Here is a 60,948-nt window from a genome sequence, read left to right as displayed (position 1 = left end):
GACCCTAAATCTCCCCCTTTTCCCCATGGCTTTTCTAATTTTAGGGAGAGAGATGTCAGCAGCAGCCAGTGAGCAGAGGGTAGCTTTGCCTGAAGGCCTGGTCTCAACTTTGTTGGTTTAAGAGAGACTTGGCGGCTCTCAGACCAACACCAATCTGCTTGAGGAGTCTGAGCTTGTCTGGATTGCCACCATGGCCTGTGCCCCTCTGCTCCTCACTCTGCTCACGCATGCCCAGGTGCTGCAAAGTGTTGTGCTTGCCCCTTTTGCTTCCTGCGGATCATGACACTCATAGATTTCAATCAACATTGTTATTTCATTGCTTTGTGCTCTGCTTCTGCTCCAGAGTCTCTTGTCCAGTATGAGATTCATAGATTCATAGAGTATAAGGCCAGAAGGGACTTCAGAAGTTCATCAGGTCCAGCCCTATGCACCAAGCAGGAAAGATAGGTGGACGCCAGGTGATCCCAGCAAGTTGACTGTCTAGTCTCCTCTTAAAGATTTCCAGGGTAGGTGATTGCACCACCTCTGGAGGGAGCTTATTCCATAGTCTGGACACCCTGACTGTGAAGTTTTTCCTAATGTTGAGCCTGAATCTGTCTTCCAGGAGTTTGTGGCCATTACTCCTTGTTTTCCCCTTGGGTGCACAGGTGAACACTTGCTCACCAAGCTCTTGATGTAATCCCCTAGTGTAGCAGTAAGCTGCTACCAGGTCCCCTCTTAGCCTGCTTTTCCTCAGGCTGAAGAGTCCCAGATCCTTCAGCCTGTCCTTGTATGGCTTGATTTTGAAGACTGATAATACAGGTGGCTCTTCTCTGGACTCTCTTAAGCTTGTCCACTTCCTCGTTAAAATGTGGTGCCCAGAACTGGACACAGTCCTCCAGCTGCGGTCTCACCAGTGCTGAGTAGAGCGGAAGAATCACCTCCTTGGTTTTGTTGCAGATGCGTCGATTGATGCATGCCAGAGTATTATTTGCCCGACAGGCTACAGCATCACACTGCTGGCTCATATTCATACTGTGGTCTATTATTATCCCCAGGTCCCTGTCATTCGTGGTGCTAATCAGTTTGGTTCTGCCAAGCCTGCAGGCGTGTTGGGGTTTCTCTTCCCGAGGTGGAGCACTTGACATTTTTTCTTGAAGTTGAATTTCGACAGATTCTGATCCGCCCAACTTGCTAACCTGTCTAGGTCCACATTCAGTGTTTCTCACTCCAGGGTAAAAATCCATAATCACCTGCACAGGAAGAAATATTGGGTAGCTACAATGTCAGCTGGTTACCTTTGCCATCCGTGGGACACAGGCCCAGGACAATGTTGATTATTACTATGCCCCTTTTGTGACAGCAATGCTATTCAGCGCGATAGATGTTGGCTTGAAAATGATATATAGAATTTTCCTTTTGGAAACTGGCTAATAGGTTTTATATGCACACACAATAATAATGGTTATAGCAACAAGGGTTAATTGATTGTTAAAAGACCTGGTTCTCATAACCGGGTATACCAGGCTTCAGAAAGAAACAGGGTGCCTAACCCAGCAAGGAAAACAGCATGGCCACACATCCTGGGGAACTGAAAACATCCACACTTTATTTTCATAATAGAGATAGATATAGGCCTGGCCCCCAGTAATCCTGTAAGGCTGCTGGCATTGGACACTCAAGCAAAGACCCTCAAGGTTGCATTAATGTACTGGCCGGATGGACTGCTCACCTTGTGTATATGCTGGAACTGGGAAATTTGGGTAATGTATGTCATACTTGCTTTGCCTGCATGGCTTTTATTTCCTGTCACTGTGGATGAATAAACTTACCTATTATCAAGCGTCAGGGGTTGTGGATGAGTTGAAGTTTGTGCTCACCCAGAGCAAAGGTAGTGGGGTTGGGTTGTGAATCCAATGCCAACAATACAAAGCAATGGGGAAGAGAGGCCCAAACCTGGTGTTATGAAGTGAATGAGTCACACTGTCTCTTTAGTGAGGACTACTGTCAGAAATGGGGGACATGTGAGAATTAAGATCCTGGGGATTTCTGGAGTTGCTTTCTTAGTGATCCCAGGGAGGTCTGGATAAGCAGGAAGGAGTCTGTGAAAAACTTTTGAAAGACAAGAGCTGGTCCAACATTGTGCAGAGCATCCAAAGATTTCAGCTGGACCCGAGGGGTCAGGCAGCTCCAGGAAAAGGAGGTTCCCCCTGGTGTGTTTTTCAGTTCATCATCAACATCCTGAAGTTCATCCTTTTTTCATCCTCCCCCACCAGCCTGCAGAAGACCCCTCTCCATTCAGAAAGAACATGCATGATAGAAAGGATGGTAAAATATGTTACCATTAGCAGAGAGAGATAATTTGCCATGTTAGTCTGGAGTTAGGCAGAAGGCAAGGCAAAGTTGCACCTTACCGACTAAGTCAGAGATGCATTAGCTTTTTAAACAACAGCTCGCTTGGGCAGATACTATAGAAGGACTATTCTGTTACTGCTCTAAATGCTCTAAACGAGGGTTTGGGAGGGCAGGGCCAGGTCCCAGGAACATAAAAGCTCCACAGTACAGCACCGGTGTTCATTGGAGCATGTGGTTTATCATCCAAACCTGTCGTCAGTCTACAGCTGTTGTTCTCAACCTTTTAGACACCAAGCATCTCTCAGAGAAAGCCAATGTTTAATCTTCTTGAAAACCTGAAGCCGTCAAAGGCAGTGGGTCTTCCGTGAGAGCACCCATTGCTTCAGGGAAAGCACACGAAATGCAATTGTAGTCCCCCAAAACACCTTCTGTGAAGTTCTGCAGCACAAGCACCCTCCCCACTGTCTCCGGGACATCTGCCTTCACAGAAGGGCTCCTATTGAGCATTTAGGACATGGGAAGGGAAGGTGGAAGGGCAACCTTTGACAATAGTGTGAACTCAAAATCAGTGTTTTCAAGCTTGGGAGGAAGAACTGTAGCCTCCTGCTGCCTGGGTCTGCATTAGTGCCACCAATCATGGCCTGCTCAGATATCCACTGTCTCCACATCACCCGTGGGAACTTGCGTGAAGACCTCTGCACACCATGGGGGAGCCAGCACCATGACGTTCCCTTATACCCAGCCAACCGAGCTGAAACCATGAAAACACCCACCTGAAACAAGTCCTCTTGGAGACACAGAGAGCAGATGGAGGCAATCTAAATAATTAGTAACACATCTCTCACAAGGGGAGAATTTACACCCAAAAAGGGGGAAAGTATCACAGACGTCCCTAAGACTTGAGCATTTCATCTGCTCGTCTGCCTGATGGTGGCCAGAGCACTCCTTGAACTCACACATGGGACTCCAAGGCCGAGTACAATGCGATAATGATGTCCTGGGATTTGCTTGAGAAGCATCTATGGATGCAAGCCAGCATTTTGCTCGAATTACTAGCCGCAGCATCACACTGAAGGCTCATGTTCATCTTGTTGTCAATCGTGACCCCTAAGTCCCTTTTACCCACTGTGCTAGCCAGCGTAGCACTGCCAAGCCTATAAGCATGCTGCAGGTCTTTCTTCCCAAGGTGGAGAACCTTGCATTTTTCGGTGTTAAACACCATCAGGTTCTCTTCCGCCCATTTCCTAAGCCTGTCAAGGTCAGCCTGGATCACCCTCCTGTCCTCAGGTGTGGATGCTTTACCTGAGAGTTTGGTGTCATTGGCGAACTTGGCCAGTCCACTTCTGATACCAATATCCACATCATTAATGAAGATGTTGAATAGTGTAGGCCCAAGGACAGTGCCTTGGGGGATGCCACTGGTCACAGCGCACCATGACAATTGACTTCCATCAACCACCACCCTCTGGGTCTTACCACGGAGCCAATTCCCCAGCCAGTGTATTGTGGTGTGGCCGAGTATTTCTATCCACACAATTTTTCTTTCTATTCCAGACTCACTTGCCCAGTACATGATGACTCAGTCTCCCTCTCTGTCCACGTCTCCAAGGGAAACTGCTAAACTCACCTGCACAGGAAGAAATATTGGTAGCAACTATCTGCAGTGGTATCAACAGAAACCTGGCAGTGTGCCTGTGCTGATTATAAGAGCAAGATACCCTGCAGCATTCCTGACCGAATCTCTGGCTCCACATCAGGGAGCCCAGACACCTTGACCATCACTGCAGCCCAAGCCCACAACAAGGCTGATTATTACTGCCAGGCTTATGATGATGACAGCAACTCTCCTCACAGTGACACAGAGCAATGGGGATGCTGCAGTGCCATTGCTCCCAAGCTTCTTTGGAGCCATCCATGGACAGGTCTGTGTCCATGAACAGGTTGGACAATTGCAGCCATGGGACTAATACCAGAATGTGCCTCAAGACATTCAACTCTCTTTTCTGTTCTGCCTTTCGTGCCCCCTCTGTTCCCTAGTGGAGAAGATGTCTTAGGTGCCCTTTGCAAGTGGAATATATTAGATCTGAACTTTGGATCTTTGGATGCGCTTTTCCCTTCAGGTCCCAGCATGTTCAGTCTTGTCCGAAGGGGGAGAAGATGCAGGTCTGGGTTCAACACACAGGTTGTATTTGAACTACGAGACCTTTGTTTGACTGTCTGTGCTGATGTTAGGAGGAGGGGAAAGGAGGTTTCATTTGGATTGGTGAAGCTGCCTGAGCTTTAAGGTAGGAGCAGGATTGGACCCAGACTCCTTTACCTATGTCTACATTCTTTCCAAATGGGCTAATAAATCACAAACTGATAAAAAGGCGTATTTAAATGGGGTGGTCTCACCTCTGCTAACCACACATGCAGCTTGATACAACCACCTCTGGTATTAATGAAACTTCATCTAATTGATCTGTAGGGGCCAGAAAATCCATCCTCGATTGCACAAATGCCCCCCAGGGTCTGTGTGCTCCAAGGAACGGAAACCCACACGCGCTGTGCGGGACCCCTGCGGGGTGGTGTAGTGTTCCAGAATTTCCCCATTCTCTACTAGCCCTGCTCTAATCTTGCTCTGAATTGTGCTAACACTCATGACCAAAGGGTGGTAACCTGGCTGTCCTTGTTCAGCGAGTGCATGGGGTCGTGTCTGCCCCAACAGAGGAGGAACGCAGAGCGTTCAGACATCCTGAAAAAGAATCGGGCTGTGTGAGTAGACAAGGGGCAAACAGCTGCAGACAGTGGAGCTACAGCAGTTGCAGCATAAATTCAATGGCTGTGTCCACACATTGTGTGGACGTGTGGTTCCCTGGAAACAACTAGCAGCAGCACACCTTGTGCCACCACTGGTTGTCCACGGGGAATGCCTGCACCATGCGTGCTCCATCAAGCTACCCTGTGAGCAGTAGGGGAGTCTGGGCCCATCAATGGGCTGGCCCCAGCAGTCTTACCCGGGGTCTTCCCAAGGAAGCAGCAGCAGCGATTCTGCTGCACAGAGCCTGGCTGGCAGTCACAGCACAGCTCTGGGTAGCTCAGCTCTGGTTTTGAGCAGCGCACTCAGCCTGTGCACAAACTGTTTTGCCTTTTTTCTCTGTGGATTTTTTGACCCCTTGATATAGTGGTCAAGAAATCCCTCTGTGTTGATCCCTTGCAGTGCAGAGTACAACTGAACGTACACAGTACAGTGCTACAACTGTGTAGCACCGCAGCCGTGGCTATATGGGGAAGTGAGACAAGAACCTCTGCTGCTTTCCCTGAGCCTGAGCTCTGCAGGGACTTGCGTGGCCTCAGAGCTGCAGCATAACACATCAAAGCAAAAGGAAACTCCACTCCCTGCTGCCATTTCTACCTATGTCCTCATGCTCATTCTGGGTGATGAGATAATTTTTTCAGTGTCCTGTTTAGGAAGGGGTTTCTACTCTCATTACTGGCTGCATGCAATGTGACCAATTCCCCACACACGAGACACTAGCATTTCTCTTCCTACAATGTTTAATGCTGTCCCTGGCTATTCTGCACAGTGTATGCTGTTGCTGGTATTTCCAGGGCCTGATTTTTCAGGGTAAAATTGTTCAGCTATCTTCACTGGAGACAGAAAAGGTCACTGTCATCTCCAGCAGTACCCACAATGTCTGCGGTATGGGTCACTGATTCAGCAAGCCCCACAGGGCTGGGCCCAGGCTGAATTTGAGCTACAGGAATATTAACCCTCATTTTGGAAAATTAACCCGCCTTTTACTGCCTGACATGATATTAAGAGAAGAGGAAAGTACTTTGGACCCCTCCTGCAGGGAGCTATATCACTGCGTAAGGAATGGTGCATCCATTTCATTTATTAAAGAAGTAAAGGGTGCTTTGATAGTTTTATCACTTATAACTATAGCAGAGAGGTCTGAAATGCTGCCCAACTACCCTTGGTCGGGGCAGGAGGGGTCATGGGAAAGTGTTGTTTGATCCTGAAGTATCAGGTATTTTCCCTTAGTATTTGGGGTTTGGTGCGAAATGAACTCCCCCAAATCTTCAAGTGAATCTGAGTCCAATCCCTCAGGCTTCCCCAGGTATTACCTGGAAGCTGGGAGCCCCTGGTGATTTCCTCTGGGGCCCATTACTTGGATCGAATTTGTCCTGGAGTTTCCACAGGTTTCTGCCGCACCACAGCATCTCTGGCAGCACTGGGAAAGTGGTGATTACCATCTGATTTGACTCTTAGATCCTTCTTAGCCTGAAGAACTGCAGCTGCACTTGCTCCTCTCCTACAGCCCCACACCTCTGCAGGACAGCTGCCCTGACCAGGCCACTAACACGCCAGCACACTTTGGTGTTGTATCAATTTGATGGGGAAAGGCACTCAGATACCTGGCTGATGGGCCATAGCATGAAAGCATAAGATCAGGTGTGATGCTCATTATACAGACAAACAGGACAGGGACTTGGGCCTAGCTCCAGACAGTGAGTCAGGGCTGGAGCTGGGAATCAAGCCATGCCTTCTGCCTCCCAGCACATAGGCTTCGACACACACACCAGGCTTCCTCTAACACAGTCTCCCTAGGACGTCCTGTGTCCATGTCTCTAAAGTGACCTACGATCTGTCCTTTCTTCTACGAGGCACTCGGGTCCACTGACACATGTAGAAAATCCTGTGGACTTAAATGGTTGCAGGGAGGCAAGTCTGTGAGGGGATTCAGGGCTCAAAATAAGGAACCAGGATATTATTTTGTGGATGACTGTGGTTGATTTGGTACGCCCAGGCAAGTCAGGGTGAGAGCTGGCTGTAAATGCAACACTTGCCATTTGGGGGAGCTCGTCACTCAGGATGCACAAGTAGATCCCTTGTAATGAAGCTAAAGGGCAATGTTACTGTGAGAAGATTGATATTGAGGCCTTTGGGCTCTGATTACAATAAGACATCTCTCCGTCCCCCCACAGCAGACAGAACTGCCATAGGCACAGTCATCATGCTCTTGACTGCCCCTGGGAGAACAGGCTGGGAACAGGAAGACAGGAAGTGTCGTGAGCTGTGGATCCTCTCGCCCCGGCGGAGACGCGCACACTTCCACGCACAGAAGATCCTCTCAGCTGGCGCATGGCAGGGGCTTCCTGGCAGGACCCATTCTCAGGGATCCCTAAGGTCATCCCCCCAGGTACTGCTCCTTGAATGATCAGTGCCTTGGGGCGGCAACTGTTTGTCTAGTCTGTGTCTACACAGCAGGGAGAACAGCGGGGTCATGTCCATGGTGGGGGTCCCTGAGATGTGGCAGTAATATAAATCAGGGCTGTCCAGCTGGCAGCCCCCCGGTCCCCACTGCCACTGCTCCCCTCATTGCTACACTTGCTGCTGCAGCTGAGGTCTCCGGGCTCTCCTCTTTGGGGGCAGCATGGTGTATTATAGTGTGATATGGAGCAGTCTGCAGGGCCAGGGGGGCTATGGCACAGTGCAATGTGGACCCACATCTGAGGAGGTGAGGGAGGCTGTGGCCCCAATGGAGCGGCCCCCGCTTTGCAGTTTGCACACCCCTGACACAAATAACACTACAAATGGCTCTTGATGAGCAGCCTCCATCTGGGGACCTGGTCTCAGAGAGAAAACCTGTTCAAACTGTGTCCTGAGCTGCCCCTTCTCCCTGCCCCGGCCATGCCACGAGTCCATGAGGCAGCGGCAAAGGTCACCGCTCACTGAGCAGGTCTGTCTCAAAGCATCAGTGCTTTATGTCTCCATCTCTCACTTCTGCCCCATGAGGTTTCTCCAGCAACTAGATCATTGCTCCAGCCTGTAAGGACGCCTGTACAGGAGCAGAGACTGCTCCATTTAGCTGTAATTCCAGCACCTCACATCAGACTTGATCAATAATTACTGCAGCTCATCAAGCACGCTTCAGATGAAACACCCCCACTGTCATATTGAAGCCTGGGGATGCTGATACGCAAGATGCTTTGGGTGCTTTAATCAGAGCAGCTCTTGGAGCCACTCTAATTAAAGCACCCCCGCCCCGCTCTTGGGGCACGTGTGTCAACACCCTAATCTCCCCGTAATCAGAGCAGGAGTTTCTGACTGGAAACACTTCCAGAGGCCTGTGCAAGGGCTCTGGGTGTGCAAATGGGCAGCAGGGGGGCCTGGCTGTGGGGTTTTTATAATATCTCCTTGTAAAAAAACCAGGGCAGTTTCCTTAGGTCCTCCTTCCTCACTTGAGTGACCACAATATGGGCTGACACCAGTGCACATGGGAGGAGCACGGGGCGCAGAGTCCCTCCCTTCTCCTCCGGGGTTTTCTCATCAGCAGGAATAAGGTGCCAGCAGCAGCCAGTGAGCAGAGGGCAGATTTACATGAAGGGGCCGATCTCAGCTTTGGGCATTTAAAGAGACTTGAATGGTCCCAGCCAGCGACTGGTTTCCTTGAGGAGGCAGAGCTGGTCTGGATTTCCGCCATGGCCTTGGCCCCGCTCCTCCTCGTATTGCTCATGTGCTGCTCAGGTGCTGAAATGGGGGTTTTGTGGCTGCCTGCAGGTCTCAATACGAGGGGTTATTTAATCCTGTGTGTTCTCTCTTGTTCCAGGTTGTCTTGCTCAGACCGCGCCAACTCAGCTGCCTTCGGTGTCCGTCTCTCCCGGACAAACTGCTACGATCACCTGTACAGGGAGTAGCATTGGTAGCTACGGAGCAAATTGGTACCAACAGAAACCTGGGAGTGGCCCCGTCCTCGTTATGGACTATGATAATGACAGACCCTCCGGTATCTCGGACCAGTTCTCTGGTTCCAAGTCCGGTAACACGGCCACATTGACCATCACTGGAGTCCAAGCCAAGGATGAGACTGATTATTACTGCAGCGCTTATGATAGTGGCAGTAGCTCTCCACACAGTGACACAGTGCAATGGGGAAGTGCGACACAAACCTCTTTTTACACAGGGAGCGGGTTGCACTGTTTCTTTAGTGATCGTTCCTGTCAGAAAGGGGACATGTGAGAAATGAGAGTGATTTCAATCAACCCTGAATCCTTTCCAGCCACCAAAGGATTTGTCTTCTCACTCACTTCCTTGGAGGTCTGGGTACACAGGATGATTGTCCAAGAAGATTATCCTGGAAGGAGGGGGAGAGAGGCTGGGAGAAGGGTGAAAGTTGAAAGAAGGAGGATTCACCTTCCTGCCTTCAAAACAGTTGTGAAAGAAAGCAATGTGATCCACTGTGGCCTGGTTCCACGTCACTACGGACACTGCTGCTTGTTCAGATGTTGACTTCCTCCCAGTGTGACCATCTTTTGAAAATGGAAAAGTGGGGGACATGCCTCCCCACAACCCGACACCTGGGAGCCAAACCATGTGGAGCCCGTGGGGTGTGAGAGAACATGTGGGCTGCCCCTGTGGGGCACTTTGGTCCCCTCTCTGTTGCACTCCTCTCAGCAGCCTCTCAGCCCAGTAGGTGAGACATGCCATGGACAGGCCAAGAGACTCAGCGGTGCCACCACTGCTGGAACCGCCACACGGGAACCGCCACGCCAGTAGGAACACGTGGCACAACTCCATGATGCCACCACCCCACTACTGCCAGTTAGAAAGGGGATACCTTGCCATGGTGGCACAGCTGGGGCAGGGCTCTGGTGGTGGTGAAAGTGGTGATGCTGGCACCGCGCCTGCCCACCTTGCTCAACTCTCCCATGCCAGGCCCCACCTGCTGGACCATGAAAACTTCAGGAGAGGGCAGGAGGATGGAGAGCCAACAGTGGTGCCATGCACAAACATTGGGGCGCATGCCTTCCCATGCCCCCCTTCCTGGGAGTGCATGCATCAGCAGGGAGCCAGCCCCCCCCCCCTCCCCCCCACAGTCCCCCAGATTAGCCACCCATGGCTCCATGCCTCTCTCTGGCCAGCCCTGCAGACACTCATCCCCCCCGCAGCATCTGAACATCCTCGGTGACTCCTGCATCACAGCTGGCACACAGACATGGTTGACATTTCCCTTTCTCTACATGGCTGTCGCATGGTTTTGTGGTTGTTCCCCTCGCACACGGACCTGCCTCCCTCCAAACCAGCCTTCGCTGGATTTCCCATCCCCACCTCTCCATTCTCAGCAATGATCCGTCCCTTTGCTCTTTTTCTTTCCTTGGAGCCGTGGCATTTCTAGCCACACCTCAGAAATGTCCCATGTTTTGCCCCGGAGGAGTGGGCTTTTTTGATTAAGTGGGCATCAGGGTGTCCTGGGCGGTGGGAGAGAAAACTAAAGGAAAACGCACCTAGTTCTTTTGCATTTTGCTACACAGAGAAACCTCTGGCCTGGCTCTCCCCGCACTAACTCCAGCTTCACACCAGTTTCCTTTCTTAACTAGAAAGGCCACAATCCTGGTTCACACCAGCAGGAGTAGGAGGAGAATAGGACCCTAAATCTCCCCCTTCTCCCCATGGCTTTTCTAATCTGAGGGAGGGAAATGTGAGCAGCAGCCAGTGAGCAGAGGGCAGTTTTGCCTGAAGGGGCTGGTCTCAACTCTGAGGGTATAAGGGAGTCTTGGAGGATCCCAGACCAACACCAATCTGCTTGAGGGGTCTGCACTTGTTTGGATTGCTGCCATGGCCTGGGCCCCTCTCCTCCTCACTCTGCTCACGTGTGCCCAAGTGCTGTGATGGGTTGTATTTTCCCCTTTGCTTCCTGCAGATCATGACGCTCATAGATTCGAATCAACATTGTCATTTCATTGCTTTGTGCTCTCCTCCTGCTCCAGGTTCTCTTGCCCAGTACGCGATGACTTAGCCACCTTCAGTGCCCCTCTCTCCAGGGCAAACATCCAAAATCTTCTGCACAGGAAGAAATGTTGGTAGCTACGATGTGAGCTGGTACCAACAGAAACCTGGCAGTGTCCCCCTGCTTATTATGCATCATAACAGCAACAGACCCTCTGGCATTTCAGACTGATTCTCAGGTCCCAAGCCTGGTAGCACAGCCACTTTGGCCATCAGTGGGATCCAAGCCCAGGACAAGGCTGATTATTACTGTGCTGTTTATGATTGTGACAGCAATGCTATTCACAGTGATACAGAGCAATGGGGATGAGAGGCCCAAACCTGCTGTTATAAAGGGAATGAGTCACACTGTCTCTTTAGTGAGGGCTGCCATCAGAAATTGAGAATTAAGATCCCCTGGGAGGAGGTGGTGGGAGCAGCTGGCTGGGGCTGGGCAGGGCTGGGTAGGGGCGCATGGCGAGCAGCTTCTGAGTATGTAACTCACTGAACAATTACAAATGACTCCTGCATTATTATTTTCAGAAAAATACTAGTGTTTTTGCCCTTCTCCTCCTGCCACTTGGACAGATACTCCCAGTTTCCATAGGAGAAATATCAACACTGAGGAATTAATACTGAATAAATGCCAAGAACTGCACATTATGCTTCAGCTGAGGCTGACCCAGCCCTGATGAGAACCCCACTCACATCTTCTTCCCTGTCTGATACTGATCCATTTTTAGTCCCAACAGTGCTGTTGTCCACCCAACTGTACATCCGCTCACAGTAATTGTACCCAACCCATGTGTCTCTAGGTAACTTAGACAAAGCCCTGTGGGACTGTATCAAAAGCTAAGATCCAAACACCATATTTTTGCACATACGCATGCCCCAAATATAATATACACCTTGTTTTTCAAAGGCATTATGAAAATGTTTACTGTCCCCAGAGTTATGGGAGGAGGGACAGAGCCTGATCTTCAGATGATTTACCCTCCCTTTCCTGCTTAACTAAAACCCTAGCTGCTCCCGAAGGCTCATCTCCATGCATAGACCCGTGATCCTGAAAAGAGCTAATGAGCTGTGAAATGAGAAAAGTCACTAGAAGACCTAGCAGACAGCAACATGCCCCTCACATAATTTATCTTCATTAGTGATCAGGCTAATCACACTGTGGTCCCCCAAATCCTCCTTTTCCCCATTTTTGGAGAGTGTATGTAGGTGAGCTCGTCTCCAGTTTTCTTCCATCACACCATACATGAGCGAGGGACTTCAACAGCACATTAGCAAGGGGTAGATCTGTATGAAGGGGCCAGTGTCAGGTCTCGGGCTTTGAGAGACTCAGACAGTCCTGGGTGAAGACTGAGATTTCTGAATGCACTGATGAGAGGTGTTTTTTGTTGAATATATTAATGAAAAATAATGCATAGCTTTGTTTTATGTTCATAATACTAATACATTCAGTGCTTGCCTACTAGCGACCTCCTCACTGTTCCCAGAGCAATCTGCCTACACAGCTGTCTGACTGCTTTGGGAGAAGTTATGGTGAGGTTCAGGACAGGAACCACAGGTGATTTTTGAAACACTCTCAGACCTTCATAACAGTGATGGGAATCTTGGTGCCCACCCTGCTGCTGTGCAACCCAACAGTTCACTTGTCTCCATTGCATAAAGTTCTCAAATGGGAATCAGCAGACAAGGTTCCTTGGGTGAATTTGATATCTTTTATTAGACCAACCCAAATAGTTGGAGAATATTTATTAAGCAAGCTTTTGGGTTCACAAACCCTTCGTCAGGCTAAGGAGGTTTCAGCAGTTGGTGTATGCTCTTCCTGGATGGGATGAAAAGTAAAGAAGCCAGAGGCTAGGCTGGGCTGGGCTGGGCTGGGCTGGGCTGGGCTGGGCTGGGGAGTCAGTTGCCAGGCAGATTGTAATGTATCAAAAATCCAATGTCTATGTTTAGTCCCTGATCTCTAGTATCTAGGAGGTTGATGAAATGGAGCTCATAGGCTCATCTCTGGGAAGTGTTGTGTAAGTTTCCCTTGAGGATCAGGACTGAGAGATTGGAGGGAGAGTGGCCACCCTGTGAGAAATGTGCCTCCACAGGTAATTGGGTATTTCTGTCTTTGATAGATTTCCGGTGTGCGTTCATTCTGGTGCGCAGTTGTTGTTTGGTCTCTCCTACATATCTTCCATCAGGGCATTTGGTGCATTGGATGAGGTATATAACATTTCTGGAGGTGCAGCTGTAAGATCCTGGGATGCTGATGGCTCTGTTGTGGGGTGTAGTAATTGTGGGGGTGGTGGAGATGTGTTGGCAGGTTTTGCATTTCTTGTCCTGGCACAGTCTGGATCCTTTCGGGTGTTCTGGGCTTGAGGAAGTTTGCTTCTGGTGATGAGGTTGGCGAGGTTCGGTGCTCGTTTGAAGGCTAGGATGGGTGGCTCTGGGATGATCTTTTTAAGAATAGGGTCTCTGTCTAGTACGGGTTGCAATTTTTTGAGGATTTTCCGTACAGGTTCAGGGGAGGGGTGATAGGTCATAACCAGCGGTATGAGATTTTCTTCTGTACTGCAACAGTTCTTCACGTGGTATCCAGGTGGCTCTTTCAAACGTGCGATCTCTTTCTCTGGATGAGTGTCCTTGCTGGGTGAAAGCCTTTTTAAGATTGATGAGATGGCAATCCCAGGTGTTCTCTTCAGTACAGATGCGGTGGTATCTGAGGGCTTGGCTGTATACCACAGCTTTTTTGGTGTGTTTAGGGTGATTGCTGGTTCTGTGCAGATATGTATGTTGGTCTGTGGGTTTCTTGTATACTGTGGTCTGTATTTTACCCTTCTGGATGCTGATCATTGTGTCTAAAAAGGGGATGTTGGTGCTGGAGTATTCTAGAGAAAGTCGGATGGAGGGATGGTGATTGTTGAATTTCTGGTGGAACTCAATCAGAGATTGCAGGTTCTCAGTCCAAATGATGAAGATGTCCTCGATGTATCTTAAGTATAGCAAGGGTTTGATGGTGCAGTTCTTGAGGAAGTCTTCTTCCAGGTGGCTCATAAAAAGGTTGGCATACTGTGGGGCCATTTTAGTGCCCATAGCTGTTCCCATCATCTGGAGGAAGTGTTGATTATTAAAAGTGAAATTGTTGTGTGTGAGGTTGAAGTGTATAAGGTCAGTAATATCTTTGGGCCTGTATTCTGAGTTGTAATCTTGTTCCTGTAGATATGTAAGGCAGGCATGGATGCCATCCTGGTGTGGGATGTTGGTACATAGGCTGGTAACGTCCATGGTAGCTAGGAGTGTGTTGCTGGGAAGGTGTTCTATGTTTTTTAAGTTTCCGTAGAAAGTCTGTAGTGTCTTGTACAAAACTTGCTCTGTGGGTGGCAAGCGGATTCAACAAAACCTGATATTAACTCAGTTAGGGTCCCATGGTTGGATATGATAGGTCTGCCAGGGTTCCCTTGTTTGTGGATTTTAGGAAGCATGTAAAAAGTCCCCAGGTTAGGTAGTGGGGGGATCAAGGTCTGTAGTTTTTCTTGTAGTCTTGATGGAAATGATTTGATGGTATTGTTGAGTTTTTTGGTGAAAAGGGGAGTAGGATCTTCTTGTAGTTCTTTGTAGTAGGTGGTGTCAGAGAGCTGTCTGTTGGCTTCCATTATGTAATCCTCACGGTTTAGGATGACTATGGCTCCTCCTTTATCTGCTGGTTTTATTACTATTTGGTGGTTGGATCTTAGAGATTCTATGGCCTTTTTCTCTGGTAGAGAGAGGTTGTGGTGGTGGCGTGTGTTGCTGATTATTTCATTGTTCATTCTTTCCCTGAAGCAGTCAATGTAACGGTCAAGGTTAGGGTGTCGTCCACTGCGAGGTGTCCAATCTGATGTTTTTTGGGGCTTTTTGGCATTGATCCTTTCCTGTATGTTGTCAGAGGATGAGTTGTTGTTGGGATTGGGTTCAGTTTGGTCGTGGAAATATTCTTTGAGGCGCAGGCATCAGAAGAATTCTTCTAGTTCTCCACATTGAAGTATTTTGTTAGGGTATTTTTTTGGACAGAAATTTAGGCCTTTAGAAAGGACAGATTTTTTCAGTTTTGGTAAGCGTGTGTGTGGAGAGATGGATAATATTTGTGGGTTGGTTGCTGCTTTCAGTTTCATCGAGTCTGAGGTTGGAATGCTGTAAGGTGTTGGTGTTGTTCCTCTGATGGTTGTTTTGTGGCTGGGGAGCTAGTTCTTGGAGTAATTTGTTCCATTTCTTCTTTTTATGTAGGATGAATGCTGTAGAAAGTTTTTCGTAGTCTCTTTGTATCCACTGTATATTGTCAGGGAACATGGGAATCAGCAGTTCACACCAGGCAGGAGCCTATTTCCCAAGAGAAGGCTCCAAATGTTTCTTGAAAGTGTCTGGAGTAAGTGCTTGCACCACCTGTGTGGGGAGTCTGTTCCAGGCCTTGGGAGCTTGGACAGTAAAGAAGTTATTCTTTATGTCCAGCCTAAAATAGTCTTCCAGGAGTTTGTGACTGTTGGACCTTATCATTCCCTGGGGTGCTCCCCAAGATCCTGATGCACACCCCTTATATACTTGTAGACTGCCACCGGGTCAACCCTGAGCCTGTGCTTTTCCAGGCTGAAGAGTCCCATAGCTTGCAGCCGCTCTTCATAAGGCCTGTTCTCTTGCCCTCTGATCATGCGCATGGCTCTCCTCTGGACTCTTTCAAGCTTCTCCACATCCTTCCTAAGTTGTGAAACCCAGAATTAGATGCAGTACTCCAGCTGCGGCCTCACCAATGCCAAGTGCAGCGGGAGGATGACATCCTGGGTCTTGGTCAAGATGCATCGGTAGATGCAAGCCAGAGTTTTGTTCACTTTGCCAGCTGCAGTATTACATTGGTGGCTCATATTCATCTTGTGGTCTATTGTGACCCCCAAGTCTCTTTCTGTCATGGTGCTAGTGAGTGTAGCTTTGCCAAGTCTGTAAGTGTAATGCGGGTTTTTACTCCCAAGGTGGAGCAACTTGCATTTCTCCCTATTGAATGCCATCAGGTTTTCAGCCACCCACCTTGCAAGCCTATTGAGGTCGGCCTGAATCACCAGCCTATCCTCAAGCGTGGACACTTTTCCCCAAAGTTTGGTGTCGTCATCGAACTTGGGCAGTCTGCTTTTGACACCAGTGTCCAGATAGTTTATAACGACATTAAGAGTACAGGTCCAAGAGCAGAGCTTTGGGGGACACCACTGGGGACTGAGCGCCATGGTGATTCAGTTCTATCAACTACCGCTCTCTGGGTCCGACCTCGGAGCCAGTTCCCCGGGCATCGGACTGTGGAGTAGTCGAGGCCGCAGTTGCCCAATTTTTCCATGAGGGCATCATGGGACACCAGGTCCCAGGCTTTTTTAAGGTCCAAATATGTGATGTTAACCTCTTGATATGTTACCTGGCCATAGAAAGAAATGGGATTGGTCAAACAAGACCTTCCCGCAACAAACCCATGCTGGCTATCCCTCAGGATGTTGCCTTCTGTTAGCCTATCAAGAATGGTTTCTTTGCTATTTTTTTCCAAAATTTTCCCAGGGATTGAGGTCAAACTGATTGGTATTGATGACATTTTCTCCTCTACTAACCCCAGAGCCTTGCACCCCTCCAGACCTGAACAATATCCTGTTCTCAGGTCCTACAAGGACACACTGCCTCACCTCTGTAAGTGCTGGTCAGATCCAGAATTGTTTGGACAGTTCAGTCATCAGCAGGGCCTGGACTAAGGTCACTCAAGGCATGAGGGCAGCCTCTGAGGAGTGATGTGTCAGGTCCCAGTATCCCACCTGAGCAGCCTCTGGTAGCTCTGCTGCATTTAAGCAAGGGCTGGAGAGGAACCTCCATGCTGGTGACCATTGTCTGATCATCAGTGATTCCCAGATCACAGCTCATGCACAGACACGGTTGACATTTCCCTTTCCCTACATGTCTGTCGCATGGTGTTGTGTTTGTTTAGCCACCTTGCAGACGAGAGACCAGCAGCAGGCCCAGGTGGAATCCATGTAGCACGTAGCAATGCCCTGGGTATGTTAACGTTTACAGAGAAGAAAATGGTGAGGGGAGGCAAGGTCAAATTAAGGAACCAGGGGATCATGTTCATTATTAGACATGATGGTGCTCATCAGGGCAAGACCTGGTGGCAACTGTAACGGATGCCAGCACAAGGAGCTCTTCACTCAGCATCCATCAAGGCAGAGACACGGCTCATTGGCTCTTGTAAGAAAAGTGAAGGTTAGATGTTGCTGGGAGAAGATTTATACTGAGATATTTTCATTTTACTTTAGGAAATCTCTGTCCTCCTTCAGGACATTACCCCAAAACAGATCCATCATTGCTATTATCATCGTCCTCCTCTCCTGTATGCCTCAGGTTCCTCACTGTTCTTGTTCTCTCCCGGGGTCTCTACAGCTTAAGCAACAGGTTGGGCGCAGGAATAAAGCAAGTGTAGTGAGATGTGGGTCCTCTCAAGCCCCATGGAACGCATCCTGCAACAGCTTTCACTCCCAGGAGATTCCCAGATGGCTCCTCACTAAGGATGTCCACCCACATCCTGCTACTTGGATGATGAGCAATTAGGAGCAGGGACTGTCTGTCTGGCTTGTGTCTACACAGCACCAGGCATCGAGTGGTTGTATCCATGGCTGGGGTCCCTGAGTCCCATGGGCATTATAAATAATACTCATAATGGTTCATGCTAATGTCATGTGAACTTCCCTCCCTGGGGATGCAACCCAGTGGAGACAGCCTGCACAGCACATGCCAGCTAGCCAGGTTATAGGGCACAGACAGGTGCAAGAGTGAGCTGCGGAGGGACAAAGTAGGGGGCTGGATTGGGTCCCCATGAGATGAGGCAGGGCAGTAGATCCCCCAGAAGTGTCTTTCCTCACCGCTCCACCTCCCAGCCACCCCAGCAAGCATGACCTATGGCCAAGCATGACCCTGCAAGCCCCTATCCCAAATCTCAGTTCATTTAAACATGAGACCTCCTTTAATATACTTATCTTTATTTTTTCCTCCTCCCAGCACCCTACAGGTGGGGATGTGATTAATCCTGGGAAACTGGAGCACTTCAACTTGGGCAGCACATGCGTGGGGAGTGGCCACACATTAATGGTGCAGGAGCTGGGTTATGTGGATCAGAGATAATCCTCCCCTGGGGTGGTAATATTTTGAGTGTCAAAGCAAGTGCTTAAAAACCACTTGAAGGTGTTAACATGAGGACAGTCCAAGGGTGAAGACCTCCAGGAGCCACCCAAGATTACAGTGGAACAAGGCCCGATCACTGACCAACATTTGGGCAGCTCGAAGTGTAACATGCAACAGGGCCCAAAGGTTCCCATGTGCAGTGCCAATGCTGATGAGATACTTTTAAACAGATGGTGTTAATGACCCTTTTATGTCCATAGGGTCCCTGTAGGATTCAGTGACTCACAACACGTCCTTTGCTCTAGCATGATTATGAATTATTAAATATTAGAAAGTGCACAGCCAGCATCCAGTTATCACTGACACCATCTGAGTAACACTCTGACATCAGTAAAATTACCTTCAGTTTTACACCAGACTATAGGGGGAAGAAGGAGGTTCAGAGTTCCTCATCTGAGAGCCTGTCAGATGGGTGAGTGTGGTACGTTTATAGGAGCCAGTGAGAGGGAAGCAGATTTGCATGAAGGGGCTGTTCTCAGCTCTGTTGGATTTAAAAAGGAGTCAAATTGTCTCAGCCAGACACCAGTGAGACACACTGGTCGGGATTCCCACCATGGCCTGGGTCCCACTCCTTGTTACAGTGCTCACATCTTGCTCAGGTGTTATAATGTGTTTGGTTTCTCACCTGTCTGACTAGAGATCTTGACACCTGGGGTTGAAGTCAGACCAAGTCTTTCTATGAACTTATGTTGTTCTTCTCTTCTAGGTTCCCTGGCCCTGTACGTGATGACACAGTCACCTGTGGTGTCCATCTCACCAGGACAAACTGCTGAACTGACCTGCACAGGGAGAAATGTTGGTACCTACGTGAGTTGGTACCACCAGAAACTTGGCAGTGCCCCTGTGCTGTTTATATATGAGAATACCAAGCGACCCTCCAGCATCCCTGACCGATTCTCTGGTGCCAGATCTGGGAACACGGCCACGTTGTCCATCACTGGAGTCCAGGCCCAGGACGAGGCTGATTATTACTGTTTTGCTTATGATAAAGACAGCAGCACTCCTCACAGTGACACAGAGCAATGGGGAAGTGAGACACAAACCTGCTGCTAGCTAAAGGGATGGACGATAACAGCAGTCTTTCCCCTGGTAGCTCAGAAGTCAAATTCTCATTTGCTCCAGGGGCATCTGCCTATAGCATAGGAATTTTATGAGAGACTAGGAAATTGCCCATCAAGAATGACAGGTGGAGGGGCAGCTGGGATGCAGCCCCCTGTCTGGCCCTACACCCACCGCCCCCACCTCCCCCCTGTGGGTCCTTATCCATCCCCGCTCTACCCCCATCCCCCTCCTGGTGCTTTGGGTCGAACCCCACTCCCCTCTTCCCACTGCTTAGGGTCCAACCCACTCCCCCCCCACCCTGCCTCACCATGTCCGGCCTGACCCCGCTCCCCACCGCCCCCTGCCTCTTCGGTCTGGCCCCGCTCCCTCCTCCACTGCCGCTTCGGGTCTGACCCAGCTCAACCCTCCCCCTCCCCTCGCTGCTTCAGGTCCAGCCCCACTCCCCCTCTCCCCCACACTCCCCACCCTCCCTCCTGCTGCTTCGGTCCGGCCCTACTCCCTACTGCTTCAGGTCCGACCCCACTCCCCCTCTCTCCGCCGCTACTTTGGGTCCAGCCCCACTCCCCCCCTGCCGCTTTGGGTCCAGCTTCACTCCCCCCAACTCACCCCACTGCTCCGGGTCTGCCTGACCCACATCTGCCTGCCTCCCCGCTGCCATCCCTCCCTCCCTGCCCACCACCTCCCCCTCCCTGCTGGCTCTTTCGGGAGGCCTCAGGACTGGGTGGCAGGGGAGCGTTGCCACCATGATCCCACCCTTCACCCTCAGGCAGGAAGGTGTGGGGAATTCCTGCTGCTCAGGCGGCCAGAGTGTGTTCCCCATCGCCAAACTTCCCAAGCAGTGGTGCAAACTTGGGCCCGCGCAGCCCTGGTTGCCCAGCCAATCACCGCCTACCCTTTCAGCGGCACTTGTGCAGTTGGCCAGAAGCTTTATGGACAGACAGACAGACAGACAGACTAAGCCTTTTATTATATAAGAATTTTGTAGCTGGTGAGGTGCGGGGAATGGCAGATAGCTGAAGGAAGAACCTCTCTTCTGGTTTCCCCAGTGCTCATCAAACACATACACACCATGCTCCTTTATAATAGCACACTGCAGCTTTAGTTAGCTTCTGTCCTTTCCCATCTGCCATCTGTCCCTTCTCTGCATTCCCTTGTTTCTGTGTGGGTGAACTGCGCGGAGGAGAAAGAGTTGTCAATAGGGGGAATGCAAGGGAACTCAGTCATGGATCTGAGCAAAACTCTGAGAAATCCTACAAACTCCATCAGCTCTTCAAAGATTACTATGGATGTCCTCAACCACTCTCCCTCCTGCTGACAGTGGCTTAATAGCAGGGATGGGACCTTGAACTGTGTGAAAGCCTGCCCTGAATGATGTCCAAGAGAACTGCCCTTGCACCAACCCTTCAGCCTCCAGCTGTGATCCCATGGGGTAAGTCACCTCTGAGAGTGCATATGTACCTCTGGGCTCAGCTTTGGGGGTTTAAGAAAGCAGGTCTCTAAAAGAGATCAGTTTGCTTGAGGAAACCAAGCTGGTCTTCATTCCCACCATGACCTGGGGCCCTCTTCCCCTTGAAGTATTCACGTGCAGATCAGGAGCTGTGCAGGGTATTTTTTCTACCTTCCTTGGTGAAAGGCTCATGAAATGGCTTTGATCCAGGTGATGGAAGCAAAGCAGCACACTCCATATTTGAGCTCCTACTCAGACAAAACATGGATCTGTGAAACTTGGAACAAACAAGCCATGTCGCTCTTGAATTGGACTTGACCGCCACAAACAGATTCATCACACAGCTGACTAGACCTCTTTCATGTACACCACGATACAGAAGATGGATGGTTGCCTACCAAAAAAAAAAGAGATGCTTGTGTTCTGTGACCTCTTTCTCCCTGGCTCGGCTGGTTGCTGCAAGTTGTGCTACCTTGGAGGTTACATTTTATACATTTTTCTGATCATTGTTCTCTTTCTTTCCAACTTCTCAGGCCCACTGCATCCTGACCAGGAGAAAAGAGAAATTTTGCTTTGAATAGGAGGGATAGATATTACTGTGGTAATTACTGATGGGCTTTTGGAGACAGTGTCCCATAGAATTGTATAGCAGCCAGGTATTGACTGTCTCTCTTGTCCACCTGGTGTCCACGGAAGCAATGGTGGAAAAGCTCCCTTTGCTGCTGACCCTGGTGGCATCAGGCCCTTCCACCTACAATTTTTGGTCAACTGAACTCTCAAAATCTCCAAGGAAATCTAACTGCAATCCCTTGGGTTGTACCAGGTTTGTCTGGAAGCCGGGATCCCCAGTGATTCCTCCCTGGAGACACTGGTTGGTCCAGCTTTGCTGAGAGATATCACAGATTTCAGCTGCACCCCAGAAACATCAGGAAAGGGGAGATTCCAGTTGGTTTCTCAATCGCTTCCCAGCCTGATGAACAGTAGCTGTTTGTGTTCCTCTCTCACAGCCCCACATGCCCGCCAGAGAAAAACACTCTCCATTCAGAAACAACCTGCACTATGGGAAGATGGGAAGACTATCCATTACCATAGTGTCTATAAACACCAATGGGAAATCTTTACCCATTAGGTGTCCAGGAAGAAGAATAGTCCCTGGCTGGTTCCAAGGATATCTCTGGTACAAGCTGTACAGACCACCCGGGATTTGTTTGCCTTATGGGGGCTTTTCAGATGTGCTCTGAAATCTCCTGTTTGTCACACACCCCCAAGGAAAGTCCTCCCGACAGTACTGATGATCAGCCTTGGATGGCTCTTCCCCTCAAAATACCTCAGGCTCCTTACAAAAATGAATGACTTTAGTTTTGCAACCCCCATGGAAAGCACTTCTAAGGGCCCTGCCTTGGGAGGATGAGCAACAAAAGTATGAGAGCCCCTTGTGCTGCACAAACACCGCCCACCAGATATGGAAAGATCACAACACCCTCATCCCTAGCAGAAGTGAATATAAAAAAAGGAATAAGAAGAAGAGCACAGAAATAACATCTACTCAAAATCTCATGTTTCCTCTTGTTTAATTTTAACCTCCAAAAGGAAAAAGGAGCAAACACTTCCGGGGACTTCGGGAAAGGTGCTTAGAAACCTGAGGGATGGTCGTGGAAAATTCTATACCTCCAATTTTACACCATAGTAGGGCAGGGAAGAATGAGGCCACGGGTCTCTCATCTGTGTCCATGGCCCTGTCAGATGGGCGTGTGTGGTGTGTTTACAGGAGCCAGTGAATGGGAAGTAGATTTGTATGAAGGCACCGTTCTCAGCTTTGGGGCTTTAAGGAGGAATCGGGATGTCTCTGCCAGGAACATGTTGGCCTCAGGAAGCCGAGCTGGTCTGAAGTCTTGCCATGGCCTGGACCCCTCTCCTGCTTGTGGTGCTCGCATACTGCTCAGGTGATACGGTGGGTTTGGGTTTTCACTTGGCTGCCTGCAGATCTTGGTAACTGGGGTTCAAGTCAATATTGCATCTTTTTATCCACACATTTTCTTCTTCCCTTCCAGGCTATCTTGCCCAGTATGTGATGACTCCGTCACCTTCAGTGTCTGTCTCTCCAGGACAAACTGCTAAAATCACCTGCACCAGAAGAAATGTTGGTGGCCATGTGTAGTGGTGTCAACAGAAACCTGGCAGTGCCCAAGTGCTGATTATATATGAAACTACCAAGTGACCCTTCAGCATCTCTGACAGATTCTCCAGTGCCAGATCTGGGACCACAGCCACATTGATCATCACTGGAGTCCAGGCCCAGGATGAAGCTGTTTATTACTGTCAGGCATGGCATAGTGACAGCAGTGCTCGTCACAGTGACACAAGACAATGGGGAAGGGAGACACAAAGCTGCTGCTCCAGAAGGCGATGGGTCACATTGTTGACTTTTTTTTTTTTTTAGCAAAAGCTCTTGTCAGAAATGGAAGTAGTGTTCATAATGAGATTGACAATGAGAATGATCCCAATCAACCCTGAAATGTTTCCTGTCAGCTCAGGGACAATTTAGCATTCTGTCCAGGATTGTCTGTGTACAGAGTAAGACTTTTATAAGAGACTTTGCAGTGGGGGAGGGAAAGAGGAAGGGAGATATTTGAAAGAAGAACCTTTGTCTTCTGTCTCCCAGAGTGCTGATCTAACACACAGACCAGTGCTCCTTTAAAATAGCCCTCGCATCAGCTCTAGATGGCCTCTCTTCTTGCTCATCTACAATCTGGCCCTTCTTCTCTTTCTTCTGTTTCTGTGTGGGTGAACTGGGATAAGGATGGATTAATATTCCCTCAATATTGAGACTGTAAGTGCACTCAAAGATGGATCAGACTGAGATTCCTATGAAACCTACAGATTCCAAAAGATCCTTAAAGATCAGTCCAGTTCATTGATCCCTGTGGATGCCCTGAACCATTTCCCCATCTGCCAATAGTGGCTAAATAGCAGGGATGGGACCTTGAACTGTGTATAAAAACTTGCCCCAAATGATGTCCCAGGGGACACTTCTAAGGGATCACCATCAGCCTGGCCAAGCAGAGTTCCATAAGGACCAGCTCCGGATGCTTCAAGTGCTGTTCCCATTGCTCTGAGAAGATTATAATATCATCTATATATGCAACAGCATAGGCATGATGGGGAGCTAGGAGTCAGTCCATCAACCTTTGGAAGGAATCTGCGGCACTGTGCAACTGAAAGCGCATTCGTGTAAATAGAACCAAACCCAATGGCGTTCCAAAGGCCTTTTCCACTTTATCCACTGCCCCCATCAGTTTATGCCAATATGCCTTTGTGAACTGTAGCATTGTTATGAACTGTGCTTGCCCAATTCATTCAAGAATTTCCTTGATGTGGGGCATGGGGAAGTCACCAAAGGTAGAGACCGAATGAACCTTCCGAAAGTCGGTACGCAGTCTTATGGCCCCATCAGACTTTGGGCTATTATCAGGAGACTTTGCCATGGGCTGCAAAACTCCTCGATAATACCTTGTCTCAACATCTGATCTAACTCATCCCATACTGGCCTCTATAGGTGCCTCAGGAGGTGCCTCCAGGACCTACTTTCCGGCTTACCCTTAATGGCCCTTGCCAGTTGGATAGTAGCCGAGTAATATTTACTGGGTAGCAGTGCCAGCGCTCAGTCTCCCACATGGAATTCCCTTTCTCTCTTTCGCCTGTCATTGGTATTCTTTCTGTCATGCCTGACTCCTTGCCAGGTTATCCCTGACAACCTGCCATACACATTCTAGATGATCTCTTAATTCTGAGACCTGATGTGGCCCTCGTGTGCTCGCCAGCGCTAGCTTTCTCCAGCCCTCACATACCACATCCAACTCTCCCCTGGGATGATGGCCATGTGTGAGTTCAAATGGGGAGCAGTCCATGAGGCCTGTAGCATCTCTCCGACTGCAAATCATAAGGGAGGCATATACAGCTCCCACTTCCTTGTGTCTCCCTGTATGCAAGTTCTCATCATATTTTTCAAGGGCCAATTAAAATATTCCACCAGACCATTCGTCTGGAGATGATATGTCGAGGTCCACAGCTGCTTAATCTTTAGAGTCTCATAGACATCTCTCAATATGCTGAACACAAAACTAGTCCCTTGGTCTGTCAAAATCTCGTGGGGTATTCTCATTCAAGAGATCGATTTGCTCAATTCCACAAGTTTTGCCTGTCAGCAGATAGAGGTGCAGAGTCGCAGAACCCCTGCACCGATCTCCTCGACAGCTGGCAGACTTCATGGCCTCAGCAGGGGCTAGCAGGCCTGCAGCTGTCACCCTGCTGCGCCTTCACACACACAGTGTCACCCATGTCACAAGTTTTGCTTGTCTGCAGCTTGAGGGGCAATTTTCCTCCAACCCCTGAACCTATCTCCTTGAAGCTTGGCAGGCTTTGTGGCCACAGCAGTGGATAGCACACCTGCGGTTTTCACCCCGCTGTGGTGTAACACAAACACGTGACATGAGTTTTGCTTTCAGAAATGTGGGATGCATTTTCCTCTGAACCCCTGCACCGATCTCCTGGAAACTTGGTAGACTTCATGCTGTCTCCAGAGGCTACTACTCCTGCAAGTTTCATCTGAATCAGCAAAAAGACAACAAAGGTATAGATATTTAATTAATTCCCCATTATACCCTATGGCCGAATCTCCGAAACAAAGCATGAAACCGATTCAGAGCTCCGAATCCAATCGCTGGCATTCGAATTGCTCAATCCAAACCCGAATTGAATAGTTCCCTACTTGCACAGCCCTATTAGCTATTCCTATTTCACAGACAAGGTGAAAGATAGGTTTTTTGTTCAGCTGGACTAGAGGGGGTCAGCCCCTCTCCCTTCTGCAGCGACAAGGATATTGAAATGGGTAGTGGACTGGACTATCATTATAAGTGGAAACACCAGGGGGCAAGCCTTACCCATAAATTGTCAAAAAGGACGAAGTCTGTTTCTGTTCCAGTGACCATCCATGGTACAAGCTGCACAGAGCCAGGAGTATATCTGGGTGAACTGTGAATGATTTACATTTTCCAGCACACATGAAAAGCAGATTCAAAGGCCTATCCATGCATAAGATACAGACACACAGAGCTGTGACAGCCCCTCGTGAGGCAGGAGTGCCTGCTAACAAAATGCAGGAGTGTGACACCAGCCTTGCCCCTGACACAAGTGAATGTAAAAGAAAAAAATAACACAAAGAGCAGAGATATTAAACCCATCCACAGAGATATTGGTTACCCATTTCCATTTTAATTTTAAAAAGGGCAAAACACCACAGTCTCTTCTTGGGACTCTGTTATTGTGTGAATTTGAAAGGGAAGGCAGCACTCAGTTATTGTAACAGAAAACCGTAAGATCCCATCCTTGTTTTATACATAAAAAAAAATGAGGTTTACAAAAACCTGGCTTCAATCATAGCTCAGGTCTGTGCCCTGGGGAATAAAAGACAGCTTTTTCTCCTAGTTCCTCGTGCACTCACATCATGTACAGACCAGGCTTTTTAGAAAACAGCTCATGTTCCAGCTCCTCTCGCTTCCTTCTAATCTAAACTCTGTCCATACCCCTGGTTTTTCCCCATTCCCGTTTTTCTGTTGGAGCACAGGGATGAGAAGAGAGGGTTGTGAATAGGTGGAAGGTAAGTGCTGTCAGGCATGGATCAGCACAAGACTAGTAACAAAACTTGAACATAGCTATGCATTCTTCCAAAATTATACTTTCTAGTGATGCCTTGAATCATTTTTCTAAATACTCAGAGAGGCTGAATGCCAGCGGCGTGAATGTGAGATCAGAGTAATGCCTCACATGTTTTGAAGTCCAATAGACCTTCTCTTAGAAGAGACCCAAGTCTATCTCATCTGTCATCCCAAGGACACAGTCGCCCCTTAGGGAATGGATCCCTGTTGAGCAGAGGGTGAGCCCTTTGGGTTCTGGCTCCCAGCAGTGCCGGTGTGTAGATAACCAGCACCCAGGGCTGTGGTTTATTCCCTACAGGATGGTACTGTCACAGCAGGAGCCTCCTGTGGAAACACTGACTGTGGTCTTGGCAGGGCAGCACCTGTTTCCCTGGAAGACAAAGTTTCCCCAGAGCAGGACCAGTGATGCTGGGATATTCTGTGAATGATCCGTTTATGGCTGTAGCGACCCTGGAGGATTTGGGGACTCTGCAAGGCAGCCTTTCCCCTTAGAAACACTTGGCTAACTGTTAGAAGTTACACAGGCAGGGTCTGACTGTGCTCTCATTGACTCCCTCTGTATAGCACTCTGATGATGCTAACACCAGTGAAGTTACCTCCAGTTTTACATCAAAGTAGAGAGGGAAGAATGAGGCCAAGCCCTTCACGTGTCTATCCCTGTCAGATGGATGCATGTGGGTCTTTAGCAGCCAGTGAGCCGGGAGCAGATTTGCATGAAGGGGCTATTCTCAGCTCTAGGCTTTAAGAATGAGTCAGAGGGTCCCAGCCGAGACCTGCTTGCTTCAGGAAGTCGAGCTGGTCTGTATTCCCACCATGGCCAGTGCCCCGCTCCACCTTGCAGCGCTCAGGTACTGCATTGCATTCCGTTTCTCCCCTGGCAGCCAGAAGATTATGGTAAGTGAGATACAAGTCAGGAGTGAGTCTTTCTATTTGTAAATATTTTTCTGCCCTTCCAGGTTCCCTTGCCCACTATGTGATGACTGAAGCATCTTCAGTGTCCACCTCCCCAGGACAAACCCCTAACCTCACCTGCACGGGAAGAAATGTTGGTAACTATGTACAGTGGTTTTCACAGAAACCTGGCAGTGCCCCTGTGCTGTTTATATATGGCAACAGCAACAGATCATCCAGCATCCCTGACCTATTCTCTGGTGCCAGATCTGCTAACACAGCTGTGTTGACCATCACTGGAGTGCAGGCCCAAGATGAGGCTGATTATTACTGCTTCGCTTATGAAAAAGTCAGCAGCTCTTCTCACAGTGACAGTGTGATGGAGAAGAGAGACACAAACCTGTTTCTCTGAAAGGGAATGGGTCTCTTTTGTTTTTAAATGAGAGCTCTTGTCCTAAATGGGAGAAGTGTGGGTAATGAGATGAATAAAAGGTGAATTATTATATCCAATAAGATATCATATTTATTGTACAGAAAAGGAAATTGAGACCCCCATGATATATCCTTGGGCACAGTATTGAGCATATCTGTGCTGGGGCTGGGAATCCAAACTTTGTCTTCTGGCTCACACCGAGCTCCTCTAACACACGTACCAGACTTCCTTTAAAATAGCCCTCACTGGTACTTTGGTTCACACCTCTTGTCTCCCAACTACAGTTTGGCCATTCTTCTCCTCCTTTCATTTCTACATGGGTGAAATGGGCTGAGGAGAGAGGGTCGTCAATAGAGGGAATGTACATGTACTCAGACATGGATCAGATCAAGACTCCTATGAATCTCATTGACTTCTATAGACTCTCCAAAGATCTGTCCAATGTATGGATGTCTCTGGCAATGCCCTGAACCATTTTCCCATCTGCTGATAGAGGCTGAACAGCCAAGATGGTGCATGACCTTATATATATGGTGTATGAAAGCCTACAAGGATGCCATTCAATAGAAGTCCCCAGGAACTGGTCATCTCCAGCCTGTGATCCCATAGTGCAAATTGCCTCTCAGGGCATATATCTGCTTCTGGATCCATCAAGACTTTCCCCAGGTCCTGTCAGCTGACACTTGGCAGGGGGTTCCTGGGAGGACCCTTTCTGGGGGCTCTCTAAGGTTGTTCAACTGGTTCCTGCTCCTTTCATTGTCAGTATGTTGGGGCAGTGACTATTTTCTAGTCTCTTTATAAAGCAGGAAGAACAGTGGGGTCATGCCTATGATGGGGGTCCCTGAGACACAGCAGTAATATAAATCAGGGCTGTTGAACTGGCAGCCCCCAGGCTTCCCCCTGCCACTGCTGCCCTAATTGCCCCAGCTGAGGTCTCCGGGCTCTTCCTCCTCAGTGGGCAGGATGGTGTATTATAGTGTGGTACAGAGCAGGCTGCATGGCCAGGGGGGCTACAGCACAGTACAAGAGGGGATCAGTGTACGAGGAGGTGAGACGGTCTGTACTGCACTGATGTAGCCGCTGCTGTGCAGCTCCCAGCTGCTAAGAAGTTGCACACCCCTGACACAAATAATACCTCAAATGGCTCTTGATGAGCCCAGTCTATCTGGGGACCTGGTCTCACAGAGTAAACTAGTTCAAACTGAGTCCTGAGCTGCCCCTTCTTCTGCCCCGGCTGTGCTACGAGTCCACGAGGCAGTGGCGAACGTCACCGCTCACTGAGCAGGTCTGTCTCAAAGCATCAGTGCTTTATGTCTCCATCTCTCACTTCTGCCCCATGAGGTTTCTCCAGCAACTAGATCATTGTTCCAGCCTGTAATCTCCCTTGTAGTTAGACCAGGAGGTTCTGACTGGAAACATTTCAGGAGGCCTGTGGAAGGTTTCTGGATGCAAAAATGGGCAGCAGGGGGTCCTGGCTTTGGGGTTTTTATATTATCTCCTTGTAAAGCAAACAGGGCAGTTTCCCCAGGTCTTCTGTCCTCACTTGAGTAGCCACAATATGGGCTGACACCAATGAACATGGAAGGAGCACAGGCCGCAGAGTCCCTCCCTTCTCCTCCGGGGTTTTCTAATCAGCAGGAATAAGGTGCCAGCAGCAGCCAGTGAGCAGAGGGCAGATTTACATGAAGGGGCCGATCTCAGCTGTGGAGAGTTAAAGAGACTTGTATGGTCCCAGCCAGTGACTGGTTTCCTTGAGGAGGCAGAGCTGGTCTGGATTTCCACCATGGCCTTGGCCCCACTTCTCGTATTCCTTGCATGCTGCTCAGGTGCTGAAATGGGGGTTTAGTCCCCTGGCTGCCTGCAGATCTCGATACGAGGGGTTATTTCATGCCTTTGTGTTCTCTCTTGTTCCAGGTTCTATTGCTGAGAGCATGACAACTCAGCCGCCTTCGGTGTCCGTCTGTCCCGGACAAACTGCTACACTCACCTGCACAGCAAATACCATTAGTGGTTTCGGAGCAAGTTGGTACCAACAGAAACCTGGGAGTGCCCCCCTGATCATTATGGGCAATGATAATAAGAGACCTTCCGGTATCTTGAACCGGTTCTCTGGTTCCAAGTCTGAGAACACGGCCACATTGACCATCACTGGAGTCCAAGCCGAGGACGAAGCTGATTACTACTGCTTTGCTCTTGTTGGTGGCACTACTACTCCACACAATGACAGTGCAATGGGGAAGTGAGACAGAAACCTCCTGTTACAAAGGGAGCGGGTCGCACTGTTCCTTTAGTGATCGTTCCTGTCAGAAAGGGGAAATGAGAGTGATTCCAATCAACCCTGAATCCCTTCCAGCCACTGGAGCATTTGCCTTCTCACTCACTTCCTTGGAGGTCTGGGTACACAGGATGATTGTCCTAGAAGCTTTTCCGGGAGAGAGGGGCTGGGAGAAGTGTGATAGTTGAAAGAAGGAGAATTCACCTTCCAGCCTTCAAAACAATTGTGAAAGAAAGAAATGTGATCCACTGTGGCCTGGTTCCATGTCGCTACAGTCACCCACTGCTTGTTCAGATGTTGACTCTCTCCTAGGATGACCACCTTATGAAAATTCAACAGCGGGACACATGCCTGCCCCTTGCTTCCCCCTGCCCCCTGCCCCTTGATCCCCCTGCGGTGGGCAGCATGGCCAGCGCTGAGTGCAGAGGAGCCAGTGGGGGTGGGGGAACATGCAGGCTGCCCCTCCAGGGCTCAGGGGTCCCCACTCTATTGTCCTTCCCCTGGAGGCCACTGTAGCCCAGCAGGTATGACCTGGCACAGGTTGCCCAGTGCTGCTGCTACCGCTGGACCACCATAGCGAGACCCCCCCCCCGTCCACCCTGCAGCAACAGGTGGCGCAACTCCACACTGCTAGGCAAACAGGAGGCACCTCACCAGGGTGGCACAGGTAGTGTAAGGCCCTGGCTGTGGTGGCAGCTGTGGCGGTGGCATCAAACTTCCCCACCTTGCTCCACCTTCCCACACCACATCCTGCCTGCTGGGCCATGGAGACCTCAGGGGAGGGCAGAAGGGTGGGGAGCCCATACCAGGCAGCCCATCTCTGCTCCCCCATGCACAAACCTGAGGGGTACATGCCTCCCCATGCCCCCTCGCTGGCAGTGCTTGCACTAGCACCATCCCCAGACTAGCCACCTGTAGCCAGCCCCGCAGCCATTCATTCCCATGCTAAATCAGCCAAATCAAGTCCAAATCCATAAGTCAGTCCAGAAGCATAAGTGGCCCAACAGCCAGCAAACATCCTCCACCCCCACCAGGGGCTTCAGATATTTCCATAGTCTTTTGGGAGGCATCCTACATGCAAGCCCAAGCCTGGAGACTTGGGGTTCAGATGCACCCACATTTCACCTGGCCTCAGTCATATGGCCACAGAAGCAAGCTAGGGAGAAGCCTCCCATTTCCCTAAAGTGGGCTTTAATCCCCAACACCTCGGCGGGTGCTAAACCACGCCAGAACAGTTATCCTGGGGGAGTGCTTAAGGAGAACTGCCTTCATGGACTGAGATACATGGTGTTTCCCCTGCCAGGAGCAGCCTCCCTGCAGCCTGCTGGAGCACCCCATGTGCTCACACTTACTGGGGTCTCTGCAGGTATCAGGCCGGGGAGCTGGACCTCAGAGGTGAAAGCTCCCACGCGGACAGTACCTGCATGGAAATAGTAATGGGATCTGCCATCTGAAACCTGAGCCCGTTGCAGCCTGAGGAAGGGCTCAGCCTCGTCTGGCAAGTAGAGGGGGTAAAAAACTCTCAAGGAAAATGGAAAGCAATGACTAGGTAAACAGGTAGAAGGATGTGCAAAATCAAACCAAAGCAGGTTCTTTCCAGTGAAGCCCTTATTTGAGTCCAGAGCAAATTTCAGAAGGATTTGGAGCACTAATGAATTCTCCTGTCTTTTTATTATATGTTAAAGATTACACACCTATTCACTGGTGGCTTTTCCTAACACACACAAAGGGGGAGATCCATTCTTCACCTCTGTGTGCAAAACTGTCCATGTGGCAGGGGCCGTCGAGGGAATGGACTGTACTGAAGATCACGAATGTAGGTACTTCAATTGGGAGCTGATGTCATTGTGTGCTCTGTCCATTTTGAAGGCAAGAATTTCCCAGTCGTTCTCACTGAACCGGTCCTGAGGTTTCTTTGTGGAGAAGCCTTGAGGATTTTGGCATGCCGCACGGACGGCTTTCTTGAAGCTGTCACTTTTCTTCGAGTGATCAGTGTGTCAAGAGCATCAGGCCAGTTGGCACAATTCTCTGCGAGGCACTGCTGGAGATGATGTCTTTGAGCGGGGGTTTTCAAGCACTTGAGATTGAACCTCTTCTTTGGTTGCTTCTGTTGTTGACATCATTTTGTGGCCACACAGATGGACATGATGGATCATCATCTATCAAAGGAGGATTTATTCAGCAGCCTTTGGGGCTGGACTTCTCCTCGCCTACTTCTCATGTCCCGCCTGAGAGAGCTGACGACAGGGATTCAGCAGAATTTGCAGGTTGTTCGAATCTGAGTGGGCCGCGACGGGAGCGCATCCGCTGCAGCCGTTATGGCAGCTGGAGTCCTGCACTGCTCTGGGCCCAGCTGTGCTGAGGTGGACTCTGCAGTGCACCATGATACAGTCACTTAGGTGCCAGGCATGAACTATGATATAGTCCATTAGGAGCCAGGGTTTTGACCAGGGGTGCCTGCACAGTGGCTTCCACTTGTTGCTTCATGATTTATTCAGATTGATACAGCAACTGAATAACAAGACAAGCTCTAAATGACCTCTAAGCAATGGCACTAAGGGAGATGACTAGAGTGACAGTTTTAGGTACGATATCCATGGGAAGTCACCTGGTGCAGGTCTCTGATACAATTATTAACAAGATAAATAGGACATTCCTCCATGATACGTGCTGCAGATTCGATCTCACTGCACTCGTACTTGGGGTCTTTAATAAAATGCCATTTACAAAGCAGCTAGTTGTCCACCGTGTTCAACATAGTCCAGCTCTGCCTTATTCAAGCAAAGCCAGGAGGTTTAGATGTGGGATCCATGATAAGAAACGTCTTAATTCAATTGTCTTGCATCGCTGGGTCCATTTTCCTTGATATCAAAGCTTTCATGATTCAGTTCTTTCCCCATACTCCAAAATAGCCTTCTTTGACATAAGCCTTGGCCTATGGGAGTCATCAAGTGCCTCAAAATTTGGTAATGAATTAAATATAGACAGTTTTTTGTAGACTCTTTGTTTAGCCTCTTGATGTCGAAGATGAGGAGGAGGGATATGAGACAAAAGAGACAGGCAAGGAGCATGAGTGTATCTGCAAGTGCCTGTCATAAGTTTCAATGTTTCAGTCAGTTGCTTTGTGATGATTAGATCATATTGTGCACGTTTGTTCAGGAAAAGAAATGCATGCAGCCCTGGGCACAAGTGCTGTCCTTCAGTCCAGGTGGGCGCTGTTCGTGCTGTGCACCAGGGTGTGGACAGTCCAGGTTGCAAACCTCAGTACTTGACTTGGATGCATCCCAGGCAGGGGACATGACATGGGCTGTTTAAAGGTGCCTTTTTTAGTGCCCTCCACACACAGGATGAGCAGAGTTAATCTGAAATAGGCCTGCTCAGTCATCACTGCAGCTGCCTAATCACACACCTCTCCCAGTTCCAAGTACAAAATAACCATTGTACAGTCATTGTCTCTGCACATGCAGGTCCATGACTAGGGGCAGGTCTGTGACTAGGGGCAGGTCTGTGACTAGGGGCTTCTGGTATTTGCTAGCATCTGTCCCCATCACCACTCATCCATCACTGAGGGACTTGCTATTGAAACAAGAGGCTTGTGCGTGTCTTCTTTTCACATGGAGATGACATTGCACATCAGCAACCACATGGTACTTCACAGGAAGGAAACCTGAATCCCTCAGCAAGAGAAGCCAAAAGGACTGAAGGTTTCTATTCCTGTGCAGCCTACCTCTGCCACCACTGTGAAATATTTTTCTTCATCTGCATGCTCCACCATCAAGAGCTTTAATCTTTGTTTTTGGTTCACTATTAGCCTGGCAAGCTTGTTCTTGACTTTGCCAACAAGGTTGACCCTAGGAGAAGTACAAAACCACAGACAGCATCACTCTTGATGTAAATGATAGCAAACAAGCCTTTTGCCATCGCATCACAGTTGTGATCCTTGGGAAGATGTTTTGGAAGGACAGGCTTCTGCCTATGGGAGAGGAAAATAAAGCAGAAGAAAAAGCTGGTATGAGTGAAGCCCCACGTAATGTCCACATCAGGACAATGAAAGATCTCGTGGGGTTGGTGCTTGGAGGAGGAGAGGTCAGACCTGGAGCAGGACACTCAGCAAAAGAGAAAAAGAAAAAAGCACAAACTCCTCTCCCAGTCCAGCCACAGCCTTTCAAAATGGAAGCTTTGGACACAGCTCAGATGGTGTCCCAGCGTCCTTCCCCCGCCCACCTTTGAAGCCTGCCTGTCTGCAGGAGGGAATGGCAGATGTTGGGCTCACTGCCAGGGGCAAAGCTTTGGGGCTTGAGTTGCAGTGCCCCCCTAAGATTGGGACTTCCTCAAACTCCTGATGCAGCAAAGTGTGTATTAGGAAAGAGCAAAACTGGCAGAGGATCAGCTTAGCCCCACTGTGCTCCTTCAAGCTCTTCATGTGATACTTGGGAAGAGCTGAGACACTGGGCAACTTTCTCTTTCTCCCAGCAGATCCTCTCCCCCAGGATCATGGAGCGTACCCCCTTTTTTGCAAAAAAGCCACTGCTGGAAATTCCACTGTTCATTACATGCAAGACATAGGGAAAGAGGAGTTTCTGCCAGTTACTGGGCAAAAGCAGAAGTCAAGTCTTCATGTGATCTACAGAGTGCAGAGCAATGAGCAGGCTCAGGCTCCTTGCTGCTGCTCCTCAGTTAGGTACTGCAAGTAACGATCTTTCTTTTCATTCTGACTTTCAGGAACAAGGTGTGTATTATATGTTGGGCATGCTGTATGCAGGGAACTATGACAAGCACCTTTACCATGCACCATGACTGCCCTACTTGAATGTCATTATTCTGTATGTAAGCCTTTCAAAATGAAAAGGCCAGTAAAAACACAAGCTTTACCTGCCACATTGGGACAGCAGAAAAAGGCAATCTCGACCTATGTCAGGGACCGCTCAAGACATTCTCCTAGAATTCAAAGAACATGAAAAAGGTTAACAAAGGATTTAATGTGACAGTTTAATTGTTGGCCCTGGGAAACACAGCAGCTCTGGATCCAAGGGAAGTCATGCAATGGGCTGGATCAGGCATCCTGCTGTTCCTAGGCAACTGCATGGGGAGTCTGTAGTGCTGCAGCATCCTCACCCCTCTGTAGTCCTGTACTAGGATACCACTGCCTGCCACCAGGCCTCGTTACAATTGTCCTGGGCTTGACCTAGTGTCAGAAAGGGGACAGGACAAATGGATGGAAGAGACTTCTACTGCAGGGGAGGAGAGGGTTTCTGACATGCTCACGCCCAACGTAGTTGCCAATGGGCCACAGGCACGTCCCACCCCCTTGGGTCACTCACGCCATGACTTTGTTGTTTCCCCTGTTTGAACCTTCACTTGCCTGGAGGGGGTGATGAGTGGTTCCCTGAGGGTCCAGATGCAAACAGCATCCAATCTTGTTTAAAGTGTCCCTGTGCAAGCCACCATTGCCGCTGTTAGGCCGTTGCACCCAAGCCCCAGGGCCAATTGGTGGGGCTCCTCTGTTCGGTGTGGCACTGGCTGCCTTGATTGCAGCCGGGCCAGCTGGGCCATAGTGCCAAGTTGTGTTGGACGAAGGCCTGTTGCAAGGTTACATGAGAGTGAGGGGGGCAATCTCAACATTAAGATTTTTAAGCACTTTGAATGCTACAAGCAAATGGGGATGGGGGTGGGAGGTTTGGTAAGGGATGGATCAGCCTGCATACAGCCTGGCCAATTAATCTTGCCCAGGGCTGTCTGACTGATGCCCTGTGGACACGAGCATTTTCCTTGCTCATAAAAGCTGGAGCCATGCACAAAAATGTCTAGGTCCCTATTCACATTTGTGCTCTGAGGACAAGGCAGAGACAGTATGAAACATGGAGTTTCCAGCTGAACACTTTGGAAGAAGTCCATACCGCCAGGCCATAGGTAACACTTTTGAATTGGTTCACAGCACACCAGAGTGCCTGCTTTTCCAGGGAAACATGTGACCCTTTCCAGACAGCTTTAAACAGCGTCAAGAGGAATTGGGAGAAAGAAGAAAACAAACAAGGTTAAAATAAAAACAAAAATGAAAATTCAAAATACAAATCCTGAATGCGGAGTCATTCCAAACGGAGCATTGAAATGCTTCACTCAGAAGGATGAAGCAGGACATGTCAAGCTCATAATCGCTTAAGCACTTTTGAAAATCTTGCCATCAGTCTGATGGCAGTGGGCTTGACTGTCCAGTCCAGGTCTGACTGTTCAGATCTAGGCCAAGGGCACTCCATTAAAAGCCAAAAAGCTGAAGAGGTGTAAAACTGAATAATGCAGCAGTGGCTCATATCATGCCCCTTGCTTTGCTGTTCACACCTGTGCATCCTGCCTTGCCTTATAGCTCAGGTGTGTTTACAGCCTGCCTGGCTTATGGGCACGTTCATATGACATGGCTCCTTGTAGCCCTAAGGAGCCCTAAAGTTATGATGGCCCATTAGTTGGAGTGTGCAGGCCCAAGACAAGAAGACATAAGCAGAGGCTGAAGAAGCCTAGAAGGAATGAGAAATCACTTACATGCTCCGAGAGGCAGAAGCACCAATGCTGGCATGCTGTGGTCCCATCCCGGCTCAGGCAGGAGAGGATGGAGGGAGGGGATGACAGGGGTGGAAGGGGAGGGGAGGAGTTCAGCTCTTTAGGTTTAGGTGGGGAAACAGCAGGGAAAGAGCCAGGCCAGCTGGAGCCTGTGGGAGAAGGGGCAGAGTCAGGGCAGGCTCAGCGTGGGGTGCAGGCCAGGAGAGAAGAGAGTAGCGTGAGTGGGACGGGGTGGATCTCGGCCCCTCCGCTCGCACCCATGACATAACCATGGGGTAAAGGAGAGTCTCCCCAGCAGGGAGCAGTACTTGGGTCTTGCATATGACTCAGTGGGGTATTTCCATCCCCAGCAGGCCTGACCTGGGCCAGAAACCTCCAAACCCCAGGGTGAACCAAAAGGTCCTCGGGCCCAGAGGTGGGCAATGAGGGGCCAACCCAGGACATAGCTGGTCTATGCCAGAGCCCTGGCAGAGAGGCAGGACGGGTCATCCCAAGCGGTCTGGAGGCAGGAGGCACCCGATCATCATCAGGGCTGGGGGACGGGCAGCCCCTGAGGCTTGGGGCTGGCTGGGGTGCAGAGGGGGGCACTCACCTTCTTGCTGCTCCCCACCTTCTCCTCCTCCTCAGCTCTGCTGCAATGTCAGCCCTGGGGTGGGAGGCAGAGACACTGGTCACCTCGCAGACAGCCCAATCCGCCAGGTCCCTGACACTGCCACCAGCCCATGCCCTGGCCTCCTCTCTCTCCTCACTGCCTCCATACCAGGGACCCGCTCTGCCAGAGCCATTTTTTCCCTTCCTCCCTCTCTGCTCCCAGGGCCTAGGTCTGGATCCTAGGGAAAGTGTCTTACCTTTCCCCCTGTCCTTTCCTCTTTTGACCCTTGGTCTGGGCACTGGCCTTCATCTTAGTTAGGGGTTCAGCTTGGCACCCAACCTCGGCCAGGCAGAGGGCCCCGGTCTGGGTGCAGGTGTCTTCATGCCGGGGGCCCTGTGCCTGGGTGCTGGCCTTGATGGGGAGGGGCATGCTGGCCTCTGTCCCTGTCTCTAACCTTGCGGGGGAGCATCTCCTCCTGACAGTACAAGAAGCAATAGGTCAGAGATGGATCATGGACTGAATTCAACCCCAACAGCCCCTTTGAAGGAGGACCTCCCCTACCTGCAAACACTAGCGATCCCAGCACCTCCAACCTGCCTTGCAGCTGGAACGCTGCACGCGACACCCCCAGGGCCTCCACCATCAGTCCAGTCCCCAGCACACCCCTGTGGGACCACGTCATCCTCCTTCCCTCCCTATGCCCCACTTACCTCCGCAGGGTGGGCCAGACCTGGGCTGTCCCCTCTGATCCATGGTCTGTGCTTACAAATAAAAAAATGCAATGCCATTGAGGATAAAATCCACCCTCCTGCTCCTCTGTCCCAGAGCTGGCCCCCAGCTGTAGGCCTTACCCTTTTCCACACATACACGCAGGGACACAAACATGGACACACGGACACACACACACCCACACCCACAATTCCAGCCCCCCAACACTGGGTACAGGAGCAGAGAGGGGCTCATCTCTGCATTGCTGTTTGCCCTTTTAGGGAGAAACCAAGTGTATCGGGCCTCTGTACCCAGCAGTGTTACTTCCCATATCCACCCATCAGGGCCTACCGCTCCTCACACACAATGTCAGGGGTCTGTTCATGGCTTCGGCATCCTCTGGGATTTCACCCTGCCTCAGCCTGCTCCCTCCCCTGCCCCAAGGCCCTGCCGGCCTCTGCCACACAAACTCACCAGGAGCCGCTCCTCCCTCTGCCGAGCACTGTGGAGACAAAACACATTTCCGGGCTCAGAGATACTAATGGTGCCGTCCCAGAAAACACCCCTTCCCCAAGGAGAGAGTCGCACAGAAGCAGGGTTTGCTCTGGGCTTGTGCCCCAAGCCCTGTGCTGCACAACGGGAACAGCTTCTTCCCCAGCCCCACACCTACCAGGACAGGAGGAGGTCCAAGTATTGCTGCTGTTTTCTTATTTGTGCTGTCAGTGCCTTCAGCTCAATCTGCCAGCAAATGAGACAGTGTGGGTTGGAGAGGCTTCATGTCACTGCCTGTCTGTCTGCATAGCCACCTCTTGCCCACATCTGACCCTCTGGCCCTGTGATCACCCTCCATCCCCCAGCCCAGCCCCAGGCTTGTCCCTCTGGTCCACCCCTCCATGCAGCTGTCACCCAGCCCATTTGGTCTCCCTCAGGTCTCCCTCCCTGTGGCAGGACCTTGCAGTTATCCTCTGGAATTGCCCCCTTCCTGGCTCCCTTCCCCACCCCTGGGCTCCTCCCCAAGGGCCCAGAGCCCTGCTGCCCCTGCCCCACACTCACTCACCAACACCTTCCCCTGCTGCTTCTGGGCAAAAAGCATTTTGCGGCTCAGAAAGAGATGGAGCTGCCACAGAAACCAGCCGCCTCCCCCAGTAGACCTGCATGGCCTGCTCCCCACTCAGCCCCAGATGGGGGGAGACAAAAGGGACCAGGACACTATGTCCTGGTGTGCACAACACCCCACTGATCCCTCCCACCAGCCTCTGGGTGCTTCATACAGCCTGGGGGCAATCCCCTCCCATGATGTGGACCCCACGCTGCCTGAGCACAGGATCAGGATGCCCAGAGATGGAGGACTGACACTAGAGATGACTGCTTGGTACAGGGCACTGGCACCCTGTGGGATGGGCATCATGGGTCATCCTGACCTGCCTGGAGGCAGAAGGGGCCCTGATCATCACCCAGTTGCCATCCAACTCTGATCCCAGGGTTTGCAAACTAACAGTACGAAAAGGACCATACCTCTCCCTCTGTCTTGCTCCTTTTTGACAGAGGCGAGCCTGTGTCTGTACACTAGCCTCCGTCTTTGGCAGGGGTTGAGCCTGGTACCCAACCTCTGCGAGGGAGAGGGCCCTGGTCTGGGTGCCAGCATCTTCGTGCCAGGGGCCCTCTGTCTGGGTGCTGGCCTCTTTTTTCAGGGGCAAACTGTCTTGGGTCCCTGCCTCCTCCTGGTGGGGGCTACTGCTCCTGATTGTGCAAAAAGGAACTGGTTAGAAATGGGTCCTGGACTGAATCCATCCCCACCAGCACCAGAGAAGGAAAAGCTCCCGTACCTGCAAGCAGCACCACTTGCAACACCCCAGAGCCTGCTCCAGAGCCTGCAAGCTATCCAGGAGAGCCCTGCACCTCACCCTCCCCTCCACGTCCCCCACTTACCCCTCCAGAGCCGGCCAGCCCTCCTCAGCCTTCACCTCAACATCCATGGAAGGTTGTTGCAAATGAAAAAGCAAAATGCCAATGAGGACAAAATCCAGCCCCTGGCCCAAAGCTGCCACCCGGGAGAGTGTGGGGGGAGGCTGGGGGACAGCAATCCAGGGAGCAGGGGAGGTCAGCACAGCACAGACATGTCACCCCACCAGTCCCATCCACAAAGCTCGCATGGTGCCCAGCACTGCACACACAAGCCTTCCCAAACAGCCAGGGCAACACCCTGCCCCCTCTACTGCAGGGCCTGGCACAGCAGGGTGCAGTCTTGCCCTGTGCACACACAGGCACACACACACTCAGCCACCCCCTGGGACCGGGGCATGCAGAGTGTCTCACCTCTGTGGGGCAAGCGTGCAGAGCCTGGTCCTGCTTTCTCACCAGCAGCAGAAAGAAAACCTGTGTTTTCAGCTCTTCCACTTGGGCCTGCAGGAGAATCACTCAAAGGTGTCAGAGCCTGCCCATGCCTGCACCAAGCATATCAGGCCTTTGTACCCAGCAGTGTTACCTCCTATATGCACCCATGAGGGCCTACCTCTCTGCATCGCAATGTGTCAGAAGTCTGTTCCCAGCTTGGGCATCCTCTGGGATTTCTCCCTGCCTGGCCAAGCTTGGCCTCACCAATTCCCTACCCTGCCCCCCTACCCTGCCCTGCTGGCCTCTGCCACACTCAAACTTACCAGAAGCCGCTCCTCCCTTTGCCGTGCATGGTGGAGACAAAACATATTTCTGGGCTCAGAGAGACTGACAGCGGCGTCCCAGAAAACAGCCCGTCCCCAAGGAGAGATTTGCACAGGAGTAGGGATGGTCCCTTGGGTTGTGCCCCAACGCCTGTGCCACACAACGGGAACAGCTCCCTCCCCAGCCCCGCACCTACCAGGACACGAGGACTTCCATGTCTTGCTGGTGTTTTGTCACTCGGGCCCGAAATGCCTTCAGCTCCAGCTGCCAGCAAACGAGACAGTGCGCGTTAGAGAGGCTTCATGCCACTGCCTGTCTGTCTGCACACACAGCCACCTCTTGCCCACATCTGTCTCTCTGGCCCTATGATCACCCTCCATCCCCCAGCCCAGCCCCAGGCTTGTCCCTCTGGTCCACCCCTCCATGCAGCCATCACCCAGCCCACTTGGTCTCCCACACAGCCCCCAACCCCGGCTGGGTCCCACTCACCTGCCTCCGGCAGTACCCTTCACCGGGCTTCTCCTGGGGAAGGAAAGAGCTGCTGGAGTAATGGGCTCCCTTGGGCAACAAATTCCCCATCTTCCCAGGATGAGGGATGTCAGCCCCCATAGCCCTGGGACTGGGCAGGGCTCACAGACCTGGGCCCCGGGGGTCCCAGGGGTTCATTATCACCACCTGTCTCAGGTGAGTCCCCACCTCCCAGCTCAGGGTCCCAGGTCTCCTCAGACCCTGAGTTGGGAGACTTGGAGTTGGGAAGGACTGTTTCTGTGATTGAGGGATGAGCCAACGACCCCCTCCCTTTTTCTTGGAGGGCCCATGGAGTTGGCAGGAGATGGAAACTCTCCTTCAGGGTCTCGCGTGCTGCATGGGGCTGGGAGGGGCATGGGGCACCTAGTGAGAGACCCCTGATTCCCAGATCAGCACTCCCTGGGCAGGGGAAAGACTCACTGCAGCAGGTGGGTGCAGCCACATCTGGCCCCTCACAGTGCTTCCTGGACTTGCCCCAGCCCTGCTCCTGGTCCTGAGGAGAGACAAGGGGCCGTGCATCAGCTGGGCCCACTCTGCTGCCAGAGCGCAGGGCAACCAGCCCCTCTGGGACACAATGCATGGGGGTACCTGCCAGGACCCTTGCAGGCCGCAAGGGCAGGTGCTTCCTCCATGGGGGTCAGGTGGGAGTCCCTCCAGGGAGCAGGTCTGGGAGAGACCCCAGGGATATGGCTGGTCGTCTGAGATGCAAGTGCCCCTGGCAGGGGCTGGGTCCAAGGGGACAACGGGATGAGGGGCAGTAAGGCGAGGGAGGGGTCTCCTGGCCCCACACAGGTATCTCAAGGGTAGAAAAAAGTTCTGTGGGGCTGGGAGATGCTGGACCAGCTCAGCCTCCTGGGAATGGAGGCTGAGGAGGGAAAGCGGGTTGCCCTTATGCAGAGACCTTGCTCCCTCCCCATGCAACTTCACAAGCCCCTCCCCAGCTCAGGCTGGACCCAGACTCACCAGGTGCAGGGTCCCTCCTATCCTGGCCTTCACCCACAGAGGGTAAACATGGAGACCTCTTAATGGGGAGCAGTTTGGCTCTTGCTCACTTGTCTGAACCCAGGGTGGCATGTGGTGCTGAGGGGAAATGAGAGCTGCACATCAGGCTGGGTGGGCCTGAGCTCCACTGTGGGGTGAGGATCCCAGAGCCCGTGTGGCAGCAGGGTCATTGCCAGGGGAAGAATACCAGGGCAGTGGCATGGGCAAGAGCTGCAGAGCCAGGACCTGGTGCAGAGTGAGGAGCCCATGGGGTTCCCCTTCCCCATGGTCCTGTTTCCCTTCCCCAAAGTCCTGTTCCCCTTCCCCAGGGAAATTGCTGGTGAAGAGCAGGGGTGACAGCTTGGTGGGGCACAGATCTGTTTCATCCATTGTGGACCTTGGACAGCATGGGCTTGGCCAGCCAGGGAAGCCCTGCAGGGAGGGGAGGCCTCGCGGCCCTGAACCCTCTCGTGCTGTCCAGCCCTTATTGCTCCCAAGGGGGGGCACATGCCTATGCCTCACCCGGGGTGCTGGAGCACAGGTGCACTGGGGGCAGCTTCTCCCATCGCAGCATCTGCAAACAAACAGGGTCCCTGAGCTGAGGGAGGGAAATAGGAGTCTCACTGCCGAGAGCAGAGCCAAGGTATGGGGCCGAGTGCTGGGCCCTTGCACAACATGAGCCCCGGCTGCCAACTTGCCACATTCCCACAAGTCCCCGTGACCGGCCCCTGCCGTGTCCCCAGTGCCGCCCCCACGCCTGAGTGAGAAAGGGCGCTCACAGCCCCAACTCTGATCAGCTCACTTCTGATGCCCCAATTATGAACTGTATAACTAACTAGCTAAATAATGATCTAGTGAACTAATTAACTAACTAACGAACAAACGACCTAACTAATGAATTAGTGAACCGATGAACAAACAATCTAACGAATTAATGAAATAAGTAATGAACTAATTAATGAACAAACTAATGAACTAACTAACTAATGAAAGAATGAATTAATTAACCAAGTACATAACTAAGCAACTAACTCTAGAGAGCACAAATGACTAAAAACACTAGCGACTATGAAGGGCAACTGGCTCTGGCGAAGGTCCCAAGAGCACTGGGAGGAGCTGGTGCCTGACACTGAGGCTGGAGCTTGTGATGTCACATGGAACAGCCCTGTTACCATGGAAACCAGGGGTCTCCATCCCACATGGGCAAGGTGCTGAGTGCTGGGGCTGTGGGCCCCTTTGGCCTGGCCTGGCCTGGCCTGACCTGGCCTGGGGGTGTTCCCAGCCCAGGACGACCTTAGACCCTGAACTCTTTGGGCGTGTTCTCCTTCACTGTCCATGTGGACCAAGCACAGTGACAGCCCTGGCTGGAGGTTAACAACACTGATTGTCCTGCTCCAGGGGGTCCTAGTTAAACAGTAGCCCCTGGTGCCAGATCTGCAGCCCCTCTCTGATCACTGCCCCGTGTGGTCTGGGCACATCAGGGCAGCGACTGGGGCGGGGAACACAAAGCTCTGCTCAGCTTGAGCCCCTTTGTGTGCAGAGAGGAATGACAGGATCCTGGAAACAACAGGCTGGAGCAAGGGTCAGCACGGACATGATCCCCACATGATCCCTAGTGGGGGCTTCCTTTTCCCCCTGCTCACATACAACTCAGCTCCCCAGCACAGTGCAGTCACTAGGAGTGGACTTTCCTGATGATACTCTTGCCCCCCCGCCCCCAGGAAGGAGGTGGGATGAATACGTGCAGGTCAGGGGGACACTCCCCGTGCCCTCTCACTCCAGATGAAGAGGAGGGAAGAGAGATGGGCATGCTCATAGTTTTGGCACAGTCGAACGGGCAACAGGACACTTGTGGGCTCATCACATGTGCCCAAGTGCCAGAGATGGGCCCAGCAATGCTCGCATCCAAAGGAGTGTGATAATGAATCCTACAGAACTTGCCCAGGCTTCCCCAGCAGAGACAGGGAGGTCTGTCCAGGGACAGACAAGTACACATGCTTTGTCATCTGTCTCAGCCTCCCGAGGGCAGGCCCTGGCACTCACTCTCTATGCAAATGCCAGTTAGATCCTGCTCAAGGACTTGTCCTGGGGTGCTCAGGGCCAGTGCTCCCAGGAGCTGAGCTTTCCTGCCGGGCTCTGCTCTCCCCTCCTGCAGCACCGTGACTGCCTTGGTCTGGGCCCTGCTCCTCCTGGCCCTGCTCCCAGATGAGTGCTTGGGGCAGGGCTGTGGGTGGCAGGCAGGGGTAGAGTCAGGGCCCGTGGTGCCCAGTGCTAGGTGCCCCAGAGCCAGGTTGGGGTGGGTGAGGAGGGATCTGCATCTCACAGGCCACCCCCATTCCCAACATGGAGTCCAACCCCCAGCCCTGACCCTCCTGCCTCAGATCAGGCCATGCCGGCCCCTCTGGGCCACCTCTAGCCCCAGCTCCTTCTCCCATGGCTCAGCCCCTGCAGCTTCCCTGCCACCAGCTCCCTCTTCCACTGATGCTCTTTCCTAGGCCTGTCTCCAGGAAAGGGAGGTGCTGGACTCAGAGGGGATCTTGTGAAGGTCAAAAGAGGCAAATTCAGAGCCACAAACACCTGATAACTGCTGTCATCCCCTGGCCCCACAAGGCTGGGGTCAGCAGAGCGTGTCCAGGGGTTTGGTTCCCCCACCACCCCTGCAGAGCAGCTCTGTGCAGTCCTGGGGGAAGCTGCTCTTCCTTCTCACCGCCCTGCCTGGTGAGTCCATGCCTCACTGCCCTGAAATATCCCAAAGCCCTTGAGATCCCAGAGACCTCAGCACATGCTAAGCCTGACCAGGGGATCCTCAGGGAGCCCTCAACATCTTCCCATGTGCCCAGGCTAGGACTGGCCTGATGTTTATTCTTACCCTTTCTTTGTTATTGGATCCCATCTTAGATTTGGAGGGGGAGTTAAGATCCCCGGTGGGAGGCGTGTTTGCAGCAACTCAATAAATCATCTCCATCGTGTGCCTTGGAAGCGGCTGCACATGAGTAGCCTGAGAGCAGTGGACAGAGGGTCTTCCCATCTAACATCAGGAAGTTATCAGGACTCAACACTGGTGCTGCTGGGAGTATTTTGGGACCACCGGGCACATCTACACAAGATATTTACCGCACACTTGCCAAATTAACCGCACAGCATGTACATTTAGAGCAGACAACATTAATAAACTCTGCAGGGCAGGACTTGTAAATACACTGCTGTAGTTTTTTTGTGCACTGCAGCACACAAGTAGACCCTGACCACCTGGCTGGGGCATGAGGGTGCTTCCATGCTGGGGCTGTGCTGTGTTATTATTAAAGGTCTGTTCTCTTCCTCATTCATGGTTGTCATTATTCACTGTGGGACCTAAATCATTGCATGGTGTCAGAAGTGGTGAATGGGGAAGACTGGATGATCTGTGGCATTATTCCTAGCAGAAAGATTTTAATTCAGGGCCTGGACGTTGCACTCACCAAGGAACAAATGCCTCTGAGAGTACAGTCCCCTCCCTGCAAGGCAAAAGTGTAACCAGCTCAGAGACACAGTTAAACAAGGATGCATTACAAATCCCTCATTGCCTTTCATTGTCAGACAATATCCATGAGAACTGGAGAAATTTTAGACAAAGTTTTGAGCTGTATTTAGCAGCTATAGGAGCAGAAAAGAAAATTGATAAAGTTAAATCTTCCATTTTTCTGCATGTGGGAGGGGGAAAAGCACTTGAGGTGTACAACAACTTTACATTTGCTCCAGGCCAAAACATGAAGTTAAATGAGATATTGAATATATTTGAAGAATAACATGCAATGAGACTTTTGAGAGACATCATTTTTTTATGTGCATGCAAAAACCAGATGAAATCATAGAGCACTATATCACAGAGTTAAAAAGGCTCAGCAAGACCTGTCTTTTTGGGGACATAATAGATTTTCTGATCAGGGATAGAATCATTTGTGGTATTATAGACAATGGATTAAGAGAGAAGCTGCTAGGGAAGGAGACCTATCCCTAGAAAAAACTATACAGACTTGTAGAGCAGCTGAAACTGTGAAGGATCAGGCCAAAGAGCTAAATGCAGCTGAGGGCGTTGTCCGTGCAACACATAGTAAAGACAGACAGAAAAACCACTTCAAACGGAGCTTGCCCCAGCTACCACAACTACTACTAAGGACCAGATGGAGTACAGGCAGGCTTGCAGCTGGCGTGGAATACAGCCTGGCTCCAAACGATGTGCTGCATTAGGAAAGTTGTGTTTTAATTGCAGTAAAAATAATCAGTTTGCCAAATGTTGCAAAGTGCAAGCCCATAAACTCTAGGTGCTTATGGCTAAAGATGTTCCAGAGGGAGAGTAGTATGTAGATACAGTAGAATCAAGCAGAGCTACTGAGAAGGACTGGATCCTGCCACTAGAAGTGCACGGGATAATGATACCATTTAAACGATACAGGGGCTCAGGTGAACATTTTATCAGAGCCAGATTATAAAAGGCTGAAAAGTAAACCATAACTGATGTCTACAAAAGTAACCATAACTGCCTATTCAGGAGCAAAGATACCAGTCAAGGGAGAGTGCCTAGCCTGCATCAAACGTAAGAATGTAGTGTACAATCTTGCATTCATTGAAGTACCTATTTGGGGCCTGGCAACTTGTGAAAAGCTCAATGTGGTTACACGGGTGCTTGCATTAGAACGCTGTGGCTTGGGTTATGAGGACCTTATTTTGAAATATCAAGATTATTTTCAAGGCCTTGGTTGCTTACCTGGGGAGCCTACAATTCAGATAAATAAACAGGTCCCTCCAGTTATACACCCATGCAGAAAGGTGCCTTTTGCACTCCATGATAAACTAAAGGCAGAGCTAAAAAGGATGGAGGAAGCCCAGGTAAAACAGAAAATTGAGGAGCCATCAGAGTGGGTGAACTCCCTAGTTATTGTGGAGAAGAATAATGGACAGCTCTGGATATGCTTAGATCCAAGGGATCTCAATAAGGCCATAAAGACAGAACATTTTAAGTTGCCCACCAGAGAAGAGATTAAGGCTCAGTTTGCAAATGTGCAGTTCTTCAGTAAATTAGATGCTTCTTCGGGATTATGGCAGCTGGAGTTAACAGAGAAAAGTTCTACATTATGCACATTCAATACTCCATTTGGAAGGTATCGATTTCTGAGTTTACCTTTTGGTATAGCTTCAGCTCCAGAGGTGTATCACAAAACTATACATATGATTTGTGAGCATATTCCATGTGTAGACACCTCTATGAATGATATCATTGGGGCTCCACCAAGGAAGAGTATGATCATAGGCTCCAAGAGGTGTTGGAGGCAACTAGGGCTGCAAATTTGAAACTCAATAGACAGAAATATGTTTTTGGAGCTACAGAATTGACATTTGTGGGAGATATTATTTCTAGAGAAGGGGTGAAATCGGACAAGGAAAAAATTCAGGCTATCAACATGATGCCACACCCCCAGGTCAAAGAAAGACTTGCACTGCTTTTTGGGAATGGTAAATTGTCTGGGAAGGTTCATACCACACCTGTCTACAACAGCAGCACCTCTAAGGATGCTTGTTGAGAGTAAAAATAAATGGTGCTGGAATCCAGAGCAGAAGGAAGCATGGAAGGCATTGAAGCAACAATTAATACAAGAACCTGTATTGAAAGTCTATACCTCTGGGAAACTAATACAGATATCAACAGATGCTTTGCACTCGGGATTAGGTGCTGTGCTACTGCAGAAGTCTGACAACCAATGGCAACCTGTTGCGTCTACGTCTAAATAACCAACTGAGGCAGAAAGCAGGTATGCACAGATTGAGAAAGAGTTGTTAGAAATTTTCTTTGCATACCAGAGATTAAGTAAATATATTTATGGGCAGAAAGTGAATGTAGAAACAGACCACAAGCCCTTGATAGCACTGTTTCGCAAGCCTCTGAATGACTGCGCCTTAAGGATTCAAAGAATGATGATTAAGCTGCAGACGTATGACTTAGTTGTGAACTACACACCCAACAAGTTCCTGTTTACAGCAGATGTGCTGTCCAGGGCAATAGCCTCTACTGGACAAGCAGAAAAGACCTCCAAGGCAGAGATGTCGACTTGATTGTTAGTTCACTTCCAATCACGGACAGGAGGCTACAACAAATAAAAGATGAGACTGAGAAGGACCACTCATTAGGGATCCCGAAAGAAATGATAATTTTCGGTGGGCCAAAGGACAGGAGTACCTATGACTTGCGCGTGCAGGACTACTGGAATTGCTGCCATGAACTGTCAGTCGCTGAAGGATTTATTTTCAAGGGCAGTAAAGTCATAATGCCATGGCAGGGGCCAGGCTAGATGATCTGTTCAGGTCCCTCCTGACCCTAGGGCGAAACGTCGAAACAGCATCGAAACAGGAAAAGTGTTTTGAGGAAACGAAAAAGAACAGCAGTTTCAAAAGGAAACAACATTTTAAAAAAACATCATCCTGTTGAAACTCAGGTCAAAACAGAACGGTGCCATTTTATACAGCCATAGTGGAAATGTGACTGCCGCCTCCCTCAGAGCACAAAACCCTCAGGGAAAAGGAGTACCTATGGATCTATCCAGCAGTCTTTGGGGCTGCTCTTCTCCTCGCCTCCTCGTGTCCCGCCTGAGACAGCTGACGACAGGGATTCAGCAGAACCTGCAGGTTGTTCGAATCTGAGCGGGCCGCGATGGGAGCGCATCCGCTGCGGCTGTTATGGCAGCTGGAGTCCAGCACCTGACTAGCAGGACAAGCTCTAAGCAACCTCTAGGCAATGGCACTAAGGGAGAAGACTAGCGTGATAGTTTTAGGTACGATATCCATGGCAAGTCATTGTCAGCAGTCTGGTGCAGGTCTTCAATACAATCATTTAAAAGATAAATAGGACATTACTCCATGATATGTGCTACAGTTTGGATCTCACCGCACTCACATTTGGGGTCTTTAATAAAATGCCATTTACAAAGCAGCTTGTTCCCCAATGTGTTCAACGCAGTCCAGCTCTGCCTTCGTAAAGCAAAGCCAGGAGGTTTAGTTGTGGGGTCCATTATAAAAATGTATTAACAAGGTCAATTATCTTCAGTCACTAGGTCCATTTTCCTTGATATCAAAGCTTTCATGATTCAGTTCTTTCCCCATACTCCAAAATGGCCTTCTTTGACATAAGCCTTGGCCTATGGGAGTCATCAAGTGCCTCAAAAATTGGTAGTGAATTAAATATAGGCAGCTTTTTGTAAACTCTTTGTTTAGCCTCTTGATGTCGAAGATGAGGAGGAGGAGAGGTATGAGACAGAAGAGATAGGCAAGGAGCATGAGTGTATCTGCAAGTGCCTGTCATAAGTTTCAATGTTTCAGTCAGTTGCTTTGTGATGATTAGTTCATATTGTGCACGTTTGTTCAGGAAAAGAAATGCATGCAGCCCTGGGCACGAGTGCTGTCCTTCAGCCCAGGTGGGCGCTGTCCGTGCTGTGCACCAGGGTGTGGACAGTCCAGGTTGCAAACCTCAGTACTTGACTTGGATGCATCCCAGGCAGCGGACATGACAAGGGCTATTTAAGGAGCCTTTTCTAGTGCCCTCCACACACAGGATGAGCAGAGTTAATCTGCAATAGGCCTGCTCAGTCATCACTGCAGCTGCCTAATCACACACCTGTCCCGGTTCCAAATGCAAAATAACCATCTTACAGTCTTTGTCTCTGTACGCGCAGGTCCGTGACTAGGGGCAGGCCTGTCACTAGGGGCTTCTGGTAATTGCAAGCATTTGCCCCCATCACCATACACCCATCACTGTGCGACTTGCTATTGCAGCAAGAGGCTTGTGCACATCTTCTTTTAACATGGGGATGAAATGGCTCATCAGCAACCAGACATACTTTGCAGGAAGGAAACCTGAATCCCATGTCAAGGAAAATCGAGAGCACTGAAGATTTCTGTTCTGCGACAGCCTACATATGCCTCTGCCACCATCGTGAAATATTCTTGCTTCATCTGCATGCTCCACCATCAATGACTTTTATCTTTATTTTTGGATCCCTCTTAGCCTGTCAAGCTTGCTCTCCAGTTTGCCAACACGGGTGACTCTAGCAGAAGTACAGAACCGCAGACAGCATCACCCTCGATGTCAATGATAACAAACAAGCCTCTCTCCATTGTATCACAGTTGCGATCCTGGTGAGGATGCCTTGGGAGGACAGACCTCTGCCTATGAGTGAGAAAAATAAGGAAAACAAAAAGCCTGCATGAGTGAAATCCCCTGTGATTTCCACATCAGGACAATGAAGACCCTTCTGCAAGGCACTTGGGTGGGCTAGTTTGCAGCTTTCTTCATGTAACCGTTTTTAGTAGCCAACGTATTGCAGACATGCACACAGACACTTTGCCCATCACTCTAAGCTTTGGGAAAAGATCTTGTGGTGTTGGTGCTTGCAGGAGGAGAGGCCAGACCTGGAGCGAGATACTGAGCACAAGAGAAAAAGAGAAAAACACAAGCTGCTCTCCCACTCCAGGCACAGCCTTTCCAATGTAAGTTTTGCTCACAGCTTAAATGGTGTCCCAGTGTCCCTCCCCAGCCAATTTGAGGGATGAATGCCTGCCTTTTAGGGCTGTGCGCAGCTTCAGGTGTTGATTTGATTCGGAGGAGATTCAGCCCAATTTGGTGGCTGAATCTCCGAACACATATCCAATCAGGGGACCAATTTAAAGGTCTAAATTGATTCAAAGCTCTCCAAATCTTCAGAAAAGATTCGGAGAGCTTTGATGATTCGGGCAGTCCCTGGTGGCTGCAGCAGGGAGGTGCAGCCACTCCAAGCTGGTAAGTACTAGGGTTGGGGGAGGGGCCCATGGGGGGACGCCTGCCAGCCTCCCCAACCCCTCTGCTCCCCCAGCCCCCCCATGCCTGCCGCTCCCCCACCCCAGCTTGGTACTTTAAAAAAAAGCCACGGTGCTCACCAGGTGCTGCTGGGCAGGGGGCAATCCCTGCTGCCCCCACTCCCCTATACTGTGTGGGGAGTTCTGCCACGAGCCCCCTGGCCCCCCACCCCATATGGGTGCCCTGCCTGGGCCAGCTCCAGCCCTTTAAGAAAAAAAGAAGCTGAGAAAAGCTCCAGGACTCTTCACTCCTGCAGTGGCCTTGGGGCTTCAGGGGCTTGTGCAGAGTCCCCCACATGGTGCAGGACAGTGGGGCGCAGCGGTGATTGCTCCCAGCCGGCAGAAGCCGTGAGTCCGGGGGTTTCTTGTTTTTTTTTTTTTCTTAAAGGGCCAGAGCTAGCCCAGGCAGGGCACCCATGGGGGGGCGAAGATAGGGGTCAGGGAGCTCGTGCAGAGCTCCCCATGCAGCATGGGGCAGTGGTGGGCAGTGGGGATCGACCCCTGAACTGGCAGCACCCGGTGAGTCAGGGCTTTTTTTTAACAAGTGCCAGAGCTGGGACGGGAGAGGGGCGTGGGGTGGGCCCATCTGATTTGGAGATTCGGAGATTTGGCAGCAGCCGAATCTCTGAATCAGATTCAGCCAAATTGAATTGGGACAGTGATTCGAATCACCGAATCGAATCACTGTCCCCTGAATTGGCCAAGTCTGACTCTGAAGTGAATACTAGCCACTTCCCACTGCCTGTCTGCAGAGAGGGGATGGCAGCTGCAGAGCTAACTGCCCTGCCCAAAGTCTTTGGGCTTGAGTTGCAGCATCCCGCTAAGACTGGGACTTCCTTAAACTCCTGATACTGCAAATTGTGTATTAGGAGACATCAAAACTGACAGAGGATCAACCTAGCCCTGCTTTGCTCGCTCAAGCTCTCTAGGATACTTGGGAAGAGCTGAGACACTGGGCAACACTCCCTCCCTCCCAGCAGACCCTGTCCTATCCAAAACAAAAATTAATGAGAAGAGTGGATGAATTATATTTGATCAAAACCACAAATTGACCCAAGCATAATTTCAACCTCAACAAGGGAGAAATCAGCTTGCTGGGGAAGGTGCTCAGATAGCATAGCAGAAACCCCTCATTTCATGTGGGAATACTCATGTTCACAAAGATTTGGACCTGACCGTGGTAACATAGCACATGTATGGGGGTGGAAACATGCCTAGAGCAAAGTACAGCAAAGCCTCTCCTGAGCTCGTCCTTCCCATCTATCTCGGGTCTCTGATCCCATGGTGGGCATCACCTCCCGGTGCACAGGTCTGTCTGCATCAGAGCGAGCCCTTTGCTTCTCCACCCTTCCCTGCTGCATGTGTGCAAATAAGCAGTGCTCAGAGCACGGATTTGCTCCCCTACAGTCCTGTTTCAGTAAGAAGGAGAAGCCTGCTGCAAAACCTGCAGGAGGGGTTGGGAAGGGAAGAGCTGGGTCCCAGGAGCATAAAGTCTTCACTGCAGTTCTGCTGCTGATGTGACACTTCCAACCGCAATGTGTCTGTGATCCTCTAGTGACCGACTGGGCTCTGGATGACCTGGAAGGGGTCCTTGACTTGTTTAATTAAACTTCAATCAAATAATGGAATTTACCAAGGGAGGTCCTGCTTGTCCCCTCACTGACCCCAGCGGCACAACCATCTCACTGCATTAACAGCAGTGACTTCACCCTGCTTTTACACTTGAAGAGCCTGGGAATTTGGGTCCAGGGTCCCCTGCCTGTGTCAGGGCTCTTTTCAGATGTGCAGGTGCAGAGACACAGCAGCCAGTGGCCTAGGAGCAGATTTGCATGAAGGAGCTGGTCTCTGCTCTGTGTCCTTAAGAGCCCCAGAGGGTCAGAGCCAGAGGCCCCTGTGCAAGCTGTGCTAGTCTGGACGCCCACAATGGCCTGGGCCTCTCTCATCCTTGTGCTGCTCACGTATTGTGCAGGAGCTGCAGCGGGCTAGGGTTTTCACCTGACTGCCTCTAGTTCATGGTAAGTGGGGTTGAAGCCAAGGATGAATCATTTTACCTGGTTGTTTTCTTCTTCCCCTGTACGTTCTTTTGCCCAATATGTGAAGACTCAGCCACCTTCAGTGTCTGTCTCTCCAGGACAAAATACTTCAATCAGCTGCACAGGAAGCAACGTGGCTAAGTATTATGTGTGCTGGTACCAGTAGAAACTTGCCAACTTTCCCTTGCTACTTATATATAAGACTAGTGAGAGACCCTCTGGAATTATTGACTGATTTTCTGGCTCCAAATCGGGAAGCACCGCCACATTAACCATCACTGGAGTCCACGCCCAAGACAAGGCTGATTATTACTACCAGGCTTATGATGGTGACAGCAGCTCTCCTCACAGCGAGAGGTTGCAATCAAGGTTGCCTTTAAGCTGAGCTCATGCGTGGCCGTGCACAAGTAAAAATCTTGCCGCGCACCAACTTTTTAATGCTGCACACCCGCCCGGAGAGGAGCTGGGCGTGGACTGCGGCGGAGGCAGCAGAGCCAGCACAGGACACTTACTGAAGGTAAGCCCCTCACTCCTCATGCAGGGCAGGCAGCGGCTCCTCCTTGAGGCGAGGTAAGGCGGCTGCCCCGGGCTCCGCTGGCTCTGGGGAAGTGCTCTGCACCCCCACATCGCCACGGGGAGTGAGGAGGCACATGGCATCAGGGCTGGAGAGTGGAGCAGTTCCCTGGAGCCAGCAAAGCCCGTGCCAGCCCCCAACCCCAGCCCCAGCCCTCATCCATGCCTTGCCTCACCTCAGGGAGGAGCCACTGCCTGCCCCGCATGAGGAGTGAGGAGCTTACCTTCGGTAAGTGTCCCATGCCAGCCCCGGTGCTTCCCTTTCAGTTCTATCGATTGATTGTGTCCAGCCCATGGCTGGGCCACAGCACTCCACTACGCTGCTCTGGGTAGCAGTTAGCATGGAGAAGGGTAGTGGCTGAACCCTGCCGGATCCCACCTGGACATTTACGGTGGGACGCTTACCAGTGGACCAAGCTGAAAGGGGGAGGCAGGACCGAAGCGGCGCGTTCATGGACCAAAGCGGCATGCTCACGGACCGCTACTCCTTAGAGGGAACATTGAATGCAATGGGCATGTGATACAGAAACCTCCTGTTTTTGGAGGAAATGGGCCACTGTTTTCTACAGTGAGAGCTCTCATCCTAGTGGGGAATAACATGTTGCCAGTCTACCCAGAGACATCCCCAATGCTGTGAAGCACACGTGGTCCTCATTACTCTCCCCTGGAAGTTCTGCCTGTGCAGCAGGGCTCCTACCGGAGACCTTTAGGACATGGAGGGGGACTGAGAGGCGGGTTACATATTCTCGTTCAGTGTTTCTAAACTCTACAAGCAAGAATTGGGGGCACCCTGAGATCTGGTTTGTTGTAGCATGCAGGCCTCCGCACAATGCAGGTTACACACAAAATAATCACAACTCTTTGTACACAACAAACCTCAACCAGGCAAAGTAGAAACCTGAACTCCCCCTCCCCCTGCCCAAAAGTACAAAACAAAGAGTAAATGAATAACATCTAACTAATAACAAAAAATGTAAATGGGCAGAAATTCGATCTCAAACATGGAAAAATGTCATTAATGCCCCTAAGGACTGTTATACTGTATCAGTCTGAAGGGAAGATGCTCAGCTATTTAGTTCATAGACAGTGCATAGTTGAGAACCACAAGATAAAAAATGATGCTTATTTGATGGATGAAGAAACTGAGGCCCAGCTCATGGCCACATAGCACCAATGTCTCACAGCTAGGAAGTCACACCTCTCTCTGATGGATCACAGCTCCCTCCTTGAACTCACAGGTGAGGCTTCCTCTAGAACAGTCCACACTGGAGTTCCAGCTCCCGCCTCTCCTTTCCCAGCTACAGTCCACTTTCCCAAAATTTGCGTGGGTGGTAAAGGATGCAGAGATCAAGTCAAGACCCCTATTACCTTTATAGGCCCAAGGTACTATTCAAAGATCAATCTAATTCATTCATCTCCCTGGGTGCTACCAGAGACATGACTTTCTTCTCACTCCACAGCTCTGTCTTGTGGAAAATGATCTCTTTGCACCTCAGGTTTCCAGCACTGCCCAATATGTGAATAACCAGCACCCAGAGTAGTGCTTTATCCCCTACTATCCAACAGTGCTAAAGCAGGGGACCCCCTGCCAGAAGTATTGTAGATGTCTGTGGAAGGTGCAGTGCCCGCTACCCAAGAAGATCAAGGCTCCATGGTGCAGTGCCAGTGCCCCACAAACACTGGGTAATAATGTTGTGTGGCACCCCATGGCACCCTTGATAGGACCTTAAAGCATCCCAAGGTGCAGCAGCACTCTGGTCGAGAAGCACAGGTCTATAACTCCATGCTGAGTCACAGAATCTTGCTGACCCATTGCGCAAACCCCACGTGTCCTTAATTCCTGAATAAACCTTCTCTGTGGCTGTGGTGGCCCTTTATGCGTATGACACTAGCAACCACTCACTTCCATGATGCTGCAGTGCCATTATTTGGAGCCATCTGTGGAGAGGTCCATGTCCATCAATAGGTTGGAGAATTGCAGCCAGAAGGGCTAATACCAGAATTGGTTTGAAAACATTAAACTCTCTTTTTTGCTCTGCTTTTCATGCCCACTCTGTTCCCTGGTGGAGAAGATGCCTTGGGTGCTCTTTGTGAATAGTATAGTTAGATCTGAACTTTGGATCTTTGGATGCACTTTTTTCTTCTGACATGTTCAGTCTTGTCTGAAGGGGGAGCAGATGCTGCCCTTGGCTCCACACAGGTTGTGTTTGAGCTACGAGACCCTTGTTTTACTGCCTGAGCTGATGTTGGGAAGAGGGGAAAGTGCTTGGGCAGCTACTGCAGGGCAGAGGAGCACACTCTAAGAGGCTGATAGGCCCTGTTCATTTATCAATGGAGGCAAAGAGCTGTGCTGCTGGCATTGCCATGCCACTTACACTGCTGCAGGAGAGAGGCTTCAAACACTTCCTTCTTGCATGTGGTGCCTGGTGCTACTGCAAGGGCTCAAGCTGTCAGATGGAGGCTAAGTGCTGGAATGCAGCTGTCAGCACCTTTTCTTATATTCTAGTACATGGTTTATGGTTGAAATCTGTCATAAGTCTGCAACTGTCATTCTCAACCTTTTTAGACTCAATGCATCTCTCAGAGAAGCCAGCCTTTAATTTTCTTGAAAAACTACATCTGTCAAAGGGAATGGCTCTCTCTCTTCTTTAGTCAAAGCACCCATTCCTTTAGGGAAGGCACATGAAGTGAAACTGTAGTCTTCCAAAATGCATTCTGGGAAGCTCTGCAGCACAAGTGCCCTCCCTACTGCCCCCAGGACAACTGCCCACACAAAACAGCTCCTATTGAGCATTTAGGACATGGGAGAGAAGGGGGGAAGGGCAACATTTGAAGATAGTGTGAACTCTCCTTCATTATTTTCAAACTTGGGAAGGAAGAACTGTGGCCTCCCTACAGCCTGGTTCAGCATTAATGCCACCACTCATGGCCTGCTCAGATATCCACTGTCTACACAACACCCATGGGAAGTAGCATGAAGACCTGTTCACACCATGGTTGAGCCAGTACCATGACATTCCCTTATACCCAGCCAACTGAGCTGAAACCATGAAAACACCCACCTGAAACAAGTCCCCTCAAAAACAGAGAGAGCAGATGGATGCAATATATATAATCAGTAGCACATCTTCACAAGGGAAGAATTTATACCTCAAAAGGGGGAAAGTATCACAGACATCCCTAGGACTTCGGCATTGCATCTGCTCATCTGCCTGGTGGTGGCCAGAGCACTCCTTGAACTCGCACAGACCGGACTTTCTCTAGAAGGGTCTGGCCTCAAGCTCCAGCTCTCTCTCTTCCTAGACTATATCCCATCAGTCCATTGTCCTGGCTCTGCCCCATTCCCGTGGTTTGTTGAGCAAGAAATGGGATGAGGAGAGCGGGATGTGCGTAGTGGGAAATTAAGGCACTCAGATACAGATGAAATCATGACCGCCAATGAAACACGCATGCTCCAAACAACTCTTCAATGATCAAATCAATTAATTCATCTCCATGCCTGGTACCTTAGTGGTGATGCCTTAAACCTAAACTCTGTAAAAGGACCTGCCCAGAATGGCGTGCCAGGGCTGTGCGAAATGGCACCGTTCCATCTCAACTTGGGTTTTGATGTTTTTACAGAACAGCATTTTGTTTTGAATTTCATTTTGAGTCGAAACCGCTGTTCCATTTCATTTCATTGAAACAGTTTTGCTGCTTCGACACTGTTTCGATGTTTTGCCCATAGACTATAATGGGGAAGCTCGAAACAGCCTATAACTTTGTTATTTCTAGCCTGATTTGGATTAAACTTGCAGGGATAGTAGCCCCTTCTGAGGGAGTGAAACCTGCCAAGTTTCAAGGAGATAGGTGGAGGGGTTTGAGGGAAACTGCACCTCAAGCTGCTGACAAGCAAACCTCATGACATGGGTGATACTGTGTGTTAAGGCGCAGCAGGATGAAAGCTGCAGGGATGGTAGCCCCTGCTGAGGCCACAAAGCTGCCAGCTTTCAAGGAGATGTGTGCAGGGCTTCTGCATTCTGGGGCCCAGCACCTCTGGCTACTGACAGGCAAAACTCATGTCATGGTTGCTTGTGGGACTGTGTCTGTCTTGGGGCACAGGGGGGTGAAAACTGGAGGCCTGCTAAGCCCTGCTGTGGCCACGAAGCTTGCTAGCTGTCAAGGAGATAGGTGCAGGGGGAGTCTGGGTTTTGGGGCCTTGCACCTCTAGCTGCTGACAGGCAAAACCCATGACATGGGTGGGTAAGTTAAGGCGCACCCTCACTCAACTGATGCCAAGGCAGAAAGGAGGGCAGTTCAAACAATGCTGCCTTTTACATAGATTTTCCATCCCTCCCCCAGAGCACTGGGATTGGAAGGGACCTCAGGAAATGATGACAGTCACTGCCCAGCTACACAGTCAATAATGAGAGCACTCCTCCCCCCACTTCCCTACTTTCCCCCACCTCACTCTTCTTACTTTAATTTCTGTTTCCTTGTAGGCAAGCCCCGCTTAAGCTTCAAAACTCCAAATGTTTTGAAAATTTCAAAACCTTTTGACTTGCCTCATTTCATTTTGAGGCTGTTTTGAAGCTCTCTGTTTCATTTTGATTTCACTATTTCAAGCTCGAAATGAGTCAAAAAAGCACTGAAATGAAATTGCTGGCAAAATTTCACACATACCTAGTGTCTAGCTTCCCCTGCACTCGCCCTTCCGGTACACTTCAAGCTTTGACTGCAGGGTGTGAGTGTCCTCTCCCTTCCAGGTCTCCATTCAGCACAGCAAACCTGGCTCCTTTCCTGCTCCTAGCACCATCCATGTGGAAATAACCAGAGACCCTCGCAGGGGTTAGCCCCTGCTGCTCCATACCATTGAATGGGAGACGCCTGCCAGAAAGAACGCAGCCGGCTCTGCGAGGAGGGGTGCACGGTTCTTAGGAAATCCAGGTCCCACAGGGCAGCGCTGGTGCTGATCTAAGAATGGGTGATGATCTTTTTGGGCATGCCTGGGCTCTGGGTATTGCAATGGTTCAGCAGGCTGTCGGACTTCTGGGTACTAGATATTCTTCATTAAATATACAAGTTTACACAGCAAGAATCCAATTGTCCTCACAATGACACTCTTTGCACAACAGTTGGACCACCTCCCCTTTCCCATCTACATTTGGTCTATTCTTGTGGCACATCCACATTCCCAAAATGTGTGTGGGTGGCAAAGGATGCAGAGATCCACCCACACAAACACCTGAGAATGTGGATATGCCTTTATAGGCCCAAGGTACTATTCAAAGATCAATCTAATTCATTCATCTCCCTGGGTGCTACCAGAGACATGACTCTCTTCTCACTCCACAGCTCTGTCTTCTGGAAAATGATCTCTCTGCACCTCAGGTTTCCAGTACTGCCCAATATGTGAATAACCAGCTCCCAGATTAGTGCTTTATCCCCTACTATCCAACAGCGCTAAACAGTGTTGTCTCACATCAGCCACATCTCAAGGCATACATCTGTTTCCAGTACAGTGACCCTCTGCTACTTTGACTTGTGGATTGTCCATTCCAGTCCTGCAATGTTAAGAGTTTGAGACCTGTGAGCCCTAGGATCCACCTGAGCCGCCTCTGGTAGTTTTAAAGCATCTAAGCCCATATGCCACAGGAACCTCAATGCTGATAGGCAGTATCTGAATATTATCAGTGACTCCCTGTTCACCCTCAGTGCAGCGTTATGGCCTCCATTCCCCTGCCCCTCCTTGCATCTATCACACAGTGTTTTGGTGATTGCAGAGGCACTGGGGTCCATTGACATGTGTAGAAAACCCTGGGGATTTAAATGGCTGCAGGGAGGCAAGTTTGTGAGGGGAGTCAGGGCTCAAAACAAGCAACCAGGCAGGACCTTATTTTGTGGATGACTGTGGATGATTTGGCATGCCCAGGCAAGTCAGGGTGAGAGCTGGCTGTAAATGCAATGCTTGCCATTTGGGGGAGCTCGTCACTAAGGATGCACAAGGAGGTGCCTTGTAATGAAGCTAAAGGGAGATGTTACTGTGAGAAGATTGATGTTGAGTCTTTTGGGCTCTGATTTACAATAAGACATCTCTCCATCCTCCCACAGCAGATTGAACTGCCATACGCACAGTCGTCATGCTCCTCCCTGCCCCTGGGAGAACAGGCTGGGAACAGAAGACAGGAAGTGTCGTGAGCTGTGGATCCTCTCGCCCCGGCGGAGACGCGCACACTTCCACGCACAGAAGCTCCTCTCAGCTGGTGCATGGCAGGGGCTTCCTGCAGGACCCTCTCTGGGGGCTCGCTGAGGTCATCCCCCCGGGTACTGCGCCTTGAATGATCAGTGCCTTGAGGCAGCAACTGTTTGTCTAGTCTGTGTCTACACAGCAGGGAGAACAGCGGGGTCATGTCCATGCCGGGGGTCCCTGAGACATGGCAGTAATATAAATCAGGGCTGTCCAGCTGGCAGCCCCCCGCTCCCCCCTGCCACTGCTCCCCTCATTGCTCCAGCTCTGGCTGCAGCTGAGGTCTCCGGGCTCTCCTCTTTGGGGGCAGGATGGTGTATTATAGTGTGATACGGAGCAGTCTGCAGGGCCAGGGGGGCTATGGCACAGTGCAATGTGAACCCACATCTGAGGAGGTGAGGGGGGTTGTGGCCCCACTGGAGCGGCCCCCGCTGTGCAGTTTGCACAGTGCTGACACAAATAATACTCCAAATGGCTCTTGATGAGCAGTGTCTATCTGGGGACCTGGTCTCAGAGAGAAAACCTGTTCAAACTGAGTCCTGAGCTGCCCCTTCTCCCTGCCCCGGCTGTGCTATGAGTCCACAAGGCAGCGGCGAAGGTCACCGCTCTCTGAGCAGGTCTGTCTCAAAACATCAGTGCTTTATGTCTCCATCTCTCACTTCTGGCCCATGAGGTTTCTCCAGCAACTAGATCATTGCTCCAGCCTGTAATCTCCCTTGTAGTTAGACCAGGAGTTTCTGACTGGAAACATTGAACGAGGCCTCTGGAAGGCTCTGGGTGAGGAAATGGGCAGCAAGGGGTCCTGGGCTGTGGGGTTTCTTTTATTATCTCCTTGTAAAAAAAACAAACAGGGCAGTTTCCCCAGTTCCTCTGTCCTCACTTGAGTAGCCACAATATGAGCTAACACCAATGAGCATGGGAGGAGCACGGGCTGCAGAGTCCCTCCCTTCTCCTCCGGGGTTTTCTCGTTGGCAGGAATAAGGTGCCAGCAGCAGCCAGTGAGCAGAGGGCAGATTTACATGAAGGGGCCGATCTCAGCTGTGGGGAGTTAAAGAGATCTGAATGGTCCCTGCCAGCGACTGGTTTCCTTGAGGAGGCAG

General features: G+C 50.5%; 1 protein-coding gene and 1 gene segment (V, D, J or C); both read left to right on the top strand.

Moving 5' to 3' along the window:
• The first annotated feature begins 8,802 nt into the window (after positions 1 to 8,802).
• Positions 8,803 to 19,369, top strand: LOC132243486 (immunoglobulin lambda-1 light chain-like). Its single transcript, XM_059713284.1, has 3 exons — positions 8,803 to 8,848; positions 8,931 to 9,257; positions 19,023 to 19,369. Exons 1-3 carry the CDS (start codon positions 8,803 to 8,805, stop codon positions 19,367 to 19,369), a joined length of 720 nt encoding a protein of 239 aa, XP_059569267.1.
• A 3,107-nt stretch (positions 19,370 to 22,476) lies between these two features.
• Positions 22,477 to 30,106, top strand: LOC132243485 (immunoglobulin lambda variable 3-1-like). The segment is given in 2 exon segments: positions 22,477 to 22,768; positions 29,778 to 30,106. Coding segments are annotated over 2 exon segments (375 nt in total).
• The last annotated feature ends 30,842 nt before the right edge of the window (positions 30,107 to 60,948 follow it).

This window comes from Alligator mississippiensis, chromosome 10 (assembly GCF_030867095.1).
Source record: "Alligator mississippiensis isolate rAllMis1 chromosome 10, rAllMis1, whole genome shotgun sequence".
Taxonomy (NCBI): Eukaryota; Metazoa; Chordata; order Crocodylia; family Alligatoridae; genus Alligator; species Alligator mississippiensis.
This window is presented reverse-complemented; position numbering and strand designations above follow the sequence as displayed.

Bases quoted from the DNA above. Each gene is read 5' to 3' on its own strand.
- LOC132243486 (XM_059713284.1), top strand. From the start codon at position 8,803: ATGGCCTTGGCCCCGCTCCTCCTCGTATTGCTCATGTGCTGCTCAG. The intron at 8,849-8,930 runs GTGCTGAAATGG...CTCTTGTTCCAG, and splicing joins ATTGCTCATGTGCTGCTCAG to GTTGTCTTGCTCAGACCGCG. The intron at 9,258-19,022 runs GTGCGACACAAA...CTTCTCTTCTAG, and splicing joins TGACACAGTGCAATGGGGAA to GTTCCCTGGCCCTGTACGTG.